Source organism: Thermobia domestica, chromosome 7 (genome assembly GCF_964235325.1).
Source record: "Thermobia domestica chromosome 7, izTheDome1.hap1.1, whole genome shotgun sequence".
In the NCBI taxonomy this organism is placed as follows: domain Eukaryota; kingdom Metazoa; phylum Arthropoda; class Insecta; order Zygentoma; family Lepismatidae; genus Thermobia; species Thermobia domestica.
The window spans coordinates 154,698,628-154,770,716 of NC_137460.1; the positions used below are offsets into that span (position 1 = coordinate 154,698,628).

At 36.0% G+C, this 72,089-nt stretch overlaps 1 protein-coding gene across 1 annotated transcript; it reads right to left on the reverse strand.

Moving 5' to 3' along the window:
• Positions 1-28,621: 28,621 nt before the first annotated feature.
• On the reverse strand, positions 28,622-55,992 carry LOC145688958 (acyl-coenzyme A thioesterase 13-like). The gene is made up of 3 exons (XM_081763119.1): positions 55,773-55,992; positions 38,463-38,644; positions 28,622-28,893 (listed from the first exon to the last, which is right to left on the reverse strand). The coding sequence occupies exons 1-3, from the start codon at positions 55,860-55,862 to the stop codon at positions 28,740-28,742; spliced, it is 426 nt and encodes a 141-aa protein (XP_081619245.1). The 5' UTR covers positions 55,863-55,992; the 3' UTR covers positions 28,622-28,739.
• Positions 55,993-72,089: the final 16,097 nt, after the last annotated feature.

A 72,089-nucleotide genomic window follows, 5' to 3' on the forward strand; every position in this document is an offset into this window, starting at 1 on the left:
TTACCACAATCAGGCAGTATGTTGGGTATATCCACACCAACAACTAGCCTTCGCTTTATCTCCATTCGCATTCAAGTCACGGTGTGAGGGCCAATTGAACACAGACCTCCACAAAAAGCGACAGAATTTTTCTTGGTTACCTTTATAATATTAAAGTTTCAAGAACTTCGCCGATTAACTTTCAAATAGGTTGCTGAATAGGTATGACGATTACTACACGTTGGCATTTAGCGTCCATGTACAAATATACATTTGAGATTGATTTTGTTAGACGTGTGCCTATTAAAATCACGCGCATGTTATGACCTGGAAGAAAGAATCTTCACATTTTTGCTATCAAGGCTCCTAAATGGTTAAACAATTTTCCATTCGAAAGTTTGCGTACCTATCGGCTATAGGCCCTAAATATTAGGGTGGAGCGTTTCGCACTTTTCTTGGAAATTCGATGACGACTAGTGCGGAAAAGGTGTCATTACTGGCACCGACCTTACTGAATTTTTAAAATATTTCTTTGGACAGCCCCTTGTTCCGCCTCAACGGACTTAAAGTTTTTAAGTGTTTGGTTATAGCAATGTCAGTAAATATTTTTAAAATGTTTATGAGTCAAAATACAGTCATATTAGCTCAGTTGTTGGAATTAATGTCCAGATTTTGTTTGGAATGCCACGCTAACGATGATTATAGGCATAGCTCTTGATATAACACGATTTGTTTTTGGCAACTCTTCGCTTGTTATGTACACCGACAGCAAATGCCATCTAGCGGCAGGCTACACAACTTCGTGGTTGCTTACTTTGCCACGCTCTTCGAGCGTCGTCGCAACGTCCGGCTCCGTCCAGAAGATTCGCGCACCTCCCGCTCGCCTCGTTGGCCCCAGAACCTACGCCGACGTCTCTAGAATATTCTCGCTCGAAGTTCGGCGGTGGTATAAATATTGCGTACTTCGTCCAACCAATCCAACAGGTCAGTTTATTGCAGCTTAAGCTTTAACGGTTTTAGTTCGCTACTCTTTCTGTTAAGACAGAGAGTTTGTGCATTGTACCTAAAGTTACAGTCTTCTTAGTGCGATATGATTCAGAGACATTTTGTATACTTTGGTTTCCAAGTTCGGAAGCAATGGAAAGCAAGATGAAGAAAAACCCTAAAAGCAGACCAACGCGGAAAGTGTGAAACGAGGCTTATTTGGCAATCCAAGTGAAATGTGTGAAGTGCAGTTACACACGTACTCTGACGTTATGCGACATTATCATTGGTTTCGAAGTGGTTTAAGTGGTGACGAAAGTCTAACTAAATTACCAGTGACTGACATTTGTAAACTAGTTGGACAAAGAGTTGTACACTCATGTGCAAAATGATTGTCGCATATCTATAACTGTCCTCTTGTAAGAATATAATTTGGTAATGATTTTGCAGGATACTTTTAATACTATTACTATGTGTATAATCGGGAAATGTATATTTGTGGTATATTTCATAAGAAAATAATTATAAATACGAAAATTAGAATGAGTGAAACAAAATGTTGCTAAATGGACAAGAAAGTTTTATTTTCGTTTTATTGCTCTTATTTACTGCTTTTTTGATATGAAATTTGGTACATATATGTCTTTACCGATTATACAAATACTAATATTATAAGATATATCGGTCGAATTCGTTATCAAATTATATTCCTACAATAATGTATTTATATATATGCGACAATAATTTTGGACATGAGTGTACATATTTGGCGTAAAGCAAACATTCCTGTCGTTGCAGAAAAGAGAGTTTTTGACATCCTGAAAACATTTTATAATAAGTGTCGCACCAAGGGAAAACATTTCAGTCGACAAGAACAAGAAGCAACACTTCGTGCAGGTTTTGTTGCACACGTGGAAAAGTCTCTTTGTGATATTGCGTCTTGCAAATGTAAAACCGCCGAAGATTGCAACTGTGAGAGAACACGCAATATTCCAAAACGAGAATTCAAGTTTCTTTTGGACCAGAGAACATCACGGAAAATGAGCATTGGTAACATTGACGTCCGAACAAACAAATCTCTGTCAAAGATGTTTTCCCGTAAAGTGAGTAGATTTAAGGGGCAGACAACCAAGAAAATCTTTGAGTTTTACGTCCCACGGTTATGCCGGTTATGCTAAAAGAGACGGTGATGATGAGTAATGAATGAAAATGGTGGAATGAAGAAAGTGGGAGGAAACGGGAGAACCCCGAGAAAACCCACGTACACGGTGTTTGTCCACTACAAAGTTCACTTGGCGGGGGCTGGGATCGAACCCGGGGCTCCAAGCACCAGAGGTGAACGCTCTACCACTGAGCCACCGCGGTCCCACAGACAACCAAGAAAGACGCTGGAAGTGTTGAATCAAGTCCATCAACTAGTGAGATTAGGCATAGGAACAGGTCAAAGATACTGGCGTCGTCAGGGGAATCCAGCGAAGGTGTTGAATCGGGAAGCACGTCGGGATCTAACTTCGAGGCGCGACTAAGAAGGAAACATAGCCTAAAGCGCATCTATCTTCAAAGGCTCACCTAGGCCAGGCGATTACAAGTATCTACTTCGACGGAAAAAATGATGCAACTCTTGTGCAAGAACAAATTAACGGCAAACTACGAAGATGAGAGGTTACAGAAAATCTTATCACAGTTGTATCGAAGCCCGGTTCAGAATACTTGGGTCATGCCACACCTAAGTCAGGCACTGGTCATTGCGGACTCTATATTGGAGCTTTTAGAGAACAACCAGTACGACGTGTCAAGTCTTGAGGCAGTCGGCAGCGATGGTGAAGCCGCGAATACAGGATGGGATAACGGCATGATAAGTCAGATACAAAGATCCCTAGGAAAGGAACTGCAGCATTTCATTTGCCTTCTTCATACCAACGAGTTGCCATTTCGACACCTGGTTACCTAATTGGGTGGTGGGACGACCAGAACCAACGCTTTTTCCGGCCCCATCGGAAAGAAATTATAGGATTGTGAAGTTCACTGGTGTCTGAAATGAATGGGTGTCTGAAATGAAAAAAAAACAAATGGTTTGAGCAGCGACCAGAATTATCTGTTTGAAATTTGTAAGACTGTTGCTACAGGAATGTGTACTAGCGATCTAGCAAACAGAAAACCAGGACCATTATCATATTCACGATGGCTTACATTGGCCTGTAGGATGCTTAGCCACTACATCAGTACTGATAAACCTAGTTCAACTTTGTGTCTACTTTGCCAGTACATTGTTAAAGTATACGCTCCCGTCTGGTTTCCAATACGGCGAAATCTTTCGTGCGAAATGACCGCCGTGTATCTTTTTAGCATAATTAAGCTATCACGTTTTCTGCCAGAAAATCTACAACACATAGTTCATTCTGTTCTACAAACAAACCGATACTACGCTCATCATGAAAACCTGCTGGCTGATAGCGATGACAGTAGATGAAAATCCGCATATTCCAACGTTAGGCTGGAGAAGGATAAAAAAGTACCGCAGCCAGAAGACTCCGAGATCAAGCCGCCCACGTGACTTCATTGTTCCGAAATTAAACTTTACAGCTGAAAATTACTGCGACAAGATTAATTGTAGTCTAAATGTCTAACAGAGCCGCCAATCACATGAAACATAACGGATCAGCAGCTTGAAGAAAACATCCGAACTTCAGCTACTCTAACAACAACATTCCCTTGCCATTGTCAAGCTGTGAAACGCACAGTGAAGCTGGTGTCCGAGGCAGCGTCGAAAAAGTGCGGCCAGAACGCAAGAGATATCTACATTAGAGCCAAACTGAAGTCTAGAACAAGAATGCCCCGCTTCGATACCAAGAAGAACTACGTGACCTAAGGTCAAATGTCAACGTATGCCTACTGGGTGGGTGAGTGGGCGGAACTCGATGTGCAACCACCTCCCCGTTGTGAGTTCTGGGTTATTTTGCGTACAGAGCAAAATAAGCGAAGAGTTACACAAAGAAAATCGTGTTATATCAAGAGCTATGCCTATAATGATCGTTAACGTGGCATTGAACATTAATTCCAATAAGTGAACTAATATGGCTGTACTTTGACTCATAAACATTTTAAAATTATTTACTGGCATTGCTACAAGTTTCTTTTAATAAAATAATTGTTTTATAGCCATCAGGTAACTCTAAAAACGACCACAAGTAGCTTTTCTGTCATTGGTGTCGTGCGTGTTGCCTAACCAAACACTTAAAAAACTTTAAGTCCGTTGGGGCAGGGTGAGGGGTTGTCCAAAAAATATTTAAAAATTTTAGTAAGGTCGGTGCCAGTAATGGCACCTTTTCTCGCACTAGTCGTCATCGAATTTCCAAGAAAAGTGCAAAACGCTCCACCCTACTACCTATAGTTCCGGAATGTCGGAATTGGAAAGTTTTCCATATTATTTTGGTTAATTTATTTTTATGCTTTGATTACGGAAATCAAGCAATCACACCTGAAATAGCCTATATTATTAGTAACTTTTTCTACTTGATGTTAATCACAACGAAAACTGATACTTGGGAAGTGCCCAAAGAGTAGTCTATCCTTATAATTACAAATGGTAGGGGTAGATTGGTACAGAGCAGTGGGGGCATATTGGTCCGTACCAATCCACCCCACATGCATGTGTACTAATGTGCCCCAACCGAACTTCAGGATCATTAATTCCTATAACTGAAAAATTACTCCACGCAGGGCAATTGAACATAAATGAAATTATTTGTAAAGAATTACACTTTCATGCAACGTATATAAGTTTTCAAAAATCCAGTGCTTATTTCAAATATATACTAAGCTTACAAAGACATAAGTGAAAACTTACTTTTGCTATAAGGAATCAAGTTTTTTTTCTGCACAGAGAAAAGAACGCTGCGTCTAACCATCAACTGTGCCTCACGATGTTCGTTCGTCACCAATGTTACCACCACCAAACTGTTGTCCATTTACCTGTTTACAGTGGAAAAATATCTACCTTGTACCTATGTGCCCCGTGTACCAATGTCCCCCCTCTCCCTTACGTAATAATGATGCTTTGTATCACCTAAAATTGATATTGTACAATAACATCTTTAAAAATTAATGTGGATATCAACATATGGTTATTTACATCCTCGTCAATGTACAACAAGATGTGTATTTTCAGAAAATCTTAATCGAAATGATAATGTAATTGATTCAACACGTTTATCACAATCAACATGTATAGTATTTGACATACTAAATGTTATAGATCTTGATACAAAATTTAATTCATCTATTAAATGGTGAATTGTTGCATAATGTCACTTATGATTTTAGCTTTCATCGCTTTGGTTCTTTTAATTTATACTATATTATATTTTCATTGTCCATAACATTTTAATATTATAAAGGGACATGTATTTCAGTTATATATGCTAAAACTGAAGGGATGAATATTAGTGCTAAATAGTTAATAAAATGTGTAGAATAAACATTTACACTAATGCTCAAAACTAATGTAGTATAAAAACTATTATCAATGCTTTCAGGAATCATTTTCTTTTTAAAGTGACGTGTGAGGTTGAAAGTTACAAACGGAGATGGTAAATATAAGTCGTATTTGTTTACTTTTACCCCTATCGTATAAAAATATTTATTTTTAACTTTAACATAATGCGGTGTATCGAACACAAAACATTTTACACGACACACAGTGTGGCCAAAGCACTGAATTCTTGGCAAAAAGTAGGAATGTGCAATATAAAGCAGAAAATTATAAGAAAACCAATTAGTTTGGTGTGCGCAGTGGCTACAATAATGTATTCAATACTTAGAAGAAATATTTGGACATAAAATAAATTTACAATCAAACAACAAAAAATACAGTATTTAGGTGACAAGCACCAAGATGCACTATATGAACATTCTTTAAAAGTGTAAAAGAAAATCCGTGGACTGAAATGTTTATGTTATTTCGACAGCAGAACCATTTGACTCATCGCTATTTTCAAGCGGATCATTCTGGGACGGAACATGTGCAGCTGTTAATAAGGCTAATACATTCTTATGAAAATGAGACTTTTTCCTCTGTGGTGCTTTTCGAAGGCTCGTAATAAGAGTCTGATGTAATTAGTAGTAAATGCAATCTACTACTTCACATCTTCATTTGTCTTCGTTTGTGAAATCTTACGAGCAAAATGTACCCTATATTCCTTAAATTCTTCATTCCGTGTCCCTTGGACTTCCTCACTAAGTTGGCCTATTGGAAATAGAGCATGCTGTATTATTTGAGCATCATGAAGTAACACATTATGCACAGTTAGTGGCATTGGGTACCAGGGGTATTTCGTGGAGGATTCGTTATGACAATGATGCTGGAAGGACCCTTCAATACATAAAAAATATCTCATCACAAGTTTTCATATGAATACATTATCAGATCTATTAAACATAATATGATTTACACTCATCGGTAACCTGTTCAGGTTGTTTCATATCTTGCATCCTGCAATACGTGGGCTCATTTCAGGACTGATTAGAGCACTTTGAGCTGGAGTGAGCGGAGGCTTATTACAGTTGATTGCAATCTAACTTCTGTGCACACATCACCAAAAACAAACAACTGAATTGATCAACACTATTTTTAATATGGTGCTACCTCATGCTAGGTTGTTTATCAATTATTGGCGTTTCAATGTGTCGCCACCATTAATCAAACACGATTGACTAGAGTTTAGTCCTGTGGGTAAATGTCGAGAAGTATGACTAGATATTGGGAACAAGGTGGGGCCTAGGGGCGAAGTCTCAACGAGGTTTGGAGGCGCAATTCTCAGAATCGACTTATATTCGACTTTGTCAGTGCGTGCATCTGGATCAAATGTCTAATAACCTTACAATTTCTTTTTGATTTACATCAATGCAAACATTAAGCATGTTTGTGATATGCCATAGTAAATTATAGGGAAATAATCCACATATTAATATTAACCCTTAAATATGTGCAACTTCTGAACACAGTGCTTTTTTATTTCTGTAGTATTTCCATTAATAACACCTTAAATATTTTGTAATTCCATTGAAATGCCTATCATACATAATTTTAAAGAATACTGAATGACAATTTGATTTTCTTTTCATGTTTTGACATTTGAACTTTTCAGGAATCATATCTAGAATAGTATGAATAGATGAATAATATCTCGATAATATTTTAACAACAAAACGTTCATGTTTACCACCAAAAATGGTATCAATTATAACTTGTTCATTTTCACATACAATATAAAAATTCTACGTAATATTAGTTTGTGTTAACACAACACTCCATTCGCGTTCACTTAAATCAATAGCTTCAGTTTTATTTTAAATGATGGAGTCAATCCATTATAAGTTATCAAGCATGTGCCGCTCGACCATCTGCAAAAATCTATTTTTTTCATAAATGTTTATTCTATATCAGGGTACTTCAAAACCACAATTAATTATTTTTTAAAACACCTCGTAGCGACGCAGCCTCTGCTGCCATTTTGAGTTTTCTCGATTCCATGCGTTTACGTTGTTTTGAATATCTCAGCATGCGTTTGCCCTAGAAAATTGAAAATTGCTGGGCTTGTCCAACTTGTGCAGAGCTAAAACTTTGTACTCTTAACATTTTTACTTAAAACCACTTAAAAGGGGTGAAATCAGGGCCAACAGTAGCAGCATTTTTGGCCATTGAAGACATATTTGGGAAGAGAAACCAACCGACGTAGAGGTCTGAATTTTTGTGTGCATGTAGCCCGGGGTCATACGTTTATACTAAAAAATTTGCAGACCTGTAGCTGCTCCCAAAGGCCTGAAAAATATTGTAAAGTTGGGGAAATATGCAAATTTGCCATATTTCACTATCCAATATCTCCAATGGGCCTGGATAATAAAATCTGAAATTTTGGGAAGCGTGTTTTGTGTTTTTGAGCAGAAGGCGGTCAAAGTATTAAGAAATGAATCATACTCTAGGAAGTGTTTTGTTCACAAATTCAACTAGAAATTCGTTTTTGTGAAGTAAAATAAAGTAGGATAAATGGGTAGTCCAGTTAAGGCTCTCAAGCTCGTTTCTCTCCTCTAGTTGTGACTCACTGTCTTATCACCCACAGCAGCACTGATGAAGAATACTGCTATCAGCAGAAGGCGAAAAAACTTAAAATGCAAGCGTAGCAAAAAAAAAAAGTCTGTAAGTACTCATTTCTCTTGCTCCTTGCTACTTCGATGATATTCAATTCTGTTTATTGTTGTCTTAACTGTCAACTTATGCAGGAGACTGTTGTTCTTTCGTTTTATCTACATTCCCCAGTCAATGAACATTCACTCACTGTAATCACTGAATGGGGAATGTACATTTAACTAATATATAGCGTGTGTAGTACCAGGTTATAGAAGAATTTTTTGTGGACGCTCTGTATATTTCGTAAAGACAGTGATTATTTTTTCGATTTATACTTTATTCTGCGACGAAAATATGTTCTTTCTCCAATGGGAACTGTTTTTCTTTCCCACGCAATTGAACAAAGAATCTTCCATCGTTTTTTCATATATATATATATATATATATATATATATATATATATATATATAAAACATTGGTTTGTGGTGAGAACATTTCAGTAAGCGACGAAGCTTCTCAGTGTTTCTCCTTGACTTATTAATATGCACTGTATATATTCTACAGTTATTTGGAACTGAATTAAGTGCTTTCTTTAATCGTTTATAGAAATATTGCAGTAGATTGGAGCAGATCAGAGTAGACCAGGTACAGAAGCGTCAGATCGTCGCCAGCTACATCGCTTTACCAGTTTGTTATCTAAACATTCTCACAGTCAAGTTATCGCAATGTCTCGTGCTTCATGGCCAGTGGACTAATATTAACGTCAACTCTTTTTTTGTTCTGTTTGCATGTACATACAGGTGATTTAACCTGAGTGCTTTTAAGAATGAACTGCCAACATTGATAAATGGGCCAATGCAGTTTGTATTTCCAACCTCTTGGTTCGGGGAGTGTTACTCCACGTTTCGAGGCAGCAACCACGCACGTCGCGTCGAGCACCAGGTATAATATTGTGCTAAGGAGCGTAAGCTATTAGCCGGTGAAGGACGTTTTCTTACGGCTACCTCCAACCAATAAGTCCCAGGTTCATATACCTAGTGCATTAAAGTTACAAACGCGCCCTCCAACATTAGCATTCCACTTTGGAGACTGTAATTTCGTTGAAAACTCGTGTCGACTCTTCAGAACTGTTTGGAACAGCGACCCGATACCTGGTCGATTACAAATAAATGACACCCGAACAGGGACCCGAATCGAGACCGTTGGTGCTCGAATACTTATAAGATCAATATTATAATATATTATTTCTTTTTCAGCTTAACCAGTATCTAAAAAATCTCTTTCAGGTGATTTTAATTATATGTTTTTGTGATAGTTTATTTTATTCTAATCGTACGTTTTAAGTTTATTTTTGTCCAAGATGGCACAACAGGAACTAGATATGGTTACTAAGATAGGTTTACTTTTTAAAGAGAATATTGAAGATTTTTTTAAAAATAAAGGGAATCGTGCTGAAAATAGAGAGAATTTTGCTCATCTTAAAGAGAATTTCGTTCAGTTAAAGAGTGAGGTAGGTCGGAAGTTAGACGCCGTGCAGAAAGAATGTCGTGAAAATAACGAAATTTAGAGCAAAGTATTAGGACTGTAGAAGCCGAGAGTAAAAGGTATTAACGAAATCCTTGAACAAAAATATGATGGCCTAGCACTTAAGATTTATGACAAACTTCACGAAGTTAGTCATAGCACTAAACAGGCAATCGAACTCGCCACACAGACCATCGACGAAGTCAAGCAACAAAGTGAAGAAACGTGTCATCGTGTAGAACAAACAAAAGTTTGTATAATTCAGAACCACTTAGGAGGTTTGCATGAATACACACAATTCCTCCAAGGCCAGTTGGAATCAGCACGAGATATGTGCCAGGCTAAGAAGGAGCGCTGCGTTAGTTTACATATACATGCAGTCGATAAATTAGATGAGATGCATGAGTGTATTAAGGAAATTTCCGAACGCGTAGAAAGGCAAGGAAAAGACATTAAGATGGTGTACGAAGAAGCCAAACTAATGGATTATAATATTGATGAAGAGTTAGGTTAAAATAAAATTATAATCCAAAGATTTATTAAAATTGTTCAAAATTAGAGGCAAGAAGATGTTACAGACAGACAAGAAATTACAAAATTAAAACTAGGTAAGGAAAGACATTATTAAAGTTATTTCAAGATTGTGATGAGATCGTAATCATTGTTTTCTTTTTATATAAGTTAGTAAACACAGACATGTGGACATGTGGATTTGCAATGTTGTGATGACAAAAAACAACAAACAGTCAAGTGACATTGTAAGATTTGTTGTAAGATTTGTTGTAATTAATGTTTGTTAACATCAACACAATTTTTGGTATATGACAAAACTGTCAGATTACGGAGATAGACGTCTGGAGATTTTGTCTATTTGATAATCATTGCAGAAATGTGAATTTCGGCAATTGGATAAGCAAACACGTGTAGTGACGTGAATCGAGATAGCAGCTTAGTGATCAAAATTGTACAGATAAATACTCTGCCAAGGATGGAACTGGGGAGAAACAGAGAAGACGAATAGTAGGTGATTCAATGGAGAGTTGCTAGAGAGAAAGTATTATACAGCGAGTAATCTACGAGTAATATTTGAATATTTAAGAAGTTGATAGTTATCAGTTAATAAGTTCTATGAACATTTTAAGTTATAACTCCAAGTAGTTTCATCCATCCAAATCTTCAGGAGTTTTACCAAGCTGCGCCTTTATTCAAGACGACAACCAACATCTTCAAACTAAAAGGTATGTGTTTGCTATCTGATCACCGTTATCAAATATAAAAAAGTAATTAGGCTTTATTAAGTTGTGATCTGGTAATGTTTTGCCTATCCCGAACACAACATACAGCTACACATTAATTACACTCAGTTTAATGAAAATACAGATTTTAAATAATGAAATTTGGCATTGTATTTGTTTTCCTTGAGACAATATTATTAGCTATCTCCTGGGCATTTTAGAGAATGTTCAGAGGAAAATCTCCCTAGTTTCGGAGTTGCGCTATTGCAATAAAAGGCATTAATAGGGGGGTTGACAATATGAAAGTAAAAAATGAATCTAATGCAGTATGTCGTGCTGAAATACGGGCAATAGATAAGAACATAAGGGAAATTAGACGTGATATGGTACAGATTGCTCAGAGAATAGAAAGTAATGAAAATAGAATGCCGGAATCCGAATCCCAAGTACAGACAGATATTCCTAGACGAGTTAGAAATAGGCACTATAGTGATTCGGTTTATTCGGAATGTAAGGGTAGTGACACTGCAAGTGATGATTCAGAAATCAAGGTTGTATACGATCAAAGACGTAAGTGTAGTATAAATGTTACTTTCACAAATCATCAGAGAAAGAATACGAAATTAAAAGATGACGTCATGCTTAAAGAAATTCAGTGTTTTCCTAAGTTTCAGGGTGATCCTTCCAGCGAATCAATTCATAATTATTTACAAAAGCTAGAGGACACAGCTCAATTAGCTAACCTTTCTAATAAAGCTCTGTTTAAGCTCATTCCACATTTGTTACAAGGAGTTCCACTAAGTTGGTACAATATCAGGAAAGACGAATTTACTATTTATGAACAAATCAAGCAAGCAGTCATTGAAGCTTTCGCTGGAAAAGCTACAGTACAACACAGGCTATCAACCTGTAAGAGTACTAGGTTCGATCCCAAGGTACATAATTCTGTACATGATTTTGCGCTTGATCAATTTAATAAACTTCGTGAATTGACACCGCAGTAACTTGAATTTCTCATACTTACAGACGTAATACAAACTTTGCCTAATATATTCGAAACTGAGCTTTTCCTTCATTCATGTAATAATATCAGAGAATTTTTGGCCGCAATTCAAAAGTTAGAAACTTTACATGCTCAACAAAGTCGTAGAGAGGAAAAACAAGCAGGGTAATAATTATAATGGTAATCAAAATTCCAATTTCCAAGGTAACCAACGAAATTTTTAGTATAATACGAGTAACAATCAAAGATATCAGGATCAGCTTGTAAACAATATGAGAGTTGAAAGGAATCAGAACCAAGGTCGTACGCGATATGACAATAGTAGAAACAGCAGGAATCGACCCTTGCAATCACGTGGTCAGAGCAATAATGAGGAGCGAAATAGGAATCGCAACTCGCGCGATAATTCGAACACAAGACCTGAACGAAAGTACAATAATTCTAGGAATCGACAAAACAATAGTGGCAATAATGAAAGGAGAAATAATAACAGTAGAAATAACAATAATAGACAAAATCATAACAATAGGAACAACTCTAAACGACGTAATGAACGGAATTCTGGTCACTCGGAAAACAATTAGAAGGTGGCACTCTGAACCGGGTACCGGCCAACACATACTATTTATTTATTTATTTATTTGCCATCAACACAACATGCATAAGCCCAATTATAGTGTTGGTGTATTACATAATACATTTACAACAGTTTTTTTAAACATAGAGTTCATATTGCAGATGTCGATTTCTTTGTGTTTGATACATATTGTGTTATAAGTAGAACACATTCTCCAAATTGATGATTTCAATAATACTTTGGTCCTTGCTTTTTTGCAATAAAATAGACCAGAGTTATTAGCACGAGTTTTAAGTGTCGGGACATGAAGATTTAATGTTGATATGAGATCCGTACAATTCGTTTTGTACTATTTTATGGAGAAAAATCAAATCTGTCACATTTCGCCTTTGTTCAAGTGTAGGGATACAGAAGTCTATTAATGTTAGATAATTTTCATAATAGGGATAGATTCCAGTTGTTTTGTACGTCAAGTATTTGATAAATTTAGATTGGACCTTTTCCAGTTGGTGTCTGTATTGCTGTTGTGATGGGTTCCAAATCACAGCAGCATATTCAAATTTTGATCGGACATGGGCATAATACATTTTTGTTAGTGTAGTACTATTGTTAAATTTCTTTCCAGTTCTAATTATGAACCCTAACATCTTGAGAGATTCGTTAACTATGTTCTCTATATGGTTGTTAAATATCAGTTTCGTATCAAATATAACTCCAAGATCTTTGACTGAATTTAATCTATTTAGTAAGATCAGATTCATTGAGTAATCAAACTCTATTTGGCTTTTGTTTCTGGTAAACGATAAAATGTTACATTTGTTTATGTTTACATTACGTTTGTTAAGAGAACGCCAATTAGCAATATTTTCCATGTCACGTTGTAAATCGAGACAGTCATGGATGGTCCTTATCCTAGCGTATTTTTTGAGGTCATCAGCAAAAAGCAATTTGTTACTTAATAATATAAGATCAGGGAGATCGTTAATGAATAAAAGGAACAATGACAGACCTAGATTAGAGCCCTGGGGAATTCCAGAATATGCAATATAATCAGATGATTTATACTCTTTGTAGATAACAGTTTGTTTTCGTTTATTTAAATATGATGAAAAGAACTTGATCAAGGGAGAAGAGAAATTATATTCGCCTAGCTTATGTAATAGTATCTTGTGATTGACTCTGTCAAATGCTTTTTCAAAATCTATATATTTTACATCAACCTGACATCCTACATCTAACGAATTTGCTATAAAGTCTATGATAAGTGCAAGGTTTGTTGTTGATTTGTGTGGGATAAAGCCATGTTGATATGGTGAGATTACGGGTTGGATGTGGTCAATTATCCGTCGGTATAGAACTTGTTCAAATATCTTTGCAAAAGTAGGCAAAATTGATATAGGCTGATAGTTATTTATTTCGTGTTTATCATTGTTTTTTGGTATTGGGCAAACTATAGATGATTTCCATTTATCCGGAAAAACGCATGTTTTTAAAGCGAGATTGAATGCAATCCATAGCGGATATGTAAACGCATCTATACAACCATTTACGATATATGGAAGTATTCCATCAGGGCCAACAGCAGTTCTGGGCTTTAATTTTTTGATTGCCATTTCTACTTCAGATTGAGTGATTTCCTCAATGGAAAGTGACTCAAGTTTGTTACTTACATAAGTTAATAAATTGTTTGTAGGAATGTCAGTGAAACCTGTATCTGGCACATATACTGACGAGAAATACTGTGCAAAAGCATTGGCTATTTCATCATTATGATAAAGTTTGCGTCCCTCATAATTTAATTTCCCCCCAAGAAGATGCTTAGTCTTATTTTTTATAAAGTTCCACAATTCATTAGCATTGTTATTAATGTTATTTTCAGAATCTTGTATGAACGCTTTGTATGCCAGCTTAATTTCTTTGTTTATTTCCCTACGCATTTCATTGAATTTATTGAGATAATTTACTTCTTTATTACATTTGTATTTTTTATGATGCCTTGGTTTAGTTTTGATTTTTTGTTAATTTCATTTGTAAACCAGCACGGATAAGCTGTTCTTGAGTTGTTTTTAAGCGTCACGCACTTGTCAAATACACTATAAATAATATAATAGAGATTATCAACTAGGTCATTGGCGTTTTCATATTTCTTTAGGCAGTTCCAGTCAATAGATGAGAATTTAAGATACAACTCTAAGAAATTAGCTTTCCTAAAATTATATCCTGATATATTAGTTTTCTTTTTAATCTTCGCGGCCCCCTGCTGCATCACGTTTATTACTAAGGATGGATGGTGTACATCTTCTGGAATTAGTGGACAATATTCCCTACTGACTTCTATATTCTTTATATTAGACAGAACCAGATCTAATGTACGGTTATTTTCGTTCGTCACATTATTTAATGGTTGCAAATTATAATAAGACATAAATTCATATAAATTCTTACATTTAAAAGAGCTTGTTTCAAAATTAAATTCCGTACCGTTTATTTGCGATAAATTGAAATCACCAATCAGGACAACAGCACAACCTTGAGGACAATTAATTTCAAGGCGAGTAAATAAATCATTATACAATTCAATATTAGATCCCGATGAGAAATACACAACACAAATATATATGTTTTTTCCCTCACTGTTTATTTTGACAATCAAACAGTCATAATTATCATCACACCTGTCCAATGAGAACATGCGATGTTTACTTAGGGCTGCAATAAGAACATCCCCACCCCTTGTTTACAGGTTTTGACAAAGTTTCTTTCTTGTCTCAACACAGTGTATCTGTTATCAAATAACTCAGCATCATAATGAGATTCGTTAATCCATGTCTCAGTGATTGCAATTAGATCGTAATTGTTAGTTAATACACCACAAAAGAAATCACATGTTCGACCACGTAAGCTACGAGCATTTTGATAGAATATTTTTAGTCTTTATTATTTGTAAGACCAGTTGCTAGTTTTGAACTACACAAACACATTTCTTCGAGATCAGATGTAGATAACTTACCACATGTTTCATTGCATTCCTTTGTTAGTCACACTCTGCTTCTGTGGGGATGTGGCAAGGGCACCCGGGTGACCTTCCTTCCTCTTTTGTTATCGGATGATGGCATTTCTGCACAGGTGGATGCACTCACTGAAATCGGGCTTTGGTTAACCACTGGTAGTGTTGCAAATTCTGTATTTACGATCTTCGGAATTTCCTCCTGCTTTGATGGCGTCACACTATTTTGTTGCAGCTCTTTAAGAGTAAATGCCTTATTATTTATAATTAACCTGTTATACTGAAGCTTTGCATGGTCACCTTTGGAACGGGCATCCCACATGAAGACAGTTAGTTCTATGCGAATTTGACGAACTGAGGCAGAGAAATCTTGGGTAATTGAGACAGGGGTTCCCTTAGCATGATATGCACTTTTAATATTAGATACTTCTTCTTGTAGGAATAGAACTTTACAATGATGGGTCCGCGGCCTAGACGATGGGCTCTTTCTATTTCACTTGCGTTTAGATCCACTTTCAATTGCTCTGTGACAAACTTTATAACACGTTTCTCAGATTCTTCCCAAGTTTCCGCATCTTCGCACTCGCCAATGTTTCGAATTATTAGATTATTTTTTCTTGAATGATTTTCTAATTTGTCCAAGAGTTCACTGTTGGCAGTCAACTGAATTTTCAATTCTTCGTTTTCCTTTTTAACAGCATTGAGTTCATTCACCACTACTTGCAACTGATTATTTAGGTCATTAGTCACACTGTATATTCCATTTATCTTTGAGTCCATTTCTTCTAGCTTTTTGTATGTCATCTAATGACTTAGGGCCTGGGTTTACTTCCACTCCACCAATTACAAGTAGCACTGCAATTATTAAACCAAAAAACGAGAGTTTAAGCACAGCACCACAAATATCAGAATTTGCACGAGGTTTGAAACACTGGAACTTAGTTCTCACAACAAATAACCGTATCCGAGTTCTCCAAGTTGAGGTACCTACTCCCATCTTGTCACAGATGACTGACTCCTGGAGCGATGTTAACACAGTCCGAAAGCTGTTGTCTCGAGTATTATACTCCATTCTACTGTACTATTCTACTGTAGGTTCAACTAAATATTTTCTGGTATCTCATACCCATATTTGTTGTGTTAATAATCAAAATTTGGCTAGAAGTGACTGTGAATCGGACACCGACTGCCTAGACCACTGTATCAATGCGCAACCCAATCCTATCTCTGCTAAACTTAAGGTTTTAGTTTGTAATACGGAAGTTGAATATCTGGCGGACACAGGCTCCGACACGTGCCTCATGTCTTTAGCGCTTTGGAAACGCATGAGTGCAGATGTGACGTCACCCAAACTCACTCCAGCTGACGATGTACTTTTAGTGGATTTCAGTGGGTCAACCAGAAGAAAAGTAAGAGGTTACACATTAGTCACTCTTTAAATTGATAACATTTCTGTTTATGTAAAAGTTTACGTTACTGGCTCTCTTAATCAAGACCTCATTTTAGGACTTGATGCACTTACTGCCTTGAGAAGCCAAATTAATATTTTGGATGGTACGATTTCCATGGAATATAATAATTTGAAAAACAATGTTAATCTTTTACCTGAAATCTTTGACTTTCAGGAAATCTCCGAAGATGAAGAGAGACACAATAGATAACAATTTTCTGTTTCAGCTGCCACTTTCGTGAAACAATATGCTACAGATGAACAGATCAGAGATGCTGTCAACCGCACATATAATTTAAACAACCAACAGAAAAGAAATTATATTCTCTTTTGTCACAATATAGGGATATTTTCACAAATTATCCAGGCGTTTGTAAAGACGTTGTTTACGAGATGGAGGTGAAAACAGACAAGCTCCTGGTACGTAAACAATATCCCATCCCTCATAAGTATCTCCAAGACGTATGAGTTGAGGTTCATTAGTTATTAGAATTAGGATTAATTTGTCATTCAAATTCTGTTCACAGCAATCCTATCCTTGTAGTTCCCAAGAAAAACGGAAAACCAAGGGTGTGTGTTGACCTCCGTTTGCCGAACCAGTTTGTGGAACTCCGTCAAACCAAATAGGAGGGCATACAACACTTGCTATTAAAAGTAAAGTGTAAACATTTCCTTAGCTCTCTGGACCTTATAAATAGCTATAATCAAGCCTTACTTACTCCTAACTACCAGGAATAGACAGCATTCAATTTCGAAGGTCAGCATTACCAGTATCGAGTCACATGTTTCTGTTACAAGAATGGTAGCATTGTATTAAACAGTATGCTCCAAAAAGTATTGGGACCAGAGTTACACGCTAAGATCTTACGATATATCGACGATTTGGCTTGCTTTACAGATAGCTTCCAGAACACTTTGCATTGCTGAGACAATTCATTGAAAAGTTTAGAGAACACAACCTTACCCTTAGCATTGAAAAATGTTTGTTTTGTACTAATTCAATATCTTTTTTAGTGTTTCTTTATTACTCCCGAAGGCATCAAAAATTATCCAAAAACAATAGAAGCGGTTCGTAACTTATCCAGGCCCACCAATATTAAATCTTTACAATCTGTAATTGGTCTCTTTAATGGTCACGAAATTTTATCCCTCATTTCTCAGAAAAAATGCAACATCTTTTTCAGCTTCTGAAAAAAGAAAAAAAGGTGGCAATTGCTAGAAGAACACGAACAATCTTTTCAACAAATTAAAGACGATATTCGTAAAGATGTTCTCTTGTCTCACCCTGATTTGAATTTACATTATTATTTAGAATCGGATGCATCCCGCCTGGGAGTCAGTGCAGTCTAATATCAAAACAGTGATGGACAGAAAAAAAGTCATCCAGTTCGCTAGTCAAACTTTAACACCTGTTGAATCTCGCTATAGTGTTAGTGAACTGGAGTGTCTTGCAACCATATTTGCAGTGCGAAAATGGCATTAATTACTAATTGGTCACCATGTTATTTTTATTACAGATTACAAAAATCTTAGTTCGTTAGATAAGGCCAAGCCTTGGAACGCTCGTCTTTTGAGATGGTCTCTGGAATTACAACAGCTCCAGAAAGACTCTGAGAATCTTTGTGTACATGCGCTTGTACGTCTATTCCCTTCGAAGGAATTACTAACTAAACGTGTTCATCTTTTACAGATTATTCAAGACAAAATGAAAAATATTTCAGTTGAAGAGTTACAGAACGCACAAAAGGAAGAACCTTATTATTTCCTCATTGTTTCTTTTTAGCAGGCGAGAAAATTGAAGAGCTCCAAAGGAATTCACGCAATTGGGAAAAAATTTTCAAACTCGATAACGGTATTCTTTTGTATAGATATTTCCATTTTCCAGATTCATATAAAATTTGCATTCCCAGGTCATTAGTGAACAACGTTCTTACAGATTACCATGATTATTTAGATCACCCAGGAGTAGACAAAACACTTCGGATCATCTCAAAATCATTTTATTGGAACGAAATGAGATCAGATGTAAAGAAATATTTAAAAGATTGTGTGAAGTGCATGCAATTTAAATCCGATCATCACCCATCAGCTCGTTTCTTGTCCACTAATCCTTATTCGGCACCTAGATTTTTAAGCCCTTGATTTTTAGGTCCATATCCATTAGGAAAACATGGTGCGCGTTTTGCACTGGTTACCGTTGATATGTTTACACAATATTGCACAGCTTATCCCTTGAAGAACGCCACTGCTACTTCAGTTATCAAGTGTTTATTTGATATCTACATGCTACATTTAGGTATCGTGGAAGCGGTGCTGACAGACGACGCTACCGTGTTTCATAGCAAACAGTTTTTTACCTAAAATGCAGGAGTACAATATTAAAATTCATCACACAACAAATTATCATCCCATGGGCAATATCACGGAACACTAATAAAATTCTTTTATCTACTTTTAGGTTATTATTACGTTGTATATTTGTATATTTTTACTACTTGTAAATCCTTATTTTATTTGAGAGTAAGATATTTTAAAATATGTACTAGGCTGATTATGTAATTCGAAGAAGAAAAAGAAATATGTTAATTATAATATCGATATAAAAATATTCATATCTTTTATATGTTTAAAATAATAGGATTTTGGAATGTCGTTGTCAGGACAACATATATAAATAAATGGATTTTTATTCAACAGAGTTTGACATTTTAATGGCTCAATAATCTTGAAAGAACCGTTCTAAATTGGTGCCGGAACATCGAGAATAGGTTGTATCGTTTAGAAGTAAAGTAAAAACGAGCAACATTGAGCCTGATATTAATTGTACCATCTTAAGAAGTGGCAAGATAATATCTCGAAATATCATGAGTGGTAGCCAAAATATACACACTGATATGAATTTTCCAGTAAACATGATGGATGTTTTAAAGGGAATATCGGAACAAATTAAGGATCAAGCTCGGGATCAACTTCAACAGTTTGAACAGTTAGATAAAAAGATGAATCTCCAAGCTCAATATTTTGACGAAAAGCTAGAGCGATTGCAGCGAAGTAACGATGGCAAATGGGATCAAGTACAGCAGCAGTTGATCCAGATGAATCATCAAGTGCATGCAAAGTTTGAGCAATACCATAATATAATGGAACGAAAGGATCAGCAAATGAAACAGGCTGAAGAAATGTAATCACAGGTTAATATGAGTGTTTTAAATGAATCTGAACCTTCCACAGAAACAACGGAGAAAGCAAATTTTGAATTTACATTAGTGAAATTTACTGAGTTTTTACAAAAGCATACTGCCGTATTGGTTGGAACAGACTATCCTAACTTTTCAGTCGAATGTTTTTGATTGTCTTATGGATGCTGAGTGTAATGATGATTTTGATATGCATCAAAGTGTTAAAAGTTACGATCCTTTTCGTCTAGTGAATGCTATTGACTACTTGAATTTACAGTATCATGTTGAGTATGTATCATGTCATGATACTAATCCTGAAGATGAAGTAATGATAATAGAATCATTTAATTGTATGTACATGACATTAGTAGCAAGAAGAAAGTTGATTCCAGTATCTGCGAAAACTATTTACTTGTTCTGTCCCCCCCCCCCCGCTTTTATATTTGACACAGACCTCTTCGCTCCAATCACCATGGCTTTTGTCTTTCTAACTTTTATTTTCATCCCATATTCTTCAATGCCCATCTTCAGGTTTTCTAACATTTTATTGATTTCCTTTTCAGATTCTGCAAGAAGCGCCATATTGTCTGCAAATCTTGCGCATCTAATCATTCTACCTTCTACCGAAATGCCGTCATCATCATGTATACTCTTTTTCACTATCCCTTCTAAATAGATATTTAATAATGTTTGTGAGAGGCAGCATCCTTGTCTAACTCCCCTTCCAATTGCACTCTCTTCCGTCAGTTCTTCCCCTATCCTAACACTTACTTGTTTCATATACAAGTTTGTTATGAGTCTTCGATCTTTCCATTCCAACTCTATCTTCTTTAGAACTCCCAACAACAATTCCCAATTCATACAGTCAAAAGCCTTTTCTAGATCAATAAATACAACACACACCTCTTTCCCTTTTTCTATAAACCTTTCACCGACTGGCCTTAATAATCCAATTGCATCTTTTGTGCTCTAACCTATTCTGAACCCGAACTGATCCTCCTCGACTTTTTCGTTTGTTCTTCCATATAACCTCCTGTTCAGTATTCGGAGCAAAATTTTACTGCGTGAGATATGAGATTAATAGTTCTATAATCCTCACATCTCTTTGAGTTCGATCTCTGAGCCATCGGTATCATGATGGTTTTCAGGAAGTCTTTTAGCCACTCTCTTGTTTCATGTATTTCATTGCATAGTCGGAACAATTCTTTCTTTCCCTTGTCTCCCATATTCTTAATGAATTCGATTAGTATATTATCTATCCCGTTTGCTTTCCCATTCCTAATCTCGGATATAAACTTTTCAAATTCATCCCGAAGAATACTAAATCTTTTATCATCCTCGGCTACTTCATTTTCTACTTCAACATTTAGCTACATGGTCTATTCCTACTCTCATACAAGTCTTCAACGTATTCTTTCCATCTTCCTATGACCTCATTTCTCTTGCTGACTACCTTCCCATTCTTATTTTCTACTGCCATCGTAATACCCCCTTGATTCCTCCGAAATTCCATAGATTTCACCTCTTTGTACATTTCCTCATATTTCCCAACTCTTTCTAATTCTTCTGTCCTCACATTTTCTTTTATAAAACTCTTTCCTCGCTTTGTCTGTTTCTCTCCGTAATTCATTATTTAACTTTCTTTGCATCTTTCTGCCACTTCTGTATCAGCCTGTTTCCACGCCTTCTTTTCCCTCACTTTCTGTAACATCTGCCCTGTAACCCATGATTTCTTAGCCGTTTTGTGTTCACGGTAACCTACTGTTTCTTTTGTAGCCTACTGTAAGCAAAGTTTAGTGTGTTCCCATCGTGCGTTACTACCTTCGCCTATTCTTCCCTCGTTTGAATATTTTTCTTCGAATTTTTCAACGAAAAGATTTTTTATTTCCTCGATTTTCAACTTTTCAGTATTCAACAATTTGTTGCCTAATTTTCTTCTGACTACATTTTTCAGTTAAATATCTACTTCGGCCAGCACAAGATTATGATCGGAGAAAATATTAGCCCAAGGAAGGGACTTCGCGTTCTTTAAGCTATTCCTGTATCTGTCCTGAATCATAACATAGTCTATTTGATATCTTCCGCCGTGTATTTGTGATTTCCATGTATATCTTCTTCTTTTGTGCTGATTGAACCAACTGTTCGCAATTACTAGTGAATTCTGTCTACAGAAATTCACTAGTCCCTCTCACGTTTCATTTCTTGCGCCTAAACCATATTTTCCTACGATACTACCTTCCTGTTTTTCAACCATAAGTGCTTTGAAATCTCCTATTACGATTACGCATGCACCCGTCTTCTTCCTATCTATAATTTCTTATATTTTCTCATAATTTTCCTCTACTTCTTCTGTTGCATGTGAAGTCGTTGGTACTTATGTCTGTATTACCACTAAATCAATCGTTTTCCCTTTAAGTCTAAACATCATAACGCTATCATTAAATAAATTGTACTTTCACTACCTTCTCCTTTAAGCGCTTTCCAAGAATTATTCCTACGCCATTAAACGATGTAGTTGTACTATAAAAATTCACTACTTGTATTTGTAGGCAGAGGTACGTAAAGACTATGTTTAAACGTTTAACTTATCTTGTTGATTGAAGAGTACTTGTTTCAATCCTGGATTCATACTTGACGGTTAACGTTACCATTTTACAATCAGTTTTTGTTCCGTTTCTGTTCTTTTCCAGTTAAATTCTTATTTATTCTACTTATAATTACTTTTTGTAATCCTTGTGTATAAAATATTCCTTTAATTCCACACCGTTCTAATCTTATATGTTTCAATATTTATCAACAACAAATATTGCTTTTGGCCATTTTGGCAAATATCCTTTTACTTATTTATATTTGTATTTACTGGCACGAACATAATCATTGAGACTAAACTTACATACTAATTTGTTCCTACATTTTGTTTCCTTAAAACATTCCGTGCTTGATTCGTATTTGAAACATTCACTTCTGTAGGTGCCATTTTAATATTTGAATGGTGTGTATCACTATAATTATTTAAAATTTCGTTAAAATATGAAGGTAATAATAAATATTTTCACGGTAAAATAACGGAAAGTATTTCTTTTAATGTGTGTATAAACTGTTCTCCTGAAGCACACTTAATTTTCGAATGAACGCTGAAATGATTATTTGTTGGTTTCAAATAAATTATTTGCATATTAATTATAAAATTCAGTTTTTAAATCTGTTTGTAATGTGAAACGAGGGTAATGTGATTTTTTTGTTTTTTGTTTTATCATTTCAGACCATTTATTTGATTTTAACGGAACACAATGCGTGTATTTTGAACTCTGTCAACACAACTTCTATTGTATAATTATTATTACTATACTTCAAAATATTTTGCATATCTGCTAAATTTATTTGTAATATTTCATTCGGTGCATTAATCCTTTCTTACATTCAAGAACTTTTCATGGGTGAATGTAATGTGTATGCATCTTGTGATGCCAACCACTCTTTAATTCTCTTTTTTGATACTTTTGCTTTTTGTTATATTGTTTCAATAATTGACAACGAAAAAGGATCAGAATAATCATAATATATTCTTGGTAATTTTGTCGTAATTATGTTTTGTTCTTTCTAATTTTTCAATATATCATATACTATTGCAGAATTACGTGATTTATGTAATTTTCTACCAATGACTTTTAAGTGTATAAATAGGTGTAGAAAAATCTTTAGGTATATTCATCTTTTTAAAATAAATTTTTAACGTCATTAATAAATGTAGGATATCTTGAACATTTCCGAGTTGGAACATCATTCACTAAGTCTATAATATTGGAATAAGAATTGTATTACCACAAATATAGACTATACTTCAATTATTCTATTAAAATTTATCAAAACTTATGAATTGTTTGATTAACAGATCTGTTTTTACTGATTGTTTAACAAGTGTAGTAAAATTGTAAAATAGATGTATTGTTATCTTCCTGAAGGCCGTGTGCACAAACGAAGTTCAAGTGTTGAACGAGGGTCATAACTAAGACTCGGATTTATATGTAAAAGCATTTCTTTTCCAAACACGTACAACCCCACATCGAAGTTTACTATCCCAATTAAATGTCTGCAATTGTAAATTACAAATTTTATTTCCAATAAAAATACATATTTCCTGAGAAAAGTTATGTAAATATAATATTTTGGACATTTTGGTAATAAATACATATTTTTAATGATTTTCAGTTTTTATTCTAAATTTCACTATGAATTGTTTTTTTCTTAATTTATCTCGAAAGAAATTAACATGTAGAAAAAAAGAGTAGGCTACATAAATTTATCCATCGTATTTATAAGCAATTTCCTATTTGGAGAAACAGCGTCTTCATAAATTCTGCTTACCAACGCTGGGGTAACTTGTGCCAAACAAAGAGCTTCTGAAGGAGAGCTTTGTACTAAAGTGAACAAGTTAGTGTCAAATTGGGAAAAATCGTAAAATTACGAACTAGAATTGAACATTTTTAAAAACAAATCCCGATCTTTTACTTCCTCCAACACCCGCAGTCACACGGTGGGATACCTGGAACAAGGCAACACTATGTTATATAGGAGTTTTCAAACATTTGTATCTGTAGTAACTAAACTAAACCCAGACGATGTTTTATCCATTGAAATTGTTTAAAATTTGGTAAGTGACAGTGACTTGGCTATCATATTTGCCAATTTCTGTTTCTTGACTCACTCTATAAAGGAACTAGAAACTACGGCAGATTTATTGAGTACTTCGGTTAAAGAAGTACAGGAAATGCATTACATTGAAAAAAAGCTGAATGTTCTTTCTGCTTCGAAAGCTGAAGTCGTAAAAAATTAAGGATTTGTATAAGAAAACGTTGGGTATAAAACCCTATGTAAAATATCCGATGTATTGGAAGGTCAAAACACAAGTGAAGTTGATGGCGTGAATATTCGTGATATAACTCTTTTCAAATACGCGAGGTTAATATCGTGTAATGTAGAACGTTCTTTTTCTCAATATAAGGCATTAATCCGCGACAATAGCCATAGCTTTACGATTGACAATTTGGAAAAGACGTTAGTTATTCACTGAAATTCCCATTGTATTCCGACATCTGCTGAATAGGAGCTAATGGTGAGTACCAGCATTTATTTTTCTTACGTTGGATATTTTCTCATATTTTTTCTTGTTATTTTTTAAAATATTTTTTAATTTTTAGCAAATATTTTTTTCGTTTATAGCACATAAAAATATTTTACAGTTTTTTAGCACATAAAAATCCGGGCCCTAGTCATAACCAAGCTCGGTGAAAATGTCTGTTGCAAAAACAACGTTGAAAGTTGTCTCGGTCAAATGATGAATAAACTTGATTTTAGCTTGAACGGAAATATTTGGGGCTTTAAACTTCGTTGATCCAAGTCAGTCTGTTTACATTCAATAATGTCTTTGTATTAAGCCACTAATGAATTAGAACACATTTATCGTGTTTGGAAAAAAATTTGCTCGCGGTTTCATGATTTCTTCCATCATAATTACGACCACTAAAATTAGACTACTCACCACTCTATGCACACAATCTCGAAAGTCTAAAAGCCCGGCACACGGTATGCTTTCTTCATTTGTTACTTTGTTAAACGAAGATTAGAGACAAAAGACAATAACCACTCAGAGTAGATATTACAAATTGACTGAAATTTACTTAAACGAGATGTACTGAACTTCGGTTTTCAATGTGCAGCAAAAGTCCTGGAACCATGTTTAAACTTGAAAGTTTAATGTTGAATGCGTTTGAGTGAAAGCTTGTTTAAACTTGGTTGTTGCACACGGCTATTAGAGGTTACCTGTTCTTCTATAATAAGTTTTGTAAAGATAATTAATATTGTTAGAGTAATTAAGTCTATTTTTCGCACCCCAAATCCCTAACGGTTTGAGAAACAATTTGTCCCATTATTATTGGATCTACGGTTTCGCCTCGCAGAGCAGAAAATAGTTCTTCGCGAACTTCAGAGAAGTGGTTCTGAATCTTACTTACTCGATACCTCCTTTCGTAAACGCTGGATACTTCACGGCCTTCATAGCTGCTTGTTCGTCTGATCCCTTCTGAAATTGCAGATGCGGTATTAAAGTATTAAATGTCCAATAATAATAATAATAATAATAATAATAATAATAATAATAATAATAATAATAATAATAATAATAATAATAATAATAATAATAATAATAATCTTCATTAACACGCTGAGAACAACTGAAATCGAAAATACAGCACATAGTCTACAATTCAATGTTATAAATGAGCACTATACACGAATAAAAATATATGCTCTATACACGGATAAAGCAATATAGTCAGCGTCAATTCCTTAATGAATTGAGAAATGAAATCAAATATAATTCAAATCCTCGTATATACAGTTATTATAGTTAATTGAAAGCACTGTGATTAAAACATGTTTCTTGGCATTCGGTTGAAACAATATTCAAGCCCTTGAACCATATTTTGGGTATTTCAATATTTTTTTAAAAATATAGTCTGCATAACAGCGGTTGTCAAATATATTTTGCATAAAATTCGAATCCAGCGATTTCCTCTTCTGATGGTTCAAGTTTAAACTATTTTCCCCAGTAGTCTGATGAATGGAATAATAATCAAAGCTTAACTTAAAACATAACATTCCAATAAAACATTTTGAGCTATTTCAAGTTTATTTACAAGTGTCGGCACTAAGCTCTTCCAGACTATTAATATGTTTTCCAGTTCTGACCTTACCAACAATTTGTATATAAGTATATAATTATGTATCCGGTTGACGGAAAACAATCCCTTGATCAAATAGATTGTCTGTTATTTTCTTTGCTTCGCTACATATGTTTTGTGTTTAATGTTTAAAATGTAAACAGCTATCAAGTATTACACCTAGATCTCTTACTGTATCAATCTTTTAAAAATATTGTGTAGTATTTCATATTGACTGATGTAATGTTGAGATTTATTATTGTATGTCATACACATTGTTTTTAAACAAATAATGTTTACCATTATTTTTACACCGTATAACTTACACTTATGTCTAGACTTTACAAACTTGGTCTTGATTAACCCTTCTTAATAATAATATAATTATTAATCGTTATCAAATAAAATTAAGTTCATAAAGACTAAGGATTATCAGACGTTTTCCCGCTACATAATGAAATCTTGTTTATAATTATTATGGCTGACCAGCCAGTTCATCTTATGAGGATAAGCTCGAGATCTCTGATTGTAAGGAAAATTCCGAGACAACGTATAAATGAATAACAACAGAGTAGCTACTATAGAAAATGCGGCTATGGCTGGAAAAACCGTTCATCACATGAATTAAACTAGACTTTACAAATTTCGTTTTCAGTAACAGATTCATAATATAATAGAATGCTAATGGTTTAGGGATAAAATTCAGTTCATAAAGTCTATGGCTGGATTGTTAAAAATCAAACGGAATTTAATATATATGCTCTACGCAGGCCTCGGCTTTCGTTTGGCATTTCTTAATGTAAGAAAGGAGATGATTTGGGGTCTATGTATCAGAAATGTAAACATTATATTATGGTTTAGCTAATCTTGCAGGAATTAAAAGCAAACCCTGAATATTATGTGTACTGAATTCTTTCTTTTTTCTATCAACAGTAGATTTAACAATCGTCATTAACATAACTCTGTAGTTACAATAGGCTTACATGTGTTAACCTATAAACTGGTAAGAGAACATGATCGTATATTTTAAACACATGTGTGCTAGCCTAGAAAGGTTAGGAATAAACAATCAAATAATATATCATCTTAATATATAATTCAAACATCATTGTATCTTGCTATCTAAACACAGATTTTCTGTTAAATCCGTAAATTTAGCATTGCTTACTATATGAGGACAAAACTGATTTGTACTGCTTTCAACTGAAATCTAATATAGGGATTCGATTAAATTTTTAGTTTCCCTCAGATGTTTTACAGAAAATTTTAACTTTTTAATGCTCGCACATCCGTTTGATTTTCTGAAAACGTGCTAATATAACTTGTCTTAAATCATATACAAGACCGGAGAGTTTTAGGTACCGTGCACAAGAATTAATGGTTTTTCTAATTCGGGATTTGTTTCTAAAAATATAATTCAATGAATTGATTGCACATCAAACATTAATTCAAATTTGTATAGTTTATTTGTTTTCGAAAAAAATGCAATTTCATTTTACACTCATCAAACCTGCCTATTGAAGATATCTCAAATCGCCAGCAATAAAGTACATCCCCTCTCTTTTCAGGTATTAATTAACAATGCAATATCAATCTTCTCTCGGATACTGAATATCAGTTTAACAAAAAATCACTATAGTAACCGACTCTGCGTTGGATAAAGCGGATACACTGGATAAAGCGGCATGGATAAAGGGGCACACTATGGTTTAGCCCCCTCTTGATCATATCCTAGATCCGCCATTATATAGATAGATAGATAGATAGATAGATAGATAGATAGATATAGATAGATAGATAATTGTAAAGAAAAAACAAATAAAAGCTGTTGTTTTCCATATTATTAGTATTATTAAGAATATAATGTTTTTTATTATTATTATACATCAAATACTGTACATAAATAAATATATGTAAAATATTATTTTTTATTTTTGACTTCGCGACAACTACATTTTACCTAAGATATTTAATATGTGTTCCATGGGTGATAATCTCTTCGGTATTCTTAATTTTTATATCTGCTGCAAGGTAAGCTATAGATTTTCCTACTCTCATTATTTTGGCATCCACCACAATTGACTCGCCCTCTCGAACGGGCTTAAAATACCTGAAAAAGATAAAACTTGAATTGATTGCAGGTAAACACTTATAAAACTCACTAATCATTACTTTGTATATATTGTCTTCTCTGCTGCTATATAGGCTAGAGATGGTTATGAAAATAGTGGAAATACCTATTGTTTAAAGCCCCTAAGATGTGAGAGGTCGTAACACTGAAGATGGGTATACAGAGCTTAACTGTTGTTAGTGGTGTGTTAGACGATCGACTACAGCACGTCAGCATGGGGACGTATGTTGAGGAGGGCAGACAGTGGTGATGAAAAATAGAGCAGCTCTCTGAGTTTCTAACAAAGGGTGTTTGACACAAGTATGTCTAAGGTGACCGTATATTATATGTCTATACCTAGTGTCTAAGGTGGTGACAGCATATAGAACTCACGGCAAAACAATATCGGCGAAGTGTAACAGTGGATGAAAGAGAAGCCTTAGTGACAGGTATCACCTAGCATTGAAAAGGATTCTGAGCAAAAATTGTAGAGCAAGCAAAAAAAAAAAAAAAAAAAAAACTGACTGTGGAACTCAATCAGCTCTGAAAAAGCCTATTATGACAATCACAGTCCTACTAGTGTTGTAGAATTGAACATTCGCTGTTATGTTGCAATTTTCAAACTACTGATTGCCGTCAACCACTCTTTAGTATGATGAAAATGATGCCAATAACATGCAGAATGACGCGGCGATGATTAGCAACGCATAATATGGCCCTCTTTCACTTTATTTCGCATAACAGGCCTGGTAATTTATGGTGGATACTCAAAGCGCTCATGCTATGAACTTTTATCTTTTTTTCCTACTATGAAACATGGTAGTTTGATACTGTAGAAGACGTACAGACAAAATTAAGTGCACTAAACAGGCATTACATACATTATATGGCCAGAACCCTCATCTCATAGTTAATCCTATCTATTGCACGCGACGTATGTTATCATGAAATCTCAGCAGCTGTGTTTTCCTTACTAAAAATATCACACTTCCTTCTCTGTCTCATACATTCATTCCTGTTGCATCGAAAAAATTGATGATAAAGAATCTTTCTTTATTTCGTTACTTCCCAAATGGCTCGAGAAATGTATGTTACGAGCCATTGACCAGAATATTGATACAAATAATATGACTATTTTGGTTACAGATCCTAACAGCTACTTTATCACTTTAAACTAGAACACGGCAAAGACGGCTCTTGGGGAAGGGCACGCATTCTCTTTTAACGCTACGGAAGGGCCGTTCTCCATTAAAAATACGCAACACTTCACAACAGAAGAAGAAATTTATGAACGTTTAAAATACACAGAGATTTTTTTTTAAAAAAAGAAGACCTTCTTTGATATTAATCTGTATTTGGATACGTTTCAAAAACAGACAATTTAAGATTTGTTATACAAATGTAGGAACGTTTTCACATATGCTACAAATCATATACATCACTTTAGGGGCTATATTCATAAAATAAGGATTTCGAAAGCTACTGCATTTTACGATCGATCACCATCCATTCCTATCCATATCCGAGAGCAAGTGGATAAACAAATACAAGAACTTATTAATGCTATGATCATAAGACCCACAGACGGTAATAGCTTTAGTTCGTCACTGATTATTGTAAAGAAGCCAGGAAAAAACACTTTCGCATTGTTCTTAATCTCCAAAAGTGCAATAATTACACACTAAGTAGCTCTCCGTACCATTCCAATCTATAGAAGACGTTTTAAACTCTCTTAAAGGCAAAACTTTTATAACAACTTTAGATCTTTCTGCGAGCTATTTCTACATCACGATTCACCCTAAGAGCCGTAGGTACATGACCTTTGAGGCCAACCACATCAGGAAATCGTACGAATTTCTGAGGTGCGAGATGGGGCATCTTACGAGTGCCCAAGCCTTGAGTAGCTACGAGAATGATTTTGGAGGGAATACTAGACAGAATAACTTCTTTCGCTGATGACATTGTGTTAGGGAGTTATAATTTTCAACAGCAACTAGCAGATCTCGAACTCTTATTTCAGAAGCTGCGAAAAATGACTTTCGTGTTGCTCCTAAGAAGACGCATTTGTATTGCGAACAGATAAATGGTCTTGGGTATTTTTTCTGGCGATTCAATTAAAATTTCACCTAAAATAGCGAAGAAAATTCGAGACTAAAATCCTACTACAAAGAGAATTTTAAAGAGTTTCATTGACCTGTGTTCTTTCTTGAGGACGTATACAGGGTTTTCATAAAGTCTGGACGGATTTAATTTGCTTATAATTTTCATAAAAATGCTCATAATGAAATCAAATAAAGTGCAAACGGTAGCGGAAGGATTAAATTTTTAGTTGGCAACACTGTTACCGTATCAAAGATGGCGTCGGTGAAAGAGAAAGCGCAATGTGTTCTGTGGTACGCAGAGCTAAAATCACCAATTATGGTGTGTCGAAAGTTCACCAAAGAGTTCAAAAAGCCGGCACCGACTCAGAGTGCAATCCGAAAGTGGCATGCTAAGTTCTTGGAGACAGGAAGCGTCCTAGACCGTCCTCGAAGTGGGAGGCCGCCAACATCGCCTGCAACAGTGAGCAGGGTAAGGGAAAGCATCATTAACAGCCCACAGAAGTCGATTCCTAGTGGCGCCCAGTTGGAGGTGTGGCGGTGAATGAACTGAGCTGGTGCAGATTATAGGTAAAAATTTAATCCTTCCGCTACCGTTTGCACTTTATTTGATTTCAATATGAGCATTTTTATGTAAATTATAAGCGAATTAAATCCGTCCACACTTTATGAAAACCCTGTATTTAGGGCCTTACAATAAAAATAGAACCATTCCAACAATTGGCATCTCTTTATCCAAACTGTTAATGGACTAAAGAGCACGATATTCTTTTTGAAAAACTAAAGAATAACATTCTTCAGGGCCCCTTCTCTTTTTCACTTCGACGATTCCTGGCGTATAAAGTGATGCCAGGAAGATCCAAGCTGGAGAAATATTGGCTTATTATGATTCAAAATCTAATCAAGATATAGTAGCATACTGTAGCCTAGACTTACTAAATCTGGCCAAAAAGCTAGTATAAGGCAAAAAGAACTATTTGCACTAATATATACATTAAGCAAATTTTGGTGTTTTCTTCTGAATAGAAAATTCATCATTTATATAGACGCGAAATGCCTCTCGACTTTGAACACACAGCGAGACAAAGTTGGCAAATACACCCGTTATAAATTGTTTCTGGCAGACTACAATTTCGACATACATTATTTACCAGGCTCAAAACATTCCGCAGATAATAGTACATTAAGCAAAGAGGACACATTCAAAGTGAAGAAGATGATAACACAGACAACTTTAAAGAAAGCGAGGGTTATCACGGAACCCGAGGAGGGACGAACCATCTAGGAGTCATCTACAGAAGAGGACCGGGAGACGTGCAAATTATCAGTTGACCACAACACCTGTTCCTTGGGTCGCCCTGGATGAAGGAGTATCACCTTACCTAAATCCCTGGAGGCTGTCATAAGCTAATGGGATTCCAAACTATAACATAAAACCTCTAGGGGCTGCCACGAGCTTAGGAGGTTATCAATAATGCCATATCCTATAGTCACTACGGACAGTAGCGTACGCAGGAATTATTTCGGGAGGGATCCAAACTCAATATGAGGGTATTTTATATTAAAATTCATAAAAAAATTGACCTAAAATTAGGCTAAATTTACACAAAAGTCGAGAGGCATTTCGACATGTTCGGATCACCAGGACCCACCTCCTGCGTACGTCCCTGGCTACGGACGCCCTGAAGGCTGTCATGAGTTAAGGAGTTCCCGTGCAAAGTGTTTCTTTCCTGTACCTTTGCTTGAGATAAGGATAAACACTGAATTATTTTCCTTGTACTTTACAAAGAAGTTTTGTAGTTTTATAAAAAAAAAATATGGTGAGGGGTTAAATCCCGGATTATGATTCTCTCTAGCAAAAGACATTACTATATATTCAGGATGTTCATTTATTATGTAGCCAAAATTCACTGATGAAATCCTCATATCTAAACAATAAATTAGGGGAATTAATACACTGTCTATCTAAATAACCATGTTTAAAGAGTTGGATTTACGAGCGCATATGTTTTAAAGAGAGGGGACGAAGAGCGGAACCTATACCAAAGTTCCCTCTATAAAATTCGTTGTGCCGATACGTCTCAACTCTGAAACATTGTTATTTAGATAGACAGCGTACTAGTTTCTCTAATATGTTTTTAACCGCCGTTGATATCTCTCAGTTTTTGAGATAGGCAGACCCAGTTACAATTTTCTCGATTTCGGCATCCCGTAACTTTGAAACAATGTGTTTTTCGCCCTAGGTTGATATGGACTTTTTTATTGTTTAGGTGTAAGGATTTCACTAGTGGATTTTGGCTACTTAATAAATGAACACCCTCTCTCTATATATATATATAGGCGTGGATCCAAAGGGGCTATAGGGGCTATAGCCCCCCTTGACGCTCAGGTATACACTGGATAAAATGGGCCTTTATCCTGCTTTACACTGTATAAAGCGGCAAACAATGGTTTAGCCCCTCCCTTGATCATTTTCTGCATTTTCTGGATCCGCTACTTTATATATATACGAGGGCCATTGCAAAAGTCATGGCAACTATTTTTTCTCGAAAATGGTAACGAATAAAAAATTCTGAAATATGTAAATGGAAGGTAGGTAATATGTAAACATAACATGTAGGGAGATGGATGAAGACACGCACCACTATAAAGATATAGCACTAGAAAAAAAATATCGTTTCAAACATGTTTTACTGACAATTGCAGCAGTGCACAATACTACAGGGCAGGAACACCTATTTGTGACATCTTAGAATTCCTACCATCTTGTGGATTCTTGGGGAGACTCCTGATGCCATGGAATGCACGTAGTTTGTAATGTACTATTGTCTACAGTTACAATTGACAGAAACACTTTTGGAACGACAAAATTTTTATCGTGCTATATCTTTATGGTGGTTTGTGTGTTCATCCATCTCCCTACATGTAATGTTTACATATGAACCACCTTCCATTTACACATTTCAGAATTTTTTTTTCGTTACCATTTTCGAGAAAAAAATAATTGCCATGACTTTTGCAATGGTTCTCGTATATATGGATATGAATGGATATATATATATATATATATATATATATATATATATATATATATATATATATATATATATATATATATATATATATATATATATTTAGAATTTTCAATAGATACATTATGGCTGGTTTTAATATGCGTGACTGTGCCGATGATGACGAGATGAACTTTCTTAACTTTATAACGACACGCACTAGTGGAGTCATTCTTGATCTTCCACAAGCTAAACGGCCCATCTGAAACACCAAGCCTGGCATAGTCATCACTTCCACAAATATTGTTTCACATTGTACTCTAGAAATCCTTGATCAGCTGGGCAATGATCATACCCCATCTAGCTTCTTTATTAGGGATGGGCTCTTTATTAGGGATGAGAGCTAAAACTCGACTCGACTCGACAATCGAAGCGAATTCGAGTCGAGTCAAAGGTAATATTCTCGAGTTGAGTTCCAAGCCGAGTCACTGTTTTAAGGCCGAGTTTCGAGTCAAGTCAAGTTTTATAAATGACTCGCTCGTTTAGCACGTTTTAACACGTTTTGAAATCATTGCCTGATTAGACTGGAAAGCGAAAGGTATGGGAAATGTAAGCAGTAGGATGGAATATTTTTAGTGTTGCTCACGAGATGTGACACTGCTCGTATCTAGTCTCGTCTCGATTAACAACATGGCAACGGATTTTTATAACGAGACGGCCTCAAATATCGGGAGCACCAATATAAGTATATACTGTTGTCTTACCACCAAGGCTGAGACCTGCACGTTCGAAGTTTTAAGCCCAAGCAGAAGCCCGGTTCAACTGAGCGAACAGCTCGAGCCGGCTCAGTTGGGGTAAGCCATCAACTCGGTTGTTTCGATTCGAGCCGGCTAAGTTGGGTGAGCTGTTGGCTCAGCTTAATAGTGAATGGGCTGTGAGCCGAGCCGCTCTTGCCGTTGACAATCCTAAACTCGGGCCAAGCAGTTTTGAACATGTTTGGCCGGCACCCTATAACTTTTAACAACTTTTGGCTCGAGCCGGATACTTGCTCCTCCGGAACTCAAACCAAGTACCTCGTGAACGACTCCTAGACTTCACGACTACCGAGGTCAGCAGTCAACTAGTTTTTAGTATTCAGATACAAACCGCGTAACTTTCATGTTTGTACACGGAATTGTTATAATAAAATAATAATAATAATAATAATAATAATAATAATAATAATAATAATAATAATAATATATTGTTGTATTGTAGTATCATTGATAATAATTATATTGTCTATATAGGATACTTGAAGTAAGTACTTGAAACTACACACAGAATTTAGTTCGATTTGGCTCGACTCGATTCGAAATTCGAGTCGAGCTGAAGGAAATTTTTCGAGCCGAGTTCTCGAGTCAAGCTCAAAAATGTCTGTTTCGAGTCGAGTCTGGTTTTAATGAAAACCCTCTCGAACTCGCTCGTGTCCATCCCTATTCTTTATAAACCATACTTCGTTACCACCCATTAATCTTTATGATTACAAATGAGCTTGAGCTATGATAAGAGCTAAATAGAATCAATATCGTACACATATTTCACACCTCACTAATGCTTTTGTTGAATTCACCACAGGCGACAATTTATATCAGACTGTAGGTAGCATTATTTCTGCAATTCAGAAAGCCACCAACTTGTATATTCCAAACACACAATACTTTCCATATCAGGCTAAGCTTTCACCATAATATCTCACTATGATCAAACGTTCACGGCAGCTCTATCGACACTACATCTTCAATCATAAAGCAAAAGCATTCCAATATCACAAACAACTTCAACGTACAGTTCACAACTACATCAAAACATATGGACTTCGCTGCTGGTTCAAGACATGCAACAGTCTTTCTGAAACAGCCCATCCTACTAAATTCTGGACCAGCTTCAATTCATTGTGTAGGAAATTCCCTACTACAACTCACTTCATTTTATTGGGCGACACGCTTGTTTCTACCGATAGTGATAAAGCAAATGCCTTTGCAGGAATTTTGACTTTGGCATCTGACAATGTACCTCACGCTGTAGACAGGCTTAACACTTCATCACCGCAACTTCAACTGAATGATACTTATATTGTACCTATTAATACTGTTGTTTTCGCTCCCACCACCGTTCACGAAATCTCTCAAGTTCTTCATAATAAACGAAATACTGCACCTGGCCTAGATATCTTAGCGTATCGACCTTTTAAGGAATGTCCTATCTCGTTGTCGCTTCTTTTTGCGAATATTTATTGCGCACCCGCTTCTATCCTTTAGCTTGGAACAAATAAGATTTTAAGCTCCGCAGAATGTTACATCTAATAGGCTTATACAATTTAGTTCCACTTTCAGCTAAGATATTGGAGCGTATTCTGGTTAAACGATTACATCTTTTCATCTCCGATCACAGTTACTACCAGTCACACAAAGCAGGTTTTAGGCCACTCTTTCCTATCAGTGATGAGTTACTTCTACTCACAACATTCATTACTCAACATTACAATTCAGCTCATCGTTCTTGCTTAGTATTATCTCTTTTGGAGAAAGCACTCGACAAAGTCTGGCACCATGGGTTCATATAAAATTTTCTTAAATTTCAGCTCCCCATCTTCTACATTTACAATTTTGTTACAAGTCGTATCCCCTATATCCCAGTTTAAGGCAGTTTATCACATATCGTCTCTCTATTCTCTGGAGTGCCGCAAGGCTCGGCTTTATCTCTTTTACTATATCTTCTGTACGTAGCTGATATAGCATGACTGCCAAAAATGTACATCACTTCCAATATGTGGACGACATGGTCCTTCTAGCACTTGGAACAACTATTCAGCAGATCAACACTATCCTTCAGACTGCTATTGATATCTTTCACATCTCGCGTACTCCCTGAAGCCTTACTATCAATGCAGCAAACACCCAGGCCGTCGTTTTCTTATCACACAGACGAACTTTCAAAGACCACAGAAATCCATACCTCTCTCTGTACGTTGATCATGTGTATATTAAACTTTAATACCGCTACATATCTGAGAATTACATATGGCCGCTATCTTGCTTGGATACAACACCTACAAACTATTACTGCTTAAGCTTATGATAGAATCAATCTCTTGAAACGATTAACTGGTACCACCTGGGGCCTTAAAGCACGCACCATCCTAAACATCTACAAAGTCGATTTTACGACCTGTCCTCACTTACGTATTTACTGCTTCGATAGCTTTAAGTTCTACAATAACACCTAGTTCTATTTTAATTCTCGAACGGTACGCGTTCCGTATTAAGCTACTTAGGCATACACAGGATCTTTATTTTCAAATTGCCTTTCCGACTTCACAATGCAACATTGAAATACCGCAGCTAATATACATCGCCAGACGCTTCGAAACTCAGTATCTTTTACTTCATGATACAATCGTCTTTTATTACTTCATCCTATAGCTCACCGTTATTATTATCCATTATTTCGCTCCTCTTTTCATTATACTACTACACTTTACCACCATTAGTCCACACTTAACTCGTCATCACAGATTACATTATTCATAAATATTTTCCTCTCATTCACCCATCTTTTCCAACACAGTGATTACCTTTGTTTACTAACCTGGGATCAATTCATTTTTATTAATACCTAGAGTAGCACTAGTCTGAATATAAGCTCATTTGTCTAAATAATATCCACGTGTTGTCTTGTATATTGCACTTCGCCACATCATTCCCACCATTGCTATACTTGTAAATAATAAATCTCTTACTCTGCTAAGATTATTAGTATTCTTTGTTTACATTCCGCTGCATGATTACTTTTTACTTTTGTCTTTATAAATCTCATCCAATAAAGACGATCTTAAAGTTTCCATTTAAGAAATTATTTATGAATATTTTTGCTAATAAAATTTAAAAGTACTTAGCCCAACCCACCATAACTCTTCCCTAAGCTCCCGTCAAAGCTCGTTCCTAAAAGAGAGCGTTCCCTCTTTAAAAAGTGCACGCTTGAAATTATAGTATAGGTGTATCTTTCTGATACACAGGATTTTGATACCTTTGCCAAGTCACTGTTTTTAGAAAATGAAACGTTTCACTGAGCACTTGCAAATAAAATAGTTAATAGTGCCTCAATGCCCCGGCTTCACTATGCTAGTTAGGGTGTTACTCACAACACATGGTATATACAGAAATATCACCATGGCGCTGTTCAGATTTCCAATTCCTTCGTTCATTTACTTAGTTGTGTAACATCGTTGTGGTTTTATTTTCACATCGTTCAACACCGTCTCTGTATGGAAATCGGTAACACATCACTGGACCATTGGTGCTGAAATGATAAACTAAAGTGGTGTTCATAGTGGAACCACGGCCTGTATTAAAATTGAGTTGTTTTAACCTAATCAGTTTTTGCTGTATAGATATGACAAGACGACAATAATACTTGCATCATTGTTAACGATACAGTACTACCAAACTTCTGCCTCTGTGTAACTAAGGCCATTGTCGTGACAAGATCAACTAGTGTTGTACAGAAGCTACTATGAAGTGTTCCATACTGATTGATGTGCTCCTTTTCTACCGTAAGTTCCGCCACGCACTTGCCTCTGCTTGCATCCACAACATTCACCTGCAATGAAGAAATATATTAAAATTACATCCAGAGTATCCTACCAGACAATTATAACGGAACAAATCCAAGCACCTCCAAAGTAAAATAAACATCCTCCGCAAACATAATATGTATATACCAAATAAAACAAGGATGTAATGAAATAGAGGATGTCCCATACAACAAAATCGGGAAGCCATACGTCACAGTTTCGCCACTCTCACTGCCCGCTCCGCGCCACTGAGATCGCAATATTTCGAGTCAACAATGATGGCGGAAACGAGAGTAGCCAATCAGACGTGGATGCTCATAGGAAGCTCGGTTGTTTTTTGGTTTCACTGAGTTCATAGGATAAGGAAACGTATGGGCAGATCATCTATTTTATAACATTCTTGAATTTCTTTTTCTTTTCTTTCTTTCTTTCTTTCTTTTTTTCTTTTTTTTTTGTTTTGAAAGAGACAGTGGTAGTCTCATCAATTAATAGTTAAAGTTTTCCTAAAACTACTTTTTCAGTAATTTGAACTTAACATCGTTGATATCGATCAATCACTGAGGAATATCAGATCAATTTGTGTTTCTAAATTCTTAAGTAAAGATGATGACAAAGTTCAGCACAACGAAGAACGGTTTTAACATACAAATATAAATTATGTCCTTAACTTCTTTTAATCTGCGAAGCCTATTATAAATTGGATTCTTCAGCTATCTCCTCGGGCCTCATTCTGTACGAGTCTTCGCAACATTAACGAACCTCAAGAACGGAAAAACTGGAACAAGCAACTTTAAGTACTATACCGATCCTCGCTTACTAAAATAGAAATTTTGCGTTGCGTTGACACACATGAAATGAGGCCTCTTAATGCAAGAAGCTTTCTTCGAATTGAGAATTACAACTAAATTTGGTGAGTTTTTGAGTACCGTATTGTGTGTATCATAAAGATGCACCTCTTGAAGAGGAAGTGCAGCTGTTGGCTTATACACTAGTGATCAATTAACAGCTTGAAATACCAATAAATGTTCATACAAAGTAGCAAAACATCAAGAAATAGTAAATAATAATAATAATAATAATACAATGTTCTGCCATTAATGGCAGATTGAAAAACTTCTGTCGCTTTTTGTGGAGGCCTGTGTTCAATTGGCCCTCATTAAGTCATTTGAATAGGAATGGAGATAAGGCGAAGGTCAGTTGTTGGTGTGGGTATATCCAACATACTACCTGGTTGTAGCAGGTTAGTTACACCACGAACTTGCGTAAGGACAGAGTGAACATATGACCTCCACAGAGCGTAATAAGGGCGCATATGCTACACAAGTTCAAACTGGGATCAAACGCCGCTACAGCGGGGCGGAAAATATGTCAGGTCTTTGGTGAGGGTGTTGTGACTACGACAGTGCAGAGGGCATTTTCGCCGATCCCAAAAGATTCATACAATACATGGCTGAAGTAACACTCTTATTGGCCACGAACCGATGACGTCACAAAGTATCAAGTTCAACCCGCTACTATGCTTATTGCTTTCATTTTTGTGTATGAGTGTTTAAAAAAAAGAGAGGAGATTATCCATATTATTACTTGTGAAACACATTGCATTATAATTCTTGATTTATGTTCACTTTTTACGAGGTACAAATATATATTATCCTTAAATAAGTCTTCGTCCAAATAAAAGTTTTTAAAACACACCACAGGTGAATGTTATTACTGTCTACAATTTTAGCATTTGTATTAGATCACATATTAGCTGATGGTGCTCACCGTGAATACACTGGCTTTTGCAGAAATCGTGTACTTTGTAATGCAACACCTTTGATTTCAAATTTGCGTACAGAATTTGGGTTTCACTCACTTGATGATGCAAAATTAAAATCGTCTTGGCCTTGTTACTTTACCATGCACAAAAATGGTTCTCGAATTAACTTTATATTACACGCTCCAGTTCGTCTTCATTCGTATCCAAGAGTAGGTCTGGTTTAGAAGTATTTTGAGGCAAATAGCGTTGTAGTGTCGTTATAGATAAGCAGGGTCGTGCTGGGATACTAATGAGGGCGGTGGACAAGTCTACTAAAAGGGCGCCCATACAAACGGGAATATTTAGGGTGGTCCTTAATTTTCGATTTCTGAATTTCTTTGCTCCCAACCCCTAAATTGGTTCCATGTCGGACCAAATTAATCTGTGAAAAAAATGAGCTCAATCGAAGAATATTTAACCGACCCCCAAGCGACCTAAACATCTGAATGCATTTATAATGTATAGTATATGGCAAAAGTTTGTAATAAACTCTTGTAACTTAAAAATGGCTGGGGGAAAGGAATCATATCTTGGATAGAGGTTGTAGAAGTAGATCCATACCTGATACTGAGTAGTGACCGAGATGAGGCACATCTTTACGTCCACCATCTTGGATTCGGGTGCAAAATTTTAAATATAAGTGACCTCGTATGATATATCATTTTGAGGTAGCTTTTGACGACAAACAGACGTCTGCCTTTATTTTCCACTTATCTCTGTACATGTAATAATTATCAACTATGGAAAATAAAAGCTCCAGAGTAACAAAACTAATAGTCTGTGAGTTTATATCTCTGTACGGGTTGCAGATTTATAAGATTGTTGAATAGTTTCCCTTATTTAAATTAAACCATAAAGTAAAGAAAGAAATGCACATGCCCATCTACTTGGAAAGAAGATGTGAACTTTCAATGTAGGTTGAATATATTGAAAAACATTGTGGTGGTGAATGATGTTGCAGAGAAAGGTGTGAAACTGATACAAGAATACGGGAACATTTTAACAAAGGACGAAAAAGAGAAACAATACATATTGCAGATAGTCAGTGAACACAGAAAGTATCCAGATGCTACAAAAATTTGCTTAATAATACAGTAGAATTTGGCTAGTTATCCACAGCCTTCAGCTTTCTTCTATTATCATTTTAAACGGTATTAAGTAATTTCATTTCATATAAGTACTTTCAATATAAGCTGGTGAGTATTTCGACGGGATGTAATTATATAACAACATATATAATTATTTCCTTGTTACATGCATGTAATAGTTTATTAATATTTCAGTAACCTATAAAGAAAAAAAATTGAAAGATAATAAACTATTATTTCAAAGCTAAAAAGAATTAAATGCCCAGAGATAAGTTGAAAATAAAGGAAGATATGTTTTTATAATGAAAATTTGCCCAAAAATGATGTCACAAAACATCATTTCCATTTAAAATTTTGGGTCCGAATACAAAATTGCGGACTTCAAAATGGCCGCCATCATGCTATTTCTCAGGGTCAGATGTGGATTACTTCCAATTCCTGTATCCCTTTCCCTTCAGCCGCTTTAAAGTAAGAAGGGATTATTTCAGACTTTTCCTATATAATAACATATTGAATATGCATTCAAACTTTAGGTCGCTTGGAGGTGGGTTAATATTCTTCGATTGAGCCCATTTTTTTCACGGATAAATTGGGTCCGACATGGAACCAATTTAGGGGTTGGGAGTACAGAAATTCGGAAAAAAATTTCGCCATGTAATTGAGGACCACCCTAATATATATATATTAATTTTTTGCTTGCTTTGCTGTATGTAAAGTATGTGGAGATATGGATCAGAATGTGCCCTAATTATTTAAATAAAGAAAAAACTGGCACAGACATATGACTTCGATGTGTCTGAATTAAATGATTGGGATATAGGGCTGCCCGTAAAATTTGTGTATCGCAACGCAAAATATGCAGATAGCAATTATAACTACTGTGCCAATTACCACAAATTAAATACAACTTTTGAGTCGCGTAGACGCAAACTAGGGAATGAGGATCATGCGCTACCAAAGAATACACTGGAAAATGAAATATAACAGAAATTAAAAGAAGATGAGAATCGATACAAATGTAGAGGTTGAATAGGACATATCCGATCTTCGCCAAGTTTTTCTTGACCAAACGCTAAAAGTATTTATAAGTCCATAGGTGTCTGTTATGTGCAATTAATACATTCAAATTCATGAACGACGATGAACTGAAGGGTACGAGGATACGGTTGCAAGTAGCAACTGTAGTCATAATAACCCCATGCTGTAAACGTAGCCAACACCTAGTAGCCCACTTGCCGGTAAACGTCGAACGTCGATATAGCGACGCGTCGAAGGATTGCCGCTGGTGGCAGGGTTTCGTCGAGTCGAATCAGATATCTGGAGTCGGGGTATTGAACTTACCACTGCGTAGCAGCGAGGACTTCATTTTGGTCCGCATTCCTTCGATTCGACGCGGAGAATCGCGAAGGGACCAACACGAACTATCGTCACTAATGTGCATGCGGTTATTATTACTCAGTATATTATTTTTTCCTGATGAATTGTTCCTAAAGTGAGCTCCGGGGATCAAGAGTAACCCCTGCCTCTACATCATAAAGTGAAAGATTTTGAGATGAATGCATATAATTATATGAATTTAGCTGGCAACTGTCGCCAATCATTAGAAAGTGAATATGGGAGAACTATGAAATAAATTAAATAGACGCCTGTCATTTTGTTATAAAATTACATGGCGAAAGCATTTTGTCTGACTCCAAAAGATTATCGTCGAATATACATGGGTAAAGAAGCACCTTGATTGACCAAATTAAAAAGACCTCAACGATTTATCCCTCTACAAGCGAGGTTTCCTTCATCTCCTCCGTGGCGATGTCGGAAGAATATGGGCCTAGTAATCGTAAGTTTGGTGGTTCTCGCCCACTACGGGGTCCTTCTTTTTTTTAGTAATTTTTTGAGTGTTTTTTAGACTCACCTTAATGTAAACAAATCACACATATAAACGATTTAACATATTTTGGGAGAGTAATTTTGTGGTTCATTAGCCTTTCGTCGCATCTCTGTCACTGGTGGACCGCTGGTGGTATAATTTTCAACACGGAAGTGTTGCCACCACGGATAGTCACTGCTGCTCACCAATTTTTGGCGAGAGGTCGCTATTTGCCCATCAGTGGTCCACCGACGCTTACAGCATGGGAAATATAGTTCAACTGAAGAACAATGAAAATAGTGGGGAAATTAGAAATAACCAAAACTGAATAGTTTACATCGCTCATTTCGAAATACAGTTAGCAACTTAAACTTACAAGAATGATAAAAATTAGTGAAATTTGGCATTATAATAAACATAGTTTGGGGGGAAAGCGAACATCCCCGGTAGGGATACTTCAATTGATTTCTTTGGGGGGAACAAAATGTGCTTGAGGGGGAAAATCCCCCTCATCGCCCCCGGTATTTTGCACCCTGAGTAAGACTGTACAGTGAGCCACATAAATTCTTAAAGTACAAAGTTCGTGAGTTAGGCAATCCAACTAACGCCAGCTCCAAGATTAATTACGCCTGTAAGACCAGTTAGAACAGCAGAATGAAGTTGCCCCCACCTGTTAAAAGAACAAATTGTAAAGAGTGTTATTGTACAGGAGTGAGGCAAAACGTTGGCTGACTAAATGACAAAAGGCAGTCTTTGCATACTTTTTACTCACAGCACACAGCACAGTACCAGAAAAATAATACAAGGACACCAAGGGCGCCGATGAGAAAATAACAGTTGGGGGACTTAAATAATCTTATAATTAACTCAAATGAGGGATTATATAAACAACTTAACTTCCTTCAGATGACTATACATATATGCATATCAAATACGCACGGATAGATTATGCGGTATATGTAACTTATTAGGTTACTTTTTAAGTAAACACAAAGACTTGCACTGAGTTTTGAAACTATTAACAGTAGTTCTACCTGCAAATCTATTAAGTATGGATAGATCATTCTGGGGAAGAAAATAGTCCCTAATGAAAATTTTGGGCTACTAACAGAACCGGAGCTCCTAGGTTCCGGCGCTACTGATTGATACGTAATGTTACTTCGAAAGAAGATCTTGTCCGATTTCATTATTCGTTAAATGACAATGCTAAATATTAGTATGCAGTAATTTATTTGTAAATATTAAAGATGCAAAATTCGATAACACTAAAACAAGTTGGAGAACTTATCCATACTAAGCGTATTTTCCCTTAGGTTGCAAATATAACTGAGGGTTCCTGATTTGTATAAAATTTGTGAAAATTTACACAGTGAGACACAAGAAGAAAAGAGGAGAATATAGTATCAATAAACAACAATTTATAAATGCACGAAATTAACGGTTAATATCAAATATAGAACCATTAACAGAATTAACTCTGTAACTGTTTTCTCCATTCATTTTTCTTCCTTTATTTTCAGAATTACATCATTACTGAATTTCTCCGCTGGAGATTATCTTTCATTTAGTAACATCAAACTGGAGCTCAGCCTTGTAAATGAAACATTTTAAAAAGTATAAATGGCGAAGGGTAGAATCGAACGTGGATTGCCGGATTAGGAAACCACAACGCTAACCACTTTTTTAAAAAAAAAAACAACTTCCTGACTATTTTAACCACTTCTCAGGACTTCAAGACACGACACGAACACAGAAACATCAAGGACAGTTCAAATTCCACGCTTGCACTTCAGAGGGACTCGAACCCCCAATGGGCTTCACCTCACGATCATCAGCCTAACGCCTCAGACCGCTCGGCTACACCCACCGGCTACCACTCGTCTAAAGCGTTACTTCTTCCGGTTCGCCTAAATAAAGAGCCTTTTCTGTACACACAGTAGCTTGTTAATAATCAAATTGATTGGCAAAACACAGGAATATGTAATTGGGGACTCGGAGGGCATTATGTTTCTGTATTCACTAAATTATAAATATTACAGATTTTTAAAAAAAATAAAATACAAAACTCCTTTATTTTGAATGAAATACGGCGCGTATATTATACTCGTAAACAAATTAAAGACGAAACAATTACTGCGAATCGAATCGAATCCACTAACGACCAGTACTTTTTTACTTTAGAATTTTTACTGGCGAATAATCGGCGATTACATACGTTTTATTATTCAGATATTTGAATACTCGGATGTTTCAATACTTGAAATCTTCAGGAATAATAATAGTAATAATAATATTAATAATAAACTAATAATTAGTATTATCTCATAGAAGATTTTAAATTAGGAGTTTATTAATCGCTCAGGTCATAACATCGCAATCAGAAATATTGCCCACAAGAAGAGGAATTTCTCATCTCGTTCCTGAAACAAAACAGACAAATTGAGACGAGAATTAACATTTTATATTCAAGACGGGAGAAAGCTAACTCAAATTATGGTCTTGCTTTGGAAATGGGAATCGAGACGAGACGAAAAGTATTGTAAACATTTCTCGTTTTATCTCGATTTTCGAAATAATGTATGCCCATTCTTCAAGTAAAAATTGCTATGTGGACTGAATCTTATACGGTAATTTGTTATTTTGTATTTCGGAGTTCATTACATTTATTATGGTCTGTGTAGGTAATTTTTGTAGCAAAGCTTTTATAATTATTTCTACATATCCTAAAAGTTAGATTATTATATGCCTTACTCTTCAGTGATATTCAGTTATTTTTATTACAGCTATTTTCCTCAAACCGTACAGTAGAATCCTTCCTACACGAAACTTTAGTGGAACGCTTTCTTTTAAAATTTTGGTGGTTGCAGATGTGTGCCCTGCCGGTCCAGACACCCTCCCGAAATCCTGACTTATCTGTAAGTTTTCCCTAATGTTAGGACAACTTTAAAAATTTTAATACCATTATTATTATTATTATTATTATTATTATTATTATTATTATTATTATTATTATTATTATTATTACTGAAGATTTAAGACCTCAATATTACGTCCTATTACAATTTAAGTAAGCATACTGAAGTTAATAAGAAAAGAAAATGAAAGGATAAGAGATACTTTCAAAGGATTAGTGTCCGAAAGGAAACGAGGGGGGAGAAAGAAGGTGTCAGCTCCTGGACAATATTAATATCGAAACTTAGGATGCCTAAACATAAACTAAGTAGGATTTGTCTTCATCACGATACATAGTGACAAGCTTTCTTTGGATAAAAGACTTTGGATTATGTATGCCTTATAACAAAATATTTTAACAAAATATACATATGAATATAAAAAAGAATAGTTCCTTTTTAAAAATTTTGGTTGAACGGATATATGAAACGTGTTGGAAATGGCGAACGAAAATAGTATTACTATTTCTAGCCGCAGGACTAACAGTGGAAGACGTTCGAAATAATTGCTAGGAAACAATATCGTTTCAGACACTTTTATTACTCATACTAGGTCCTAAGCGTGATCCTTATGTATGCATGAATTGTTTGCTAAAGACGTTACGTTTTCACACAGTACGAATCAAGGTTGTAGACAGACATGTGACGTCATATTGCTAGTATTTCCCCTGTGAAGAAAGCCGTCTCCACTCTCACTTGTAAGACCGAAAGGAATTGAGTATTATTCATTTTATTACACATCAAAAGTATGAATATTGTAGTTTATAAAATATATACCCTACTTACCGTTGCGAAAATTCAACCCGGGACCCCTGAATTACGAAACGAATACTCACGGCATTACGTTAAGACTGCTCTGTTAAGAAAGAGTCAAAAAACACTCATGTTAGTAGCAAATTGTACACGTTTACGATAAGGATGAAACACACAGATTTAGGTCATTATAAAATACTATAGTCGAGAGACTTCAAATTTAAATTAGGAACCGAAAATAGGCATACAAACACTTAAGGACATAAAGGAGAAACTGGTTTTGAGAGCAATTCGAATCCTTAACTGGAACCTGGTGCCTCAAACCATTTTCTTTTCTAATTCATCGATAGTATCTCCGTAAGTGTCCTTGCCCCTATTATACTTAGTAATACTTCTTTCACAGTTATTTATAGTAACCTTGAAAGACAGGGACATGAACACAGATACATCGAGGACATACAATTCCAAAGGATCTCCCACCGGGAATTGAACACGGTATCACGATGAACTATTTGAATCAGTGATGGGGTGGGTCAATGAAAATTTGACGTACCACCCATCGTGACCTACGACCCACCATGACCCATTACCAACCGTGACCCGCCATGACCCACTCCATTCCGCCACCAAACACGGCCCACTCGGACCCACCACCCACTATGACCAACTCTGACTCACCACCCATCATGACCCGCTCCGACCCACCACCTATCAAAACACATCGCTATCAACTGTGACGCATGATCCATAGCCTCCTCTCTACTGACTAAAGTGTTTACACCTGTAATAAAGAAACCAGGTTGTGAGATTCTAACTATCGGAGTTTGAATTTTTACGGTCACTCGCTCAAGCACCGATCTGTTACAATAACGGTGGATCTGAACTTTACGGTATAAAATGGTAAAGTGTTTGTCATGGGCCAAATTTCGATGAATTTCAATTAAATTATCATGGTATAATTATTTTCTTGTTAAATTATTGATACTTTTCAGTGGAAAAAGGCATGAAATTTGAAAGTCCCAAATCAAGGTAAGAAGGCCAACGTACAGTCCAAACGTAAAATTTCCGTGTAATTAAGCGTACATTACAAATTTTATATCTATTTTTCTCATAACTTTATTGCTTGATTGCCTTGTGCCGTAAGCACTCCATATAATAAACATAATCTTCAGGAATTATTGTAGTAACACGTAGATATTATTATAATATAGTTTATATTATAGTATTATATTATAGTAGCAATTATTATAGTAGAGTTTCTCTACACGAATCCATAGTATAAGTAGTAGTAGTAGTAGTAGTAAGAACGGGTCAGAATATCAACAGAGCTCGTTTTGTTCCAGCTTGACTGCATGATTTTAATTTAATCTCAGCTGCTTCTTCAATTTTCTTCTTTAATTCTAATAAAGTGACCATTTTCTTCTATTACTCTCATACACAATACAGCAGAAAGTTTGGACAGTTGCAAACTGCTACCAATGAGAAGTGTTTTTTAGTTCCTGTGGCTAGGGTCGAGGATGAAAAAATAGTATTCGGAAAATATTGTCTATAATGCAGTCATTAAAGTGGATCGGTAGGTCAGAGTGGGTCGGTTGATCGCAGTGGGTCATGATGGATGGTGGTTTGCAGTGGGTACATGCTGTTGATCCTCGACCCACGGATCCACTCAGAAAACTGGATCGACTTTACCCACTGACCCACCGACCCACTTTAATTCTGATCTGAGGGTGGGATATTTGGTTCGTTGCCAAGGCAAGTAAGATTGAAGTGGACAACATCGTGCTCGTGGGTTTTCTCGGGACACTCCAATTCCCTCACACTTTCTCCTTCCACTAATTCGTTCATCAGAATTCATTTGCTTTAATCATGGTCACCCTTAACCTAATAGGCATAATTCGTGGGACATTAAACGCAAAAATCACAAAATTTCAAAAGTGCTAATAACAGTATGTCAGAAGAGCCTAAAGACATGAAGTGTTGCAACTAAACTTTGTGTAAGAGCATTACGCAAAAAATAAACGAATCCTTTATTTTCTGCGAAAGAACGGTTTTAGGGGACAAAAGCTCAAACGCGAAATTTTGAAATTTGACGCCCGAAAATCAAAAAGTGGACCGAAGCGAACGAAAATTTGTATAGATATTGTAAACCTTAAATGAGGAAATATGAAACACACATTTTCCTGAAAAAAAAACGGGTAATGATGGGGGTAGGTCGTAGTACAAACGGTCGAAGCGGGTAATGATAAATGGTGGGTCCAATCGGGTCATGGTGGGTGGTGGGTCGAAGTGAGTGCTGTTTTATTGTGTATCGTAGGTCACGATAGCTGGTGGTCCATGGTAGGTACAGGTTCACGATTGGTGGTGGGTCAAGTTTACATTTACCCACTCCATCACTGAGTCAGATAGATCAGTGCTCGCGGTCCCATGTTCAATTAGCGGTGTGAGATCCTTTGAAATTGTATATGTCCTCGATGTATCTGTGTTTATGTCGCTGTCGTTCAAGGTTACTGCAAATAACTGTAAAGCGAGTATTACTAATTATAATAGAGACAAGTTACGGTGATTTTTCGGTGAATTAGAAATAAAAGTGGTCTGAGGCACGAGGTTCCAGTTAAAGGTTCGAATTACTCTTAAAACCACTTTCTCCTTCATGCCTTTGCGTGTTTGTATGTCTATTTTTGCTTTCGAATTTAAATTTCAAGTCCCTCGACTATGGTATTTTATTTATGACCAAAATCAGTGTGTTACGTAATCGTAAACGTGTAAAATTTGCTACTAACATGAGTGCTTTTTGACTTACTTAACAGAGCAGTCTTAACGTAATGCCGTGAGTATTCGTTTCGTAATTCAGGGGTCCCGGGTTGAATTTTCGCAACGGTAAGTAGGGTATATATTTTATAAACTACAATATTCATACTTTTGATGTGTAATAAAATGAATAATACTCAATTCCTTTCGGTCTTACAAGTGAGAGTGGAGACGGCTTTCTTCACAGGGGAAATACTAGCAATATGACGTCACATGTCTGTCTACAACCTTGATTCGTACTGTGTGAAAACGTAACGTCTTTAGCAAACAATTCATGCATACATAAGGATCACGCTTAGGACCTAGTATGAGTAATAAAAGTGTCTGAAACGATATTGTTTCCTAGCAATTATTTCGAACGTCTTCCACTGTTAGTCCTGCGGCTAGAAATAGTAATACTATTTTCGTTCGCCATTTCCAACACGTTTCATATATCCGTTCAACCAAAATTTTTAAAAAGGAACTGTTCCTTTTTATATTCATATGTATATTTTGTTAAAATATTTTGTTATAAGGCATACATAATCCAAAGTCTTTTATCCAAAGAAAGCTTGTCACTATGTATCGTGATGAAGACAAATCCTACTTAGTTTATGTTTAGGCATCCTAAGTTTCGATATTAATATTGTCCAGGAGCTGACACCTTCTTTCTCCCCCCTCGTTTCCTTTCGGACACTAATCCTTTGAAAGTATCTCTTATCCTTTCATTTTCTTTTCTTATTAACTTCAGTATGCTTACTTAAATTGTAATACGACTTAATATTGAGGTCTTAAATCTTCACTATGATTATTATTATTATTAATAATGGTATTAAAATGTTTAAAACTGTCCTAACATTAGGCAAAACTTACAGATAAGTCAGGATTTCGAGAGGGTGTCCGAACCTCCAGGGCACACCTGTGCAACTACCAAATGTTAAACGAAAGCGTTCCACTAAAGTTCTGTGTAGGAAGGATTCTACTGTACGGTTTGAAAAAAATAATTGTAATAAAAGTAACTGAATATTACTGAAGAGTAAGGCATATAATAATCTAACTTTTAGGATATGTAGAAATAATTATAAAAGCTTTGCTACAAAAATACCTACACAGACCATAATAAATGTAATGAACTCCGAAATACAAAATAACAAAATATCGTATAAGATTCTGTCCACATAGCAATTGTTACTTAAAGAATGGACATACACTATTTCGAGAATCGAGATAAAACGGGAAATGTTTACGATACTTTTCGTCTCGTCTCGATTCCCATCCCTAAAGCGAGACCATAATTTGAGTTGGCTTTGTTCCGTTTTGAATATAAAATGTTAATTCTCGTTCAATTTTGTTTCTTTTGTTTTAGAAACGAGATGAGAAATTCCTCTTCTCATGAGCAACACTAAACAACACCGAAATATTCTTGCTAAATCTTACATTTCTGGTTGTATTGTTATACCCTGATCGATAATAAGCTCCTAACTTTTCATCTTCTACGAAATAATAATCATTATTATTTCTATTATTATTCCTGAGGATATGATAATTCAAGTATTGAAACATCCTTGTATTCAAATATCTGATAACAAAACGTGTGTCACCGACGATCAATCGCCACCAAAAATTCTAAAGTAAAAAAGTATTGGTCGTTCGTGGATCCCATTCGATTCGATTAGCTTCAGATTACTGGTCTAGCGCCTTGAACAGTGAACCACGATTACTACGCAGTAATTGATTCCCCTTTAATTTGTTTAAGAGTACAATATACGCGCCGTATTTCATTCAAAACAAAGGAGATTTTTATTTTGTTTTTAAAAATCTGTAATGATAATATAGTGAATACAGTGATATAATGCCCTCTGAGTTTTCAATTACATATTCCTATATTTTGTCCATCAAATTGGCTATTAACAAGCTACTGTGTTGAGCGAACCGAAAAGGCTCTTTATTTAGGCGAGCCGGAAGAAGTAACGCTTTAGACGAGTGGTTAGCGTTGTGGTTTCCTAATCCGGCAATCCGCGTTCGATTCTAACCTTCGCCATTTATACTTTTTAAAATGTTTCATTTACAAGGCTGAGCTCCAGTTCTATGTTACTAAATGAAAGATAATCTCCAGTGGAGAAATTCAGTAATGATGTAATCCTGGAAATAAAGGGGTAAAATGAATGGAGAAAACGAGTTACAGAGTTAATTCTGTTAATGGTTCTATATTTGATATTAACCGTTAATTTCGTGCATTTATAAATTGTTGTTTATTGACACTATATTCTCCTCTTTTCTCCTTGTGTCTCAATGTGTAAAATTTCACAAATTTTATACAAATCAGGAACCCCCAGTTATATTTGCAACCCAAGGGAAAATATGCTTAGTATGGATAAGTTTTGCATAAGGATACGAATTTTGCATTTTTAATATTTACAAATAAATTACTGCATACCAATATTTAGCATTTTCAAAAGTCATTTAACTAATAATGAAATCCGTCAAGTTCTTTCGAAGTAACATTATATGAATCAGTAGCGCCGGAACCTAGGAGCTCCGGCTCTGTTAGAGCCCCAAAATTTTCTATAGGGGCAGGGTTTTTCCCTGAACGATCCGTCCATACTTAATTGATTTGCAGGTAGGACTACTGTTAATAGTTTCAAAATTCAGCTTAAGTTTTTGTGTTTACTTAAAAAGTAACCTAATACATATACCGCATATACCTAATACATTACATATCCGTACGCATTTGATACGCATGTACGTATAGTCATATGATGTAAGTTAACTTGTTTATATAATCCCCCATTTGAGTTAATTATAAGATTATTTAAGTCCCCCGACTGTTATCTTCTCATTGGCGCCCTTGATGTCCGTATATTTTTTCTGGTATTGTGCTGTGTACTGTAAGTAAAAGTATGCAAAGACTGCCTTTTGTCATTTCGTCAGCCAGCGTTTTCCCTCCTCCTACACAAGAACACTCTTTACAATTTGTTCTTTTAACAGGTGGGGCAACTTCATTCTGCTGTTCTAGCTGGTCTACCAGGCGTAATTAATCTTGCAGCAGGCGTTAGTTGGGTTGCATAACTCACGATCTTTGTAGCTCAAGAATTTATGTGGCCGGCTTTACACAATCAAACATTTCAAAGTATGATATACAGTCGATAGCGTGTGGGCTAGGTGAACGAAACGATGGCTGTAACGAGACGTTCCCGTCTGGTAAGCGGATTTGGATATACAGACGCGAATTAATGCTGAATCGTTTCTTTCATGCGTAAACTGACGTAAATGTCTAAAAAGAAAACAGCCCTCATTTGCTGAGGGTTTTAAATCGAACTCAGAGCACCACCTTCAAATGCAAGAAAAAATATCACTTAATGTAGTATAAGCATGCTTCACAATTTTTTCGATTCTTTCGATCTAGGCGAAGTGTAAAATCCGCGTTTCATCTCCACTCTTACCTCGTACTTCTTGTCTACTTCATGACACAAATGGCCTGATGGCGTACAGCGGTTGCGGCCGTCAAATGATCAAATTTTGCGAACTTTATTATAGCTTATATGCAATATGGCAAAGAAGGTTTAACAGAATTTTAATTTATACCATCAGATATTTCACCTTGAAATTCACGAGTGTCTTAGAAACTGTTTCTTGGGATGTAAGATGCATTGGGAGGTGCAGATTCACTTCACTTCACAAGGATTGCCCATTACGACTATAAATACGTGTCCGAACGTATACCGTAAAAACGACTGTGCAAGAAACACAAACCAACTTGTGCTAGGTGGCCACTAAAGGTAAGAATGCTATATAACCGGGTCAGGGCAGGAGATCCCGCGCGGGGTGCGTGTATAAGGACCAGACACATCAGCGACTGAGGGTATGAGCATAAAAGACTATATTGCAACAAACGCCAGATATCGCAATCGTTATTTTAACCCTATAATTGATTAACACTAGGGTAACTCTTTACTTTAGCAAGGCTGTGATTTCCTGTCAGTACATAGCAGTGACCAGCGAGCGTCAGCGAGTGGAGGCGAGTTAGAACACCGCAACACATCTTGTTTTCTGTCTTTCCTTCTTGGGAACTGCAACTGTAACTGTGGGAAGCGGTGAATTGGTTATTGTCACCGCCTTGCCTAAAGTAAAGACTTGTCAACACTAGTAGCTTTACATTTATCAAAATACTAGTTTACTACAATGTGCAGAAATAATCCGATAGTGGAAACGAATAACATGAACAATCCTCTTTCATAGTATATATTCACTTATTTTAATCGTAAAATTCCTATTTTTATGAAGGACCATTCTTAAGGAGTACCAATTTATTAATTAAATTTAAAAAAAATCTATTACCTTGAAAGTCGAAGAGGGTTAAGTTTAGAGTTCCCTCTCCGATTTTTATAAAAATTAGGAAAATTTACAGGAGAAATGCGGCATGAAATCATGATTTGGAGACCTTATGTCATATTTAGGTGTGTAAGTTTGGCAGTAAAGTTATGTTTAATGCGAGAAAAGATATGAGGAGTAGGAACTATTTGCAAGTCGCGGAAGGTTTCGATGATTTACCAGCATGATAGTCGTAAAGGATGGCGTATCGGTGCGTTAAGTTTGGTAGCAGCATGATAGTCGTAAAAGATGACGTATCGGTGTGTTAAATTTGGTATTTCCTCATTGAGTTTCACATATTTGTATAAGAATCATGAACAGAATCTATTAAATTTTTATGTGAATCACGAATTACTGAATTTAAGTGATATTTAAAGCTTCTATGAGAACCTTCCAGTCACTGTTCTAGTATAACTAAAGTCTTACCTGGTAACCTAACCTAACCTAAACTAATCTAACCTAGCCTAACATTTTTTAATGTTTTGACTACGTTTTAGTAGATTTGAAACTGGGGGGGGGGACTCTAAACTTAAGCCAAATTTTGTAGATTCTCTTCATTATTCTTATATAATTCTGTAAAACTCAATGTGGAAATATCACATTCAACGCACCGATTCGCCATCCTATATGACCACAATGCGGCTGAATCACCCAAAACTTCCGCATGGGCTTAAGTTTAGAGTTACCCCTCCAGTTTCAAACGTACAAAAAAGCATTTAAAACATTAAACATGTAGATTCTGTGAGAACTGATTTCAGTCACTGTCCTAGTCTAACTAAAGTCTTACCAGGTAACCTAACCTAACTTAAACTAACCAAACCTAAACTAAACTAACTTAACCTATCCTAAACTAGGGTTAAATTCCAAAGTTGGGCGTCCGTTTCCAGCAAAATTTTTAAAATTTACAGGAAAGATATGGATAATTTGATCGTTTGTGTCCTTGATAATATATAAGAGTCTCGAAAAATCTGTTGTTATATATAAGCGGTTACAAACATGGGACTATACGGCGAGCGGAGGGAATTACTTGGCGCAAGGAAACTGAACAGTTGCATTGTGGGAAGGAAACGAGCATTTATGTTATCAACATGGCGAATGTGCAAGGGCAATGAACTAACAGATTTAACATTTGTGAAGCAATACGTTGATAACGAGCAAAATCTTTTAAAAGTTTGTGAAGAGCACGGATTAATTAACCTAATAACAAATTGCAGAAAGTGTGGAAAGGAGATAACAGCGAAAAAACGTGGCGAAAGCGGACGCCCAACTTCGGAATAAATGCCCTGAACTAACCTTACCTAACAATATTTAATGTTTTAATTGCTTTTTTGTACGTTTGGAACTTGAGGGGTAACTCTAAACTTAAGCCAAAAATTGTGAACGGTCCGATACTGTAAGCAATTGTCGGGTTGGATCTCCAGCACACTCATATGTTTCAACTTTTCAGAAATTCACTGTAATTTCATTTATAATAAGTTAGGTACTTAGTAAAATCGATTGTTGCCTCCTCCTTTCCAATAAATATATAAACACTACCTTTGCAAGTACTCTGTCAAAACCTTTCCCTTCAACAGTTTGCTTCCATACACTTCTTATTAAACTAAGAATATTCTTACTGTTTGTCATTGCGGTTATGATGTATTAGTATATCTAATAATATATTGTTGGTTTCAGAAATTCATAACGATTACCACACAAAATAAACTAATTTGCTATTACTTCATAGTATGACACGTAGACTTTTATCTTTTTCTCTTTCTTTTATAAGCCAATACAGATTTTAAAATTTCCAAGTCGCAGGGCTTAGTCGACTATATTTTTGGGTTTGTTATACGTAGAAATTATTTTATTTAATAAATAGTTACTGTAACCAAGATGATACGGACATTGAAGAATTTTCAATTCTAAGTTGACATTTCAAAAATAAATATAAAATTGTTTAAAATAAATATTGATATTTGCGTCGGATTTGTTCTATTATGTTCTATGCACAATAAAAATCACAACTAAATGTAAATTGTTAAGAATAGGAGTAATTGTTTATAAAATATAACATTTGTTATAAATACGAACATGGAACTCCTGTACTTATCCGAACGCCATCTTCCATTCGTTGGTCCTATCGTTATTGTTCCTCTCTCTCTCTCTCCCTATATATATATAGGTGGGACAAGGTGGAACAAAACGAGCCCTGCAGGGCTTCTAACCTGTTCCTACTACTACTACTACTCAGGCCTGTAGCTAGCCTAAAAATAACTTGTAGGGGGGCCCGGTTGAAGTTAGGGGGCGATCCAATCATCCTCTAGTGCATCACGATATTATAGTTCATTTGCATGCCTACCGTGAAAATTTTAGGGAGCCAATAAAAGTTTAGGAGTGCCCGGCCCCCATAGACCCCCGTGGATACGGACCTGCTATTATTACTACTTATTTGCACAAAAGTAAGTAAAAAACTTTCCTTGGGCCGGGTTTGAACCCTCACCAAAAGCGATTTCCCTAGCGCTAGCACGCTCGACCACGAGGGCCGACAGCAGCAAGCGTTTGTTTTTTGCTATATGTATTCTACGTGGCAAGACACGGATAACACCAACCAATCGGAACCGTGTTTTTTGTTCCAACTTCCGGGAGTATTACTCTCCCGAGCTAGTCCTGCATGTAGTAACTGTACTATTTGCAAATAAACTTTTTACTTGCTAAGATCAATGACTTAGCTAATGTATCACAGTCATCTCAAAATCCAGGACCTGGTTACAGAGATTTGCCCTTTTTTCGGGTATTAGGTGTACAATTTTTTGTAGTACTAGCCGTTAATGACTTGCATCCTGCTAGAGGGTTATTCTCTCTCTTAGAAAAGAGTCGTTGATAAACTGAAGTGAGAGATTGAAAGACAGTCTTAGGGAGTTTTTTATTGTACTTTATTATTATAAATTGCAAAGTCTTTGCAATGCTTAACACTAGGTATGATAATTGTTAGACGAATGTATCTAGTATATTCCCTAGTAGCAACATTGGTTAGCCCACCGTTGGGAATTTAGTGAGATTTGGTCAAAACAGTGGGTGGTGGACGGTGAGAGCCTATTACGGAAAAAATACGTTGGCCCAACGTTGGTTAAATGTATGGTTGGCGAATCAACTATTCTCTCAACATTCACGCAACGATACTAGAATTGACTGTTTTCCCAGCCAAGAAATAGTTTACTTTAGCGTTGGCTAAATGTCAGGGAACTGCTCTAGGGGAAGCACTTTTCCCACCGCTCGGCCAATTTGTTTTTTCGTTGGCTGATAGTCGCTAACTTCATCATACTTGATGCTGGTAGAATGCGTCACTGCTCATGCGCAGTTGTTCACCGCCATCTTGTTGTGTTCTAATTACGAAAACAAAAGGTGAGTTCGTGTTGTGAGTTGAATCATTTCCCTATAAATAGTGTATAGTCAGCTTTTTTCTAAAAGATGTACAATGCATAACAACTGTTAAATATTCAATATTTGTAAAGTGTGTGACTGTGGCCGAGTTACCCTCCACGCTGGTCTAGTGGCTAGCAAGTGCACCTTTGGTGTAAGAGGTCCCCGGTTCGATTCCTGGTGGGAGACCCTTTGGAATTTTAACTGTCCTCGATATTTCTGTGTTCATGACCTTGTTCTAGGTTACTGAAAAAACAAGTAAAACAAATAAATTGAAATAAAAAAAGTCTAGCAATAAATAATTCAAAAAAAAAAAGTTGAAAGTATGCCTGCAAGCCAATCGAGCAACTAAGGTTCTCGTCGCGTACAATGCTGTTTCTACTTTTTCTTTTCCTGCACGGTCGAAGTACAACTAAAAATTAATCAAATATTTAAAGACTTTAACTCTACGTAACAAACGGAATATCATATGAAAATTTAAACGTGCCAAACATAATTCATCACTACAATACCCCAAATGCCGCGAGGACACATTGAGGAACGTCAGGTAATTATGTTCGATTTGGTTAGATAATGTCAGCATTTGGATGGTGAATCACCATTCAACATCTAGGCTTGTGGGATTTGATTAAGTGAACGAAGGCCCAACATTTGGACATTCGGGGAAATGGTTTGGGTGTGAAATGGTTACCAAAGCGGCCAAACCTGACCTTAGGCCACCGTTGGTATGTCGCACCGCCACCATTTTCCCAATGTTGGGCCAACCGATTTTGCTACTAAGTTTACTGCCAGGTTGGTAACATTCAAATACGGAATGCAGATTGAATAATTAGGAGATGAACATGAATGAATAAATACGCTGCAGACGAAGATGGAGGATGGGGTGAAGTGCATTATCACGTCACAACATTGGGAGAATTAGTTAGATAAATTATGTTATCTTCTACCATGGTTAATAGTGGATGATCAGAGAACAATAGGAAGAAATGCGGAAGTCTTATTAAACGCTTCCAAGGAAATGGGTTTAGAAGTACATGCAAACAAAACTAAATAATGGAAGTTCGTCGAAATTGTAATACGGCAAATTATGAATACGTTAAAGTAGTTATGTTTTCGCAGGGTAGTTAAAGAGGCCGCCTTAACGGTAAATTAATGGAAACAATTAGATAATGTAGAGAAAGTGTGTGACGTAAGTGACTAAATGAGAAGAAAGTGTCATGTTTCTAAACGTTTTAAGTCTTTTCGTGGAAAGGTTTAATGACCTTTGTTGTGTCCACGGAAGACCATGGTCGCTCCAAGACCACATGCATAGAGGAGGAATTGAACCTGGTACTACCAGGTTAATCATGTCAACACCAGTGGCTGCTCGTACCAAAATGCTCAGGGTAGACAAATTATAATAAAGTGTATAATCTAGTACATAATCAAACCAAATTTATTTTGTACTCGCCTATGTTAGTAGCCTAATATTACAAGAAAGTGTCGTGCCGTGGAAAATCAGTGCCCGGGGCGAGAGTATATGACGGTACCCCTTACATATGACTGAGGGAGGTCGAAAGACCAGCCGCGAAGTGCCGCAGTGGTTGGCGCGAAACGTAAGAAAATTTTGAAAAATAAACCCTGCTTTTCCTTGATTTTGAGCACTTCTTATTACATTTTGTTTACATTTTATATATGTGCACATACATTTTTCTAACATGAGTAACATTACAGGACCACTTCCTAAAGCAAGAACAGGATTAAGGTTCATATTAGTAATATTACAAGCAGGTATAAATGTGAATCTGAAAAGGTAGGGGGACGGTAGTGGCGGCATGACGTTACACAGTCCCCCTGCCTATCTTTGCCTATTATATTTTTTTTAGGAACTTGGTGGAAGCTGTACATATTTTTTGGAGCTGGGGCGAAGAGGTTCTCCCGCGTTCCCCTCACTTTTACCCCCTGACTCCAAGTAATTTCTCTTCTCTTTTTTCTTCTTCTTTTCTTTTGATTCCCGAATTTTGCGTCCCCTTACTTCGCGCCCGGGCTCGTCGTCTCGTTCGCCCCTACGTCACGGTATTGTTATAGGAATAGATGATAAGTTTGTTTCAAACCACCATTATGTAATGTTTTAAGTAAACAAACCCGAATTCATAATTGTTTGTATTTACATTATTAATTATTGAATCTATGGATAAGCCAGTGTCAAATCGTATTTAGGCTCGTTGGTCTTTGTAGGTTACTGAAAGCGCGGGACCCTGAGTTATCGCTCACCGCTTGCAATGCTACTGACGTAACAAATGCATCATAATTAATTAATTAAATAATAATAATAATAATAAATCATTTTCAAATGGTCATGCTGCCTTGTTTATGAAGAAAGCTCAAGTTTTTATTATTTCTAAAATAATTATTCTTTCTGTTGTTCTTATGCCGATCGTTTAAGAAAGATAAGATACTGAGCACTAGCAGCATGTATTATCTGTTATCGATACTGCATCTCCCTCTCGATTACATTCTGGTTTCTTCTCCAGCATGTTTAGTTTCCTAACACTTTAAGCCGTTCGCAACTGTAAAAACACATGTAATGAAGCGATACTAGCAACCTCACGAAAAGAGAGCCACCGCTTGGCGCGGTGACGCTCTATCTGTTGGAGTAGGGAGAGTCTGCAAGATGTGGCCACAGCTTTATTCGCAGGCGCTGTGTATGCTTCGGAACATGTGTTGGATATTATGCTTATTCATGGGCTAAAACTTGTAATGCACACTGAAAATACCTGGCAGAACAGACAGTTAAAAATTTCCCCGCCTTAGCTATTTCAGAGCTACTAGCGGGTTCTTCATGAACTACAATGCAAAAGTTGATGAGCACAAGTTTGTCCAGGGCTCTACATATATCATTAATTGTAAATTTAAAGATTTCGAAGACTCTGTTACAGGAAGGTTTTGATACAATACTCTACAAATATTTTAAAGATTTAATTCGTAAATTATTCAAGTAAACCAGGGTAGGTTTAGCCTACCCTGCCTAACCTGACGAGCGGCTTCTGGTCAACAGGAAGTGTTTAACAATTGAGGTATAGTGGATTGGTAGGGAAAGAGTAGAGGATTGCTAGGGAGAGGGTTGAAATATTTATTTATTCATTTATTTATTTATTTCATTCTTCTACTTCTTTTTGTAATTTAGTTGCTGAACAATCTACGATTGCGATCCAATTAATTATGTATATTTTCACTTGGATATGGAGTTAATCTTATTTATTGGATTGTATGCATAACATACTTGAACACTGTGTGAGTAGTTTTCAGATAGGTCCATCTCGGCCGAAGTCAGGACACTAAGTGATGTTTTCGAGCACTTTTGAAATCTGGGTGGATACGAGGAAGTGAAAGCTGTTGGCGTAAGGTATTGACCTTACTGCTACGTGACATCACAGAATGTTGCCCACGCATTAGTGAATAAGATTGTTGACACGGTGAATATACATCAGAGATAGTCGCCGACTAATAGTAACAAGTTTGTTGACATGGTGAGTAGACATTAGAGAAACGCGCCGACTAATAGAAAACAAGATTGGTGCCGAGGTGGGTAGGCATGAGAAAATACTGGCGAGGAATAAATCAAACTGAGCATCACAGAATACCGACAACATGATAGAAAAGAACTTTGGCACCACACTTGGTAGATATCAGAGAAATCAAACGAAGGTTAAAATCAAATTTAACATTACAGAATACTAAGAATGCAATAGCAAAGAACTTGGACATCACGATGAATAGATATTAGAGAATAAAAGAAAGAAAAAAGTTTAATGTCACGGATTACCAATTGAGAATACAAAAGAAATTGTTGCAATATTGGGTAGACATTGGAGAATACTAACTTAGAAAATATGTTTAATATTGTAAATAACTTATTTATACTTGAACAACATTAATGTTCGACATAGATATCCTTTTGAAAAATATGCATACCATTTATTTGCAAATGGATGGCATCCGAATGATGAGGTAAATAACACTATTGATGAAATGTTGTTCTTGTGAAAACGTATGTGAATGAACGTTATAATTACCTGAATAATATTAATGACGGATCGTGAATTTCTTTTGACAAGATGTGAATGACCAGAACATGACAACGTTATGTTAATGTTGTTTAAGAGATCACGTGACATATTTATTTCTATCGTATCTTTTTAATTTCCTCTTAATTTACTCGATGATCAACCTCTGATTGTGAGAATATGCTAACATGATTTTCCTTATACCGTATATTTATGAAATTTGAGAAAGTGAAAGTTGGCTGTTTTAAAATATATTTTAATTGTAGTAATATGTAACCGTTTGAAAAATTCGATTTAAAGTATCACGCGGTATGACGTCGTTGGTAAAATTTTCTCTACATATAGGTTTTGAAGAGATGAGCATAGAATCGTCATGAAGTCCTTCGACATTCAGGCACAACGAGAAATTGAGCTTTGTAATGAGATAGATTGGGATTCACCGTTTGATATTATTGAAGCTCCCAAGAAAAAACTCGAGTCTTCAGAGGATTCTCCTTAATCCCCAGATATCATTATAGAGGAAATTATTGATGTAAGGAACGATCCTGTTTTAATTCCTACGTCTCGAGTAGGATCTCCATCATTATTGCCAGTAGATCCAACGTTACCAATAGCATTTTCAAATGGCTCATCACAGGCTTCATTTGGCGCATCATCAAATAGTCCACCATCTTTAGAGAAGTTGCCACTAGTAACAGCATCACCACCACCATTAGCAGTAAATATTTCATCAATGAAATGTTCCTTACCGGAAAGACCAGCATTTCCGGACCTATTCACTGAAGGGGAGGAAGAAGAAGTTATTCGCTTATTTGAGGAATTGGATGAATATAAGACAAATTCACCAGAAGCAAGTGTTTCAACAGTGGAGTTTGCATGTTCACCGCAAAAAAATATTCACTAGATTTATCAGTGCGGCGCAAAGAAGAAGAAGAAGAAAAGTGTGAGTGTGATTGTTAATTGGGGTTTCTAGATGAAAATTGTATTAAAATGTGTGTTAAGAAGTGGAATAATGTTTTATTATGTGAGGGGTGCGTTTATAACACCATACGATAAATTTTTGCACCGCTGTCTTTACGTTGACATTGAGACATTAAAAAGTGAGACATGGTGCATTATGATGAAAGACAATGTGAGAAACGCAGTTTACGGATATGTAAAATGTCATTTTAATAAGAAAAATCAGGACATTTTACCATTGAATATTATAATTTATTAAAAAACAGATTATTTAAGAGACTTAGTTGACATCCTATTAACAAAGGATAAAACATATTGATGTGTAACTTTTTTATTTCATGTGTAGCTTATGTTTTGTTTTCTTTTTTATCTATATATGTATATATAATTATTATTTTATGTTTGTATATATATTGTATGTTTGCGTACTTGTTTCTGATTGATCTATTTGAATAAATATATATAGAAATTGTTTTCTAACTTAATTTAATAAAGGAATTTTTCTTGAATAAAATGTAATATTGATATTTTACAATTTAATTAGTACGCTTCTTATGGTAGCTCATAGTACATTTATAGTGTAAATATTTATTCTCTCGATGAACAATTTTTTTAATTGTGAACTTATTTAAACTCGTTTTAAAAAATTTGATACTTGATTAGTATTTTTACTATTACTACTTTGAAGTATTTAAAAGTTTGATGTGTCTTGAAAAATTTTGCTACTACCACTTTGAAATATTTGACAATGACGTTTTTTTGCTGAACTGATTGAATAAATTATTTTAACGATTACACTTACTTTTAAGAATGAAGTTCTAGAACTGAATGAATAAATAAAATAAAATAAAGTTCTTGCAAAATTATATGATTAAAATTGAAAAAATATTTGACAAATCCACAATGTCCATCTCGGCCTCCTAACCGAGTTACGGACGTCCAAAAGGGTGGGAAAATGAACTTCGAAGGCTAATTCTGGCAAAACGACAAGAGATAGAAGGGCGGTGTTAGGCGGCTCACACAGACTCTCAACGTGGACTATCCAAAGATACTAAGATTAGATGTGTACAAGGCGAGCGCAAGGGATTCCCCAAAGGATTTGAAGCATGCCGCGGACGTTATGAGGGCAAAGTGAGGTGAGAGGGTGTGTATGAAGTGTTCATGCATACGGAAATGAATAACTGAAGTGTGTATGCGTATTCAAGATGGCGGGAGAAGTGCGTGGTTGCATAACCGTACAGGAAGAAAGCACAATTTCGACAGATTTATTCAAAGCATGATTTCGAGAAAGGAGAAACGGCCGTCCGGCAGTGGGATAGGGACACACAGCGCTCTACATAGGGTCAACAGTTGTGTAATAAGAAAGCGCTAATGGGGAGGTGATGCAACGTTTACGATATAGAAACCGAAACCTGTTCCGGTGATAGTACTTGTAGAAGATAAGCTTCAGCTGATTACTACAATTGCAATACAAACACCAAGAATGAAAAAAATGAGTAGTTAAGGCTGAATTCGACCACTGCGTTAGAATGTAAAAAACGTTTGAGGATATTTATGACGAAACTATGGATCACACAAAGTTGTGAATACGGATAATTGTAGATTACCTATGCATTGAACTATGCATTGAGAAAAGTAAAATATTCCTAATCATCGGCATTGTTGTGTAAAAAGAGCATTTGAATGAGAAGTTACGGTTTTCGATAATGAACTGATCTTGAACAGTGGTTCTACTTGTCTTCAATTATTAAAGCAACTTTTAATTAGGGACTAAGTACCTCAAACTATAGTTAGAAGTATAAAAGATATTGCGAGACTGCACAATTTTAAACTACTTCTTGTTTCGACGAAATTATCCACACAAATGGAGTGTTCTTCAGGTGGAATTCACCCGCAAAGAGATTCACACAGTGCGGCAAGATGCCGAGACACAGCAGCAGTGGGAACTGGCATCCGGGATTGAACATGGGTGTGAAAGGGCAATAATAATAATAATAATAATAATAATAATAATAATAATAATAATAATAATAATAATAATAATAATAATAATAAATTATCCTCTCGCGTACTTGACGCGTCGGGCAACCAACAGCGCCCACTCTTTCATGAAGCAGTAAAACACCTCTAAAGCGAAAAGTTACCATGTTATTTAGGAATAGCTTTTTGAGGAGTGTTTGAAATCTGGCAACCTTGTCTGTCATTACGAAAGGAAGAAGCAGAGTTCTTTATTACCAACAAACTATGGCTTAAATGTGGTCGCGTTTCTTAAGCGTCATGTCTAGCCAGATGTTTACTATTTATTAACATAATTTGATACAATGCAAATCAATTATTCCAGGTTTTACCCACGACATGGCAAAGTTACTGTGGAATTTAAGGACTTCCCATTGCTGAGTAAGGCTCCTCTAAACGTTCCCCACAACGTTTCTCGGTTTTTGAAAATTGTAGGAAAACGAAAGAAAGTTGACGAATTTTGAAAATTCGGCCACACAGTGATCATGGAACTCTATGAATTGATTTTAAATAATTGATTTCCAGAAAAGATATTCGATACCTTTAAGGGCAGCCAAATGATTGCCATAGGGTATCCTATCAAATGTCTCAAATGTTATTTGAATCGTTTCTTAGTTTATGAGTACCATAACTACTATGTGGCCCACTTTCCAAAAGCTGAATATTTGATTCAGTTTTCACACGAATTTCATAAATCGGGGGAAAAGTTGTGGGGAGCGTTTAGAAGGGTCTTAAGTAAATAGCAGAACTCTATGCTTAACTATCGAGCCTTTTAAGACAAAACACTGGAAGGAAAATAATTCAACACGAAGACCTTAGCGCTGATTTTGCATTCATCTATTTTATCCACACCATGAGAAATCCAGATTTACTACACACCAAAGCTGTTCAACGTTCAATGCTACACGTAGTCGCAAAAGTGAGTTTAGGAGCTCAGAAAAAAGGCAAACAAACTATCTTCACATGTAACCAGTAATACATTTGTAAATTCATATGTAATTACAGTATTTCTGAAAAAAATCTTATCACTCATTAATTTTGCCTTACACAAACACCGCTATGAATTACAGGATCCGTATGTGTGTAAGTTTCTCCATGATTCAATACGAAATTGCGTCCCCGGGCTGCAAGTGACGTAGTTTCTTCGTTCACTAAGCAACCAGTGTGGTTCTGTCTCTGGTTTGACACTAGGTGGCGTATCTAATGTACAGGGCTCGTAACTGAATTCCACAATTAGTTGGAGCTACATTGATAGTTGATGCCGTCGAGTAAATGCTATTTTGGTGCTTCTGTGTGAGTGTTTGTGTGTGTGTGAGATTTCGCGTAAAGTGTATAAGGGCCTCAGTGTATAGAATTGGGCAACTGATAACTCGCGCGTGAATGATAGTAGAAACAATAGAAACAACAATCATTTAAATAGTTTTACCGCTTATCATTGTGATACTCCCAGAACCGTGAACGACAGTGCAACTGATAGAATGGCGGACTACTCTTTTACTGAGCTTGCTGATATGCATATCATATATTGCGAGGCGAGAAATAACAGCCGGGAGGCAAGGCGTCTGTATGAAGAACGGTTCCCGAATAGGAGATTACCATCGCACGTCTTTTTTCAAACCATCGATCGCCGACTTCGGGACACAGGATCACTAAAAAAAAACCAACAAGAAGTAGGACGAAATCGAAGTGTGCGAACTGTTGCATTTGAGGAAAACGCGCTGGAAGCATTTACGTCTCATCCTGAAACCAGCACGCGCTCCGTAGGTCAGGCGCTAAACACAAGTCATGGGACTGTGTGCCAGATTGTGCACGAGGAACGAATGCACCTTTTAAGTTTCAAAAGATTCATGATTTATCCCTTGCAGAGTTCGAACCGCGTATGGACTTCTGCCAGTGGTTTCTGCAGTGCACTATTGCTGAGCCAGACTTCCCAGCAGTTATTTTATGGACAGATGAGTGTATACTCACCAGAGCAGGCGTACTAAACTTCCACAACAGTCATGTATGGGCTGAGGATAATCCTCAGGTAACCCTTGTGCATCAGCATCAGCACAGGTTTGCTGTGAATGTCTGGTGTGGCATCATACATGACTACCTGAGTGGACCGTACATCTTACCTAATCGTCTGACTGGTGGCAATTATCTTACTTTTTGCGTGAGGTCTTACCTCTACTTCTCGAGGATGTACCCTTAGCATTGAGATAGCGGCTCTGGTTCCAACATGACGCCGCGCTTGCTCATTTTCACCAACGTGTACGGATATTCCTGCATGAAACTTTCCAGTAGGGGTAGTCCAGTATTATGGCCACCTCGATCGCCACATCTCAAACCCATGGACTTCTTTCTCTGGGGTGAAATGAAACGGGTTGTCTATGAAACGCCTGTGCAAACAGCCGAAGAAATAGTGGCTCGTACTTCGATTGCTGTGGCGCAAATTTCCGATATATCGGAAGTATTTGGCCGTTCCAGGCAGTCTGTTATTAACCGATGTCACTTGTGCAATGATGCTCATGGACGACAGTTGCAACACACACGCTGAGTGTCTCGATGAATCTTTTTACGCATGCGCACAGAACATTGACATATTCTACAGACACATGACATATTCTACATATGCATCTATAATATTTAGGGAGGTCATTGTAGTTTGATGTAGGTACATTTGAGACAACAGGTAGCTAGTACAATGCTGGTAGTGACGCTGCTAATACTAACACTAATACTAAATAATAATACAATAATACATTATTTTGATTCGTATTCCTCACCATCTTCTTCTTCTTCTTCTTCTTCTTCTTCTCCTTCTTCTTCTTCATATTCTTATTCTTGTTGTTATTATTATAATTATTATTATTAAATGCCTATCGAATTGCCCTTTCACTTTCCATGCGCAGAATCACAACTTGAATCTTGGATGCCAGTTCAAACTTTTGCTGTGCCTCGACATCTTGCCGTACTGTGTGAATCTCTTTACTCAGTTTTTCACTATTTTTGTTTGTTTTAAATTGTACGAATCGGCTGAAGCTTATCTTCTACGAGTACTATCACCGGAACAGGTTTCGGTTCCTCTATAGTGAACGTTACATTAACTCCCTATTAATTACACAACTGTCGGCCCTATGTAGAGCGCTGTGTGTCCCTATCCCACTGCCGGACGGCCCTTTCTGCTTTCTCGAACACATGCTATGAATAAACCTGTCGAAATTGCGCTTCCTTCCTGTACGGTTATGCAACCATGCAATTCTCCCGTCATCATGAATACGCATACACACTTCAGTTATTCGTTTCCGTATGCATGAACACTTCACACACACCCTCTCACCTCACTTTGACCTCATAACGTCCGCGGCATGCTTCGGATCCTTTGGGGAATCCCTTGCGCTCGCCTTGTACACATCTAATCTTAGTATCTTTGGATAGTCCACGTTGAGAGTCTGTGCGAGCCGCCTAACACCGCCCTTCTATCTCTTGTCGTTTTGCCAGAATTAGCCTTCGAAGTTCATTTTCCCACCCTTTTGGACGTCCGTAACTCGGTTAGGAGGCCGAGATGGACATTGTGGATTTGTCAAATATTTTTTCAATTTTAATCATATAATTTTGCAAGAACTTTATTTTATTTTATTTATTCATTCAGTTCTAGAACTTCATTCTTAAAAGTAAGTGTAATCGTTAAAATAATTTATTCAATCAGTTCAGCAAAAAAACGTCATTGTCAAATATTTCAAAGTGGTAGTAGCAAAATTTTTCAAGACACATCAAACTTTTAAATACTTCAAAGTAGTAATAGTAAAAATACTAATCAAGTATCAAATTTTTTAAAACGAGTTTAAATAAGTTCACAATTAAAAAAATTGTTCATCGAGAGAATAAATATTTACACTGTAAATGTACTTATGAGCTGCCATAAGAAGCGTACTAATTAAATTGTAAAATACCAATATTACATTTTATTCAAAAAAGTTTTTTTTTAAATTAAATAATGTCAGAAATAAAATTTCTATTTATACAGAGCGTTCAAAAAGTCTCTATACACCTGAATCGTACGCAAACATGTTTTGAGGCTCATACTGGACATTTCCACAATTGCTGTGAAAATGTGTGTGTATATGCTACGCCCTGTACATAGTACTTTTATGCCATAAAATATAATAAATTTTGAGTAAAATAGTTTTCTCGTTGCTTTGAATATGTGACAAGTCAGGTGTATAGAGACTTTTTGAATGCTCTGTATTTATTCAAATAGATCAATCAGAAACAAGTACGCAAACATACAATATATATGCAAACATAAAATAATAATTATATATACATATATAGATAAAAAAGAAAACAAAACAAGCTACACATGAAATCAAAAAATTACACATCAATATGTTTTATCCTTTGTTAATAGGATGTCAACTAAGTCTCTTAAATAATCTGTTTTTTAATAAATTATAATATTCAATGGTAAAATGTCCTGATTTTTCTTATTAAAATGACATTTTACATATCCGTAAATTGCGTTTCTCACATTGTTTTTCATCATAATGCACCATGTCTCACTTTTTAATGTCTCAATGTCAACGTAAAGACAGCGGTGCAAAAATTTATCGTATGGTGTTATAAACGCACCCCTCACATAATAAAACATTATTCCACTTCTTAACACACATTTTAATACAATTTTCATCTAGAAACCCCAATTAACAATCACACTCACACTTTTCTTCTTCTTCTTTGCACCGCACTGATAAATCTAGGGAATATTTTTTTGCGGTGAACATACAAACTCCACTGTTGAAACACTTGCTTCTGGTGAATTTGTCTTATATTCATCCAATTCCTCAAATAAGCGAATAACTTCTTCTTCCTCCCCTTCAGTGAATAGGTCCGGAAATGCTGGTCTTTCCGGTAAGGAACATTTCATTGATGAAATATTTACTGCTAATGGTGGTGGTGATGCTGTTACTAGTGGCAACTTCTCTAAAGATGGTGGATCATTTGATGATGCGCCAATTGAAGCCTGTGGTGAGCCATTTGAAAATGCTATTGGCAACGTTGGATCTACTGGCAATAATGATGGAGATCCTACTCGAGACGTAGGAATTAAAACAGGATCGTTCCTTAGATCAATAATTTCCTTCTCTATAATCATATCTGGGGATTAAGGAGAATCCTCTGAAGACTAGAGAGATTCTTCGAGAGCTTCAATAACATCAAACGGTGAATCCCAATCTATCTCATTACAAAGCTCAATTTCTCGTTGTGCCTGAATGTCGAAGGACTTAATGACGATTCTATGCTCATCTCTTCAAAACCTATATGTAGAGAAAATTTTACCAACGACGTCATACCGCGTGATACTTTAAATCGAATTTTTCAAACGGTTACATATTACTGCAATTAAAATATTTTTTAAAACAGCCAACTTTCACTTTCCCAAATTTCGTAAATATACGGTATAAGGAAAATCATGTTAGCATATTTTCACAATCTGAGGTTGTTCATCGTGCAGATTAAGAAGTAATTAAAAAGATACGATAGAGATAAAATACGTGATCTCTTACACAACAACAACATAACGTTGTTAGGTTCTGGTCATTCACATCTTGTCAGAAGAAATTCATGATCCATCATAATGTGATTCAGGTAATCATACCGTTCATTCATATAAGCTTTCAACAAGAACAGCATTCCATCAATAGTGTTATTCACCTCAACATTCGGATGCCATCCATTTGCAAATAAATGGTATGCATATTTTCCAAAAGGATATCTATGTCGAACATTAATGTTGTTCAAGTATAAATAAATTGTTTACAATATTAAACATATTTTCTAAGTTATTATTCTCTAATGTCTACCCAATATTGCATCAATTTCTTTTGTATTCTCCATTGGTAATCCGTGACATTAAACTTTTTTCTTTCTTTTATTCTCTAATATCTATTCATCGTGATGTCCAAGTTCTTTGCTATTGCATTCTTAGTATTCTGTAATGTTAAATTTGATTTTAATCTTCGTTTGTATTCTCTGATATCTATCAAGTGTAGTGCCAAAGTTCTTTTCTATCATGTTGTCGGTATTCTGTGATGCTCAATTTGATTTATTCCTCGCCAGTATTTTCTCATGCCTACCCACCATGGCACCAATCTTGTTTTCTGTTAGTCGGCGCGTTTCTCTAATGTCTACTCACCATGTCAACAAACTTGTTACTATTAGTCAGCGACTTTCTCTGATGTCTATTCACCGCGTCAACAATCTTGTTTACTAATGCGTTGGCAATATTCTGTGATGTTACGTGGCAGTAAGGTCAATACCTTATACCACCAGCTTTCACTTCCGCCTATCCATCCAGATTCCAAAAGTGCTCGAAAACATCACTTAGTGTCCTGACTTCGGCCAAGAAGGACTTATCTGAAAACTACTCACACAGTGTTCAAGTATGTTATGCATACAATCCAATAAATAAGATTAACTTCATATCCCAGTGAAGGAATAAATAATTAATTGGATCGCAATTACATATAGATTGTTCAGCAACTAAATTACAAAAATTAAAATAAGTAAATAAATAAAAATCTCAACCATCTCCCTAGCAATCCTCTACTCTTTCCCTACCAATCCACTATACCCTCATGGTTAAATACTTCGTGCTGACATGATTAACCTCGTTGTAACGGGTTCAATTCCTCTTCTATTTATTTTATTCCTACGAAACTTCGTTTGTAATCCGACTTTTCCATAGGAAATTTTAAACAGCGAGTATTATTGTAAATAATACAAGAGAAAACAAATAAAATATTGGTATGCACGCCTTTGGGGTGGAAGTCCCAGCTTCCATTCCCATTTTTCTTAGTACACTCATACTTTTTTTAGTATTTTCGGACGTTTTTACAACCATTTTTAAACGTTCACACATGAATTTACCAACGAGTATGTTATACATACGATCCTTCAAAATACAAGTTGCAAAAAGCAAATGATCCAATTTAAAATAAATAACACGAAAGAATACAAGCTGAGTTTTTAATTAAAAACGAAATAATACAAAAGCAGAACTTGTGATAAAGCGATCCGTAAAAGACACAATGTGTTCGAATAATTATGAGGAAAACCAATACATAAATAAGGAAAGGGTCCTGGGAACCAGGGACCATGAACCATTGTCCTAATGATGTCAAAAGCAGGAATCCTGCATGGGGGACATTTAAAAAAACATTACATAAGCAGGGGCTATAGAAAATCCATTTGGGATCATTGTGGAACATTCTTTACCCGGGATATAGGAAGTCCATTGGAGGGGTCCTGCACAGGGACACTATTTCAATAAAATAGGAGGGGACATGCATGTGGTCCTGGGAGGACCATGGTTCTGCGTGGACACAACAAAGGTCATTAAACCTTTCCACGAAAACACTCAAAACGCTTAGGAAACATGACACAC

Excerpts from the sequence above, each read along its gene's own strand:
- LOC145688958 (XM_081763119.1), bottom strand. The coding sequence starts at position 55,862 with ATGACAAACAGTAAGAATATTCTTAGTTTAATAAGAAGTGTATGGAAG. Across the intron at positions 38,645-55,772 it reads TTGACAGAGTACTTGCAAAG|GTGAATGTTGTGGATGCAAG; the intron begins GTAGTGTTTATA and ends TCTTCATTGCAG. Across the intron at positions 28,894-38,462 it reads ACTGTATCGTTAACAATGAT|GTATTTTAAGCCCGTTCGAG; the intron begins GCAAGTATTATT and ends TATCTTTTTCAG.